This window comes from Balaenoptera musculus, chromosome 2 (genome assembly GCF_009873245.2).
Source record: "Balaenoptera musculus isolate JJ_BM4_2016_0621 chromosome 2, mBalMus1.pri.v3, whole genome shotgun sequence".
Lineage (NCBI taxonomy): Eukaryota > Metazoa > Chordata > Mammalia > Artiodactyla > Balaenopteridae > Balaenoptera > Balaenoptera musculus.
Window position 1 is genome coordinate 138,945,072 of NC_045786.1, and position 72,089 is coordinate 139,017,160.

The window sequence follows — 72,089 nt, forward strand, 5'->3', positions numbered from 1 at the left end:
TTTAAAAATCCTTTCATGGGAAAATGAAATGTTTGAGGATATTTTAACCTGAAGATAAATAGATAGATAGATAGACAGATACACATTTCTCAACCATATGAATCTTATAGCCATATTATTTCCATATTGTGAGTATATTTGTAGTTTTGGTTAACTGCATACCCAACTCAATATCATCATCATCATTATTATTATTGTTTCTTCTGCAATATCAAGATGTTATATATTTTCAGAAATGTTTTTGTTTTTATGCCTATGTTTTCAAATGTTTTAATAAGGAGTTGCACGAAGAGATCTAACTTAGAGTATATATCATAGCAGATGAAGAATTTAAGTCAATTAACATCTCTAGCTATAAAGTAGGATAACATGACTATTCATTCTAATAATTAGACAAACAAAAAATCAGAAAGAGTTAATTAGAATGTGATAATGGGTACAGGGGTGAAAAGGGAGATGAGAAATCCACTAAAGACTTCAAATTCATATGAATTCACCTGCTTTAAGAGAAACATAACAAATAAGCTTAAAGAAGTGTTAGAGTCTAAAACAAAAACAAAAACTATAGCTAGTCTTCTAGAAACATGAAGAAGCATATAGAACTGCAGACTTCTAACAAATAAATAGGAAACAGTAAAGATGAATACTATCAATAATTAAAGGTGCCAGATCAATATAGTAGAAACTCAACAGATAATTTTTGATTTACTGGTGGAATTAGATTTACAAAAGAAATATGGCTTAAATTCTGACTGTACTAAACTACAAATGTAATGAATTACAGTAATTATAAGTGATATAAATGCATTCCATAATGTGATTATTTTCTGTATATTAGTATAAAATGGAGTTACTGGGTTACATAGAGAATTTTTGTTACATTTTTTTAATCCATTGCTTTACCTAATAAAATTTCCTCCTCTATGTCCAGAAGTTAAAATGTCTGTATATTACTTTTATTTATACTGTACTTTTCCAACCTGGCTCTTTTAAAAAAAAATTTGACTGAAAAGTTATCAATCCTTTTCACTCTATAATACCAAAATAATAAAGTATTTGATATAGCTAATTATGGTATTTCTGAGACGCTTATGAAGTGCACAAAGATTTACTAAAATTCTTATTTCCAAATCCTGGTTTCTTTCAATATAGAATGACTAGAAAAGTACTATCTCAGAGCAAACACAAACGGCAACAAATTAGGTTTCCTCATAATATAAAAATAGATAATTATTTATAAAAATCCACTGACATAGTATTTAGTTCTTTTAGAGGGTTAATCCATTTCTCAAAATAATTTATTCAGAGAAATAACTTCCTTACCAATATAATTCATTTTGTTCATTTTCAGTTTAAGAAGTTGTTTTTCTTTTTTTTTTTTTATTAGCACCTTTTAATTATTATTTATTTATTTATTTATTTATGTATTTGGCTGTGTTGGGTCTTCATTTCTGTGCGAGGGCTTCCTATAGTTGCGGCAAGCGGGGGCCACTCTTCATCGCGGTGCACGGGCCTCTCACTATCGTGGCCTCTCTTGTTGCGGAGCACAGGCTCCAGATGCGCAGGCTCAGTAATTGTGGCTCACGGGCCCAGTTGCTCCGCGGCATGTGGGATCTTCCCAGACCAGGGCCCGAACCCGTGTCCCCTGCATTAGCAGGCAGACTCTCAACCACTGCGCCACCAGGGAAGCCCAAGAAGTTGTTTTTCTTTTTTCAAGTGATCAGCAATGAGTTTTCTCTTCATTTCAGGTAAGTCCTTAAAGATAATTGCCATAATTTCACAGAAGTTAATAAGCATTAGCAATAATGGCATGTTGAATCTCAGTCTCCACTTGTAAGACAACAGCTTCACTTCTTTCAGATTATTTCAGACTATTCCACAAGAGTCTGTCCTCGAGATTAGCACTCTACAAAACTGAAGAAGGTACAGTTTGTCTGCTATTGCACAGATTCACTTCTTTTCTGGAAAAGCCTCTCTTCCAGGTTTGGGGCTTAGCCTTCCATACAAGGCATGGTAGTGTCCTACCCCAGGCTACTGTGTATCTACAGTTCAATTAGAACTTTTAAAGACTGAATTTTTTAAGACTCAAAGAAACAGATGGTGAAATTTTTCCTAGAGTGACAAGTGACTGGAGAAATGTTTTGGGACGAGGTACAGCCGAAGAATTATAAAATTGTAGTATTTATAGAGATCTTAAATATAACAGTTGAACTCCAGTTTGCTGATAGGTCCTCAAATTATAGGCTGCTACTGACTCCACCTTCTCTTCAGGCCAACATTACCTCTTCAAAACAATCCACAACCTTTATGAAGGTTGTGCCTGGGTAGGGATTGAGCGGGTTCCAGAAAATCTGTAAATTTTTTTCCTAGTAATTCTGGAAAAAATGTATTCTTGCTCACTTAGTCTCCTTAGGGCAGGCCTGACTACCCAAGCACACAGTTTTAGACCTCATCTTATTCATCTTTGTATCTCTAGGTACAAATATTTTCAGATGTGAATTTGTTTCAACTTTTGGTCTCTGCAGTATTATTTAGTTCAGAAATGTAAGAGGTAGGCAGAGAACCTTCCTCTTATACAGGAAAAAACAAGTTATTATTTCCAGTTTTTTTTTGTTAAATAATATGCCTCAGGTCACTTTTAATAAACATTGAGCTAGTAAATTACTACTGTTTTCCAGGTACTCTTCTGGGTTTGGGGAATTAATCAGAGAAAATTTGATACCTATTAAAGCTCTTGTTTTTTCTAGACTGTATAAAATCTCAGTCCTTGGATTTTAAAAATATTTTGAAACATCCTACTATTTATAATCTGTCAGATTACACCTGTTGAAAATCAGTAGTAATTTCTATGTAAATAGTAGGATCAGAAAACTTTCAGTTGAATGTTAATAGTCAAGCTTTAAAAATCAATTGTAAAAGTACAAGAAAATTTAGAAAAATTACTGATAATCCTAGCCTCTAAAATAACCATTTTTATGCAATTTTCATATATATGATTATCCTACATATAGGATAAGAATATACAAAAGCCTTGTATCTTATTTTTCCCCTTAATTATACCAAGAACATTTTCCCATGTCATTAAAAATCTTGTAAACAATTTTTAGGGCTACATAATAATCCATGACTATAATTCAAAACATCATTTTCTCATTGTCAGATATTTAAGCCATTTCTCTTTTATCATTGTTATCATAAATAATATACCTGCATGTTTTATTATTTCCTTAGGATAAATCCCCCAGAGTAACGCTAAATGAAGGGTATGATCATACTTAAGGTAAAGAAAAAATATTGTCACATTGCCCTCCAGAAAGATTGTACTAATTTACATTCCCACCAGTAGGGTTTACCTGTTTCGCCACACACCATTACTGGCATTGATGAATTTCGCTGGATCATAAATTTGCTAATTTGACCATTTTTAATGGGCTACATGTTTAATGCATTATAAGCCACAATCATCAAGTAGAAAAGAACATTTTAAAAAAATCAATACAAATAAGGAAAAATATAAAAACTCCAAGAATGGTCAGTATATGATAATGTTCTAGGATTGCAAAAGTTTATTTCATAGGAAATAAAAATGCAAATATTGTGTCTTTTTGGGAAAAGCTCAGGATGCTATTTAAAGTATGAAACTTATGAAATATCAATTTACTAGGTGAAAAGTTAGAGCAGAAAAAATACATATACCTAATGAAAATACAGATAAAATTGCTACTCTGGTTTCAGAAAGCTGTGTTAAAGATGAATGTGGGACTTCCCTGGTGGCGCAGTGGTTAAGAATCCGCCTGCCAACGCAGGAGACACGGGTTCAAGCCCTGGTCCGGGAAGATCCCACGTGCCACAGAGCAACTAAGCCCGTGTGTCACAACTACTGGACACGGAGCCTATGCTCTAGAGCCTGCGAGCCACAACTACTGAGCCCACGTGCCACAACTACTGAAGCCCGCGCACCTAGAGCCCGTGCTCCGCAACAAGACAAGCCACTGCAATGAGAAGCCCGCGCACCGCAACGAAGACCCGATGCAGCCAAAAATAAATAAACTTAATTTTAAAAAAAAGATGAATGTGGCAGTTAGATTGCAAGATTTGTTTGCAATAACTGTGCATAGAGGACATAGTTACTATACAAAAGAACCTCTCCCTTCTGAAGCTGTAATTTTAGTGTTTGCGTGTAAGAACTGGCATGTCTGCTTTTTGGCAATCTTGCTTTGCTTGAGGTAAGTGTGTGAGGACTGTCTGAACACAAGAGATCTGAAGAGATTGTGTTTCTCACAATTCTCTTCTGCTTTCAGTTGTAGTTGGGACCCTGTCCCTAAATCACATCATATCATTAGTTCTACAAAGAATTTGTATTGCTCTCCAGCCCACTAATTCCCTCCGCTCCCTTTTTTAACTACACAAAAGACAAGAATTTCTAAGAATAAAATCAAGAAATCTGTACTCACAATTTAAGGCAACTTCAATAGAAACTTTTTGATCTTTGTTTTTCCTAATTAAAAAAAAAAAGTTTTCCTGGTTCAAATTTTTTCCTTAACTTCTTTTGTGGAAAAAGAGATGTGAATTGTGAAATATTAACAAATTAATAGTAGATGTGTTTTTAAAAATTGGAAATTACATACACAACTAGATAAAAGAAACTTAAATGTCCATTGATTGACTTAATTGGATTCTGTCAACATTACTTTTTGGTCACAGATAACTTTTGTGTTTCTCAGACAAAAACTTTTCTCCAGCACTGTCCCAAACAACTTTGATATTAACTATACATTAGCCTCCTTCAAAGGAGTTTCCCCTTCCCACAGCCTCAGGAAAAAGATCACGGCATATAAAGCTCTGAAATGTATCTTGTCCTCCTGAAGAGACTGTTTCTGGTTCGTATCCCTCCCCACGTAGGGACACTAATCTTCCGCACTGAACTTGTAGTTGCCGCCAGCACATGCCGCTCTCATCTTTGCCCATGCTACAACCCATGCAAAGAATGGCAAAGGTCAGCACCTGGCTCAGGCATGTCACCTCTTCCAGGAAGCCCTCAGGAACATACTTTATCCTGTCTGGATGTGCCCCCGCCTCTGTGTTCCCTATAGCACTTCTCTCGAATTATTTTTATCTCTTTATTGGGCTCTCAACCTCATAAAGACAGATTATTTTTGCATTTGTCTTTTTACCTCACATCCTGGGACTTCTTAAAGCTAACTGAATTACTGTCTCCAGCTCCCCCACATAATGTGAAGGGTTATCGCTGTTTTGTTACTGTCCTCCTTCCGGAGCCCATTTATAGGAGCCTGCCTCTACCACCTATCACTTGGTGCCAGACAATACCTCCAGACCTACTCCCATATATTCCTCTTAAACGTTACAGAATAAGTTGCGCTCCTTTTCACCTACCTTCTCTGAGAGTTTACGCCTCTAGTGTAACTTCAGCATAGCTAAAGAAAATAATCTCACTCAGTTGAGCTCATTCATAAACATAACTCAGTCATAAACATGATCGCGCGTGCTTAGCCTGGGGTTGAGAGAATCGTGAGAGGCGTTGAGGCTGGGTTATTTTATGGTACTTCAAAGTGTGGGTTTTGACTATAGACTTCCTCGTGAAGAACTCAAAGCGGCGGATAAAGCACTTGAAACGGAAAATAAGGAAAGCAGTGGAGAGAACAGGGAGGTGAAACTAGGAAGCTTAAAGTGGCAGGACAAGCTGGGAAAACGGAAAGCGAGGTCGAGAAAGTTTACAAACACTCTTGGGAAGACCAGTTGCAACCACTCCCGTCTCCCACTCTGCAGGCCGCCTCGCGCGCGGCGCGGAAAAACGGTCAGCCTCTCCGGGCGCTCTCCCGGGCTCCTGCTGTCCCCGCCCGCCAGGCAGTTTTCATCCAGCGCTCACACTCACTGAGACGCTGCGAAGCACGCAAAATTAAATTCCAGGAGGCCGACGGCCCATCCTAGGAACTTCCGCGTCATTTCTCTTTGTCTCCCCCCAACCCCCGCTCCTCCCCGGGGGCAGGAGCCGCCCTCACGCCCAGGCCAAGCCAAGCCAACGCCCACGCGCCGGCGTTAGAAAAATGCCTGCTCTGGCCCTAGTTCCTCCTGGTCACCAACTCAGAATAAATTGCCCCGCCCCTACGAGCTAGGTTGGTGGACACACTAGGAACTGGACGGCATTTCAGACCTTAAGAACTGAGCGAAGGGCTAAGGTACCTCCCCTCTCCGCGCTCCCCTTCCGCGCCTCCTCCCGGCGCCACGCCCCAGCACTTCCTTCCCCACCCTACTTGGGAGTCCGCGCTGCTTATTGGCCGCGTTTCCTGCCAATCCAACGGACGTCGACGAATCCCGCCTTAGGAAAGGCGAAGATCGCGAAAAGGCGTGGGGCGCGAACCTAAAGCCCCCAAGCCGCAGGTTGCTAGTGAGCCTCGGAGGCAACTGGCCGCCTGGGGCGCGTGGGCGGGGCCTCACTTGCATAACGTCCGCCCGTCGCGTCCTCGCGCGGGCCGTAGTCCCGCCCCTCACCCAACTAGAAGTCTGTTGGGCCGCAGGCGGGTCACTCCGGCCCAAGCAAGCCTGTGGCGGGCGGTCCCGAGAGCGGATTGGCTCTGAAGGCGGCAGGGAGGCGACTATAAGAGTGGGGAGCCGAGCGAAGGGAGAGGTATACGGTGGTTGCGCTCGCGGTGCTTGGTGCGAGGCGACCGTTAGTTGAGGCCGCGGATTTTCTGCCCTTGGTGTTGTCGTCTAACGTCGCTTGCCTGTCTCAGTCAGGATGTCTGCCCGCGGCCCGGCTATCGGCATCGACCTGGGCACCACCTACTCGTGCGTGGGGGTCTTCCAACATGGCAAGGTGGAGATCATTGCCAACGACCAGGGCAACCGCACCACCCCTAGCTACGTGGCCTTCACCGACAGCGAGCGCCTTATCGGGGACGCCGCCAAGAACCAGGTGGCCATGAACCCCACCAACACCATCTTCGATGCCAAGAGGCTGATCGGTCGGAAGTTCGAGGACGCCACAGTGCAGTCGGACATGAAGCACTGGCCATTCCGGGTGGTGAGCGAGGGAGGGAAGCCCAAAGTGCAGGTGGAGTACAAGGGAGAGATCAAGACCTTCTTCCCGGAGGAGATCTCCTCCATGGTCCTCACTAAGATGAAGGAGATCGCCGAAGCCTACCTGGGGGGCAAGGTGCAGAGCGCGGTCATCACCGTCCCGGCCTATTTCAATGACTCGCAGCGCCAGGCCACCAAGGACGCGGGCACCATTACGGGCCTCAACGTGCTGCGCATCATCAACGAGCCCACGGCGGCGGCCATCGCCTACGGCCTGGACAAGAAGGGCTCCGCGGGCGGCGAGAAGAACGTGCTCATCTTCGACCTGGGCGGCGGCACCTTCGACGTGTCCATCCTGACCATCGAGGACGGCATCTTCGAGGTGAAGTCCACGGCTGGCGACACCCACCTGGGCGGTGAGGACTTCGATAACCGCATGGTGAGCCACCTGGCGGAGGAGTTCAAGCGCAAGCACAAGAAGGACATTACCCCCAACAAGCGCGCCGTGCGGCGGCTCCGCACCGCCTGCGAGCGAGCCAAGCGCACCCTGAGCTCGTCCACTCAGGCGAGCGTCGAGATCGACTCGCTCTACGAGGGCGTGGATTTCTACACGTCCATCACCCGCGCCCGCTTCGAGGAGCTCAACGCCGACCTGTTCCGCGGGACCCTCGAACCGGTGGAGAAGGCGCTGCGCGACGCCAAGCTGGACAAGGGCCAGATCCAGGAGATCGTGCTGGTGGGCGGCTCCACTCGCATCCCCAAGATCCAGAAGCTGCTGCAGGATTTCTTCAATGGCAAGGAGCTGAACAAGAGCATCAACCCTGACGAGGCGGTGGCCTACGGAGCCGCGGTGCAGGCGGCCATTCTCATCGGGGACAAGTCAGAGAACGTGCAGGACCTGCTGCTACTCGACGTGACCCCGTTGTCGCTGGGCATTGAGACGGCTGGCGGCGTCATGACTCCACTCATCAAAAGGAACACCACGATCCCCACCAAGCAGACACAGACCTTCACCACCTACTCAGACAACCAGAGCAGCGTGCTGGTGCAGGTGTACGAGGGCGAACGGGCCATGACGAAGGACAATAACCTGCTGGGCAAGTTCGACCTGACTGGGATTCCCCCGGCGCCCCGCGGGGTGCCCCAGATCGAGGTCACCTTCGACATCGACGCCAATGGCATCCTCAACGTCACCGCCGCCGACAAGAGCACCGGTAAAGAAAACAAAATCACCATTACCAACGACAAGGGTCGTCTGAGCAAGGACGACATTGACCGGATGGTGCAGGAGGCGGAGAGGTACAAGTCGGAAGATGAGGCCAATCGCGACCGAGTGGCCGCCAAAAACGCCGTGGAGTCCTATACCTACAACATCAAGCAGACGGTGGAAGACGAGAAACTGAGGGGCAAGATTAGCGAACAAGACAGAAGCAAGATCCTCGACAAGTGTCAGGAGGTGATCAACTGGCTCGACCGAAACCAGATGGCGGAAAAAGATGAGTATGAACACAAGCAGAAAGAGCTCGAAAGAGTTTGCAACCCCATCATCAGCAAACTTTACCAAGGTGGCCCTGGCGGCGGCGGCAGCGGTGGTTCAGGAGCCTCCGGGGGACCGACCATCGAGGAAGTGGACTAAACTTGGACTCGAGTCAGCGTAAACCTATTTTCCTTTCTCTCTTTTTCCTTTTGTTTTTGATTCTTCTTTGAAATGTCCTTGTGCCAAGTATGAAATCTATTGTTGGAAGTGTTTAGCCCGGTGTACGCTTATGAAAGGAAAGGTGCAGCAACTTAGTTTAATTATAAAAGGTTAGTTCTAAAGTTTGGCTTTTAAAAACATTATTTGAGGTTTGTCTTTAATGTATTTTGCGTATTTGCTGACTTGAGCGTTTTTGGTTAGCTTAGTTTGTACATGGAGTTTTGAGATGGGAAACCTGAAGTTTGCACACATGTTCTGTGGAAGCTTGGTAACAATAAAATATACAGAAGCTTGAATTGTTTATTTTTATGTACTACTTTAAGAGGAAAGTGAACATTGCAGTAATGTTAAGGGCAGGCATACTTTTTGCAAACAAATGCATAAATACAAATTTAAAAGTAAAGCTGAAATTGATCTAAAAATTATTGTGTTGGAGTTTTCAATTTTCCCTTCTTACTGTTTTACCCACGTTGGTCTTTAACTAAGATATTAGTATAAGATGAAATTTATCTAACTCAGTCTTGCCTAATTTTCTGATGAGGTTCCTGCTTTGAATTACCAGCAACTTAAGGGGAAAAGATCTGGGTAAACATTTTCCCCCCTTTTAATACAGAAACCAGAGTGGGGTCTGACAGTATGCCCAAACTCCTAAGGCTTGGCTTAAGTATTCAAGTGAAAATCCACCTGAATATTCCAACAGAATACAAGGTATGTTCCAGGGTTAAGTACAGAATGATTCTTTCTCTAAACAAAAGCTGGGGCAGGTGTTGTCCTCTGATAATAGCCCAACATAGTATGAAACAAGTTGCTTTCTGCAACATACAGGTGCCTGAAACAAGATCCAGCAGGCAAACGTTAAAGCCACTTAATACTGACTCCAAATTTAGTCAAATTTGTTAACTTTAATTTTCTAGTAAAACAGCTCAACTTCTGGGCTTATGGCAAATTCAAGAAGAATATGTTTTCAGCAGTTAAATTACTTGCAGGTTAGAGGAAGGAAGATAATATAGTTTTTTCTTCTGATTTGAGAATCATAATGCCTTTTCAATACCTGCCTTAAATCACTAGAATATATTTCTTTTTTAGAAGACAAACTGCAAGATAGTCCTGTATTTCGTCAATATACAACTTGTCCATTTTCCAGTATTTCCGATTTGAGATTGTTACAGATAGGAATATTACAATCCTTTGAGATCCACTATCCTGGGCTTAAGCTTTAAAATCCATATCCTTAGGAGAGGAGGGGGTTCATATTTTAGTGGAATGACACATCTGCTTTGTTCTGATTGATTCTCTTTAAGGAGAATGTGGAAGAAATTCAGTAAAAGCTGATTGGAAAATGCATAGTTAACCTAATGTTTTCACCATACAGACATTTTAATATCTTCTTCCGAGTGATGTAGATTTGCTTCATGTTGCTCATAACAGTGACTTATAGAAGCTAATTTTAAATTTAGTAGTGGACACTTCCATATCATGCAGAGATTAATTTTTGAAATAATATAAAAACGAGAGAACAAAGCAGCCTAAAAGTATTGAGCTTTAGTAATGATCCTCTCACAGAAGAGCTGACTCTTTGTACGTATACTTTTTTTCTTTTTTAGCAGGTCTCATTTGGGTGGGGTGGGGAGATAAAAAGGCAGTTGTGAAATTGCTTCAAAATAAACATTTTTAAAAAGGTAGTTGCTCTTTACACTCTGAAAGCTGGACATAACTTGGGTTTTTCAGTGCTCATGCCAGGGTGGAAAGTTTTCAGCAAGGAGGCGTTAAGGGTGTTTCATTGACTGCAGATAGCATCGTATAAATATTTGACAAACTACCTTGGTACTAACAGAATCAGGTGATTAGTAGCCTTAGAGTGACCTTTAATATGAGTTTTTACCAAGATAACACACATTCTTAACCTTTTATTAGTCCTTTATTGAAAGTGTTTATCCCTTGCTTTAACTTCAAAGTATATAAGTATAATGGAGTCTTTCTGTAAGTGCAATTTGTTATTAGTATGACTCATTTTAGACCTCATTTTGGGAGAGATTAGTTTTTAAAGTATCAGAAAAATGACCAATGGTAGTCTCTTTGGCCTGGCCTCTGGTAACCTGCTGTAACACTAACATCAATCTATGTAGATACTTCATTTTCCATTATTTTGAAAAGTAATTTGTAAAAGTCCTAGCCTCGAGTGTTTTTAATTCTGTCTTCTCAAATTTACCTAGATCTGAACATTGCTAAGATAAAGCCACTGAAGTAGCCATTCAGTGTTTCCAGGGGTCAGTTGAAACTGGTAACTCGATAACTCCTGGGAACTCCTTAGCAGATGTTAGATCAGCTGTAGTCAAATGATAATGGAAAAAGTACTTGAGCTTAGGATGAGGCTAAATTACAGTTTAAGGAATAATTAGCATCACTTGAACTTGAAAGTAGTGTTATGCTAGGGACTAGTTGTCATGACTAAAGCTAATGCGATACATATAGAATGCTAAGGGATTGAAAAAGTACATTTATCAGAATGGGGACTTAATTTCTTCTTATCTGAATGTCTGATTAACAAAATGGCTGTTTTGAGGCAATGAATCTAGACACCTGTCAAAATAAGACATAGCAGGTTGTTTACAGTGTTTCAGATGTATGAAATTTCAAAACAAGCTTACCCTAAATTTTTTATCATATTAATTTGATATGTGTAATGGAAATGCATGCACTTGACTTGTGTATTAGGAGATATTAGTGCTCTTTACATCTTTAAATTTAGCATGCATGATAGGATATTTAATGTATCACCTATTCAATATGTCAAGGAGAGCTAAGAATCTCTTTATCCTATGTACAATTGTAAACATGAATATAACCTGGCTACCTAGATGAAATCAAAAGATTTCTTTTTATGAAGCTCAAATACTGGGCCCATGATAAGGTATTCACCTACTTTAAGTTGAATGTAGTTTATAAAAGTTGTATTGTGGGGTATATTTCCCTTGCTTTTGAACACTGGAATTGAAATTTTAAAGTATCTCAGATCCATATGTCACAAGACAATTGCTAAGGGAATACATATATTTAGGTTAAGGAACAACAGGAATATTCAATTGCTTCTGTATAATGTGTAAGTAGGTATGAGAAAACTGTTGTGAAGAACTATCCTTAAGCATTAAAATTAGATACAGAATTTAAATCCTTGAAGAAAAATTATGGATCTTTAGAGAAAGAGCCAAGTTTTTACTCTTGATATAGCTCTTGGGATGGAAATATTTTAGGGTATATGTATTTATAAAATTTAATAGAGTAATACTTAATGTTGAAATGTCTTTCTCTTAGAACAAATGAAGTCATAGGCTCTTTTCCTCCACCCCTTTAAGTATAGATCGGGATGTTTGTGAATTGAAGATTGGGGAAATAAGCAATCAAAAATGGAGTTGCTAATTCAAATACTGGCATTGCTGTTTTCTTACATGTTCGTTTTAAAAGTAGAATTATAACACTTTGAAAATCTGTCCATTATGACTTTTTCATAGTATAAGCATGCATTATATCCAGTTAATATCTTGGGCCTAAAATTTGAGACCAGCAACTTAGTTCTATGTCATATGCTCTGAGTTCTTTGACCTTGAGATATTTATCTTAACAAGGCAAAAAAAAAAAAAACAACTTTCCCTCACAGGACACTTGAAATTATTAAATATTTTAGATGGCACCTTTATCCCTACTTTATAGCATCGTGAATTGTTTGGTTTTTTTTTTAAAGAAAATTATATTTCCATTTTAGGCTGTGAGTTTCTCATGCCATTTAACAAAAAATCTAACTGGTGAAAAATCTAACCTAAGAAATGAGTGGGTCACTTTTAAAATAAATAATGATTTAGAGCCATAAAAACAATTTTTTTATTCCCTCTTTTGTTAGGGCCTAGTGATACAGAAATATAAGATGGTTCCTTAAGAGTTATCGAGACTTTCCTTTAAATATTATGTCCCTCTACCACATGCGACATAACTTGTCATGTAACTTCTCTGTAGGTCATTGTTCTGGGTTCTCAACGCTTTTATTTTTACCTTAGTTTTGTATTTTAGACAGCCTAAAGTTAAACATGGTAAGGTATAAAAGATCTTTGGTTTTCTATTAGCATTTCTTCACTCATTGAGATAACTGAAGAGGTTGCCTGGAAGTGCTGGGAATGGGTACCATCCAGAGTCCTTGGTCTCTCTCAGTCCTTTTTGGAGCTTCAACTCATTATTTCTCCTCTTCCCACCCAAAGTTAAATACCCTGCTTGGAGAAAAGCTTTTGGTGATTGGGATATTTTGCTAAATTCTTTTTAAGTGAGTCATCTTGTAATAAGCCAGCCTCTAAGGCTACAGCCTGAAAGCAGCACTGCCAGCGTACAGGTGGGTTTCCTTATATCTGAGCCAACCAGAACAGCTGCCAGCAGTGGACTCAAGTGAGTGGAACATGAATCTAGGTGATTACAATTTTATACCACTGTGACCAGTGATTGTGTGTTACCAAGTAGTGAGACTGGGAGGGTTGGGGGAAGGGGAAGCAGTGGGATATCTATTGCTATGTTTTTAAAGTTTATGTGAGTATACAATCACTATTTACTAACCATCTCTTTAACGCTAATTAAGCTGTGGGGATAAAACAAAAGCAGAATATGTTAGGCATTCCCAGTCATGTAGTGTCATCTAGCATTGCTTACATCAGTGATGGAAGGAAAAAAATACCAAACAATCTGCATATCAACTCAGTTGCAAGAAGAAGTTACAGGACACATGATTTGAAAAGTGTAAATAGAGAAATATCAGTTGAAAACCGATTGATACAAAGCAAGTTTCTCTGCTTTGAGAGACACTAATTTTGAGTACTTATTCAGGGTGATGCTTTACACACATTACTCCTTTAAGAGTCTCATAAACCCCTCATTTGGATATCTTCAAATGGGTTCCACATCTAGTTATGCAGCAGAACCCAGTTTTGAAAACCTTATTTCCTCCCTTGCTCCCCTCCTGCCACGCCCCGCCCTAAATTAACCTAGTCCCAACCTGTATGTTTTATATTTTATTTTATTTGTTTTTATTTTTCTAACCTGGATTTGAACTTCATTTAGTGCTATTAAACTTTGGAACAAAGGGGAAGCTTCCCTAAGGAACCGAAGACCTTTTGGCTAAGATCAAGTGTAGTATCTGTTCTTATTAGTTTAATATCTGATACATCTTCTATCTGAGAATAACATATTAAGTGGATTTTTGGAGCAGGGAGTTGGAATAGGAACTTGCTCTGTCCACTCCAAAAAAAAAAAAAAAAAGTTATTCTAATTAAAAACAAAAAACCAGTGATGTGGTTGACTTCTCGGTGGGAAGGTACGAAGAACTGACCTCTAAAGAAGGAACCCCGGGGCAGCTTTGCTGTGAGACGCTAGGGAGCCACAGCAGCCAAAGGTGTCAGCATGAGCGGCAGCGACACCCGCCCGCCACCGCCGCGGAGGAAGCAGGGTCCCGCCCCCGCCCAGCGTCGGCGGGGTTTCTCGGCGCTCACGGGCAGTTGCCTCCGCGAATTTAGGTCTAATGCGGCCAGCGGGAGACCACGTATCGTGTGCCCGAGTTTTATTCGAGGAGGCGGCGGTTAGACTCGCAGGCCGACTAGCCGGATGTAAGTGCACCTGGGCCGCCCCCAGCCCGCGGCGGGTGGAAGGCCGACCCCCGCCCGCCCGCGGCGCCCGCCCGCGGCGCCCGATTGGGGCTCGGTGGCGGTGCAGCGACGCCCTTCATTCCCTCGGCCAAGGCCCTGCTCTCCGCCCTCCCCAGGCGGGGGCGCCGCCTTAGCCCGGGGCGAGGCTCACTCGAGGAGACCTGGCCTTAGCTGTCTACAAAAACCAGACGATGGAGGTGTGTTCGGCAAACGGTCAGAATTGAATTCCGGCTCCCCCCCCACCCCCACAGATATCTAGGTATAGGGAAGTTCCACCGCACCATCTCTAATTGGTTGGCTGAAAAATAAATAGCCGTCCTGCGGAGGAAGCAGTCCTGCTCTGGGTGGGATCCCCAGAGAGGAGAGGCTGGAGGCTGGTAGCTACCACGGCTTGGAAAGGATAACCTGGTACTTCGCCCACTTCTTCCCAAGGGTGGGGTCAGGGTTAGAGCCGCTGTGTAACTCCTCTGAAAGATTGGGGCTGCCTTGGGCACCAGTTTATTATGGTCTGAGTCCCAGTTAATCAGTAAATTGCTATGGTGAGGTGACGCAGGCTCCTAGCCTTCCTCTCTTCTTTCCCTTCCTTCCTTTCTCCCCTACTTTCCTCCCTTCCTTCCTTTCTAGTGAAACTACACCCAAAAACAATCAAAAAAGATAAAATCCTGGCTTCAATTTAAAAAAAACACAACAGTTTAAGACTCTACATCTTTATTGAATAGAGTTAAATAGCAACTAGTGAGAATTATTGTTAAAAGTTCATTGTGACATGTGGACTGTAAATTGAACCTTTAATTATTTTTGCTGCAATCATTTCATTTTACAGCAGTTGGGATTACGATTAGGGATGTGGTACTGGAAAGATGAAACCAGAACTCTTGAATTCAGAAGGTAAATTTTAACAAAACTTTATTATAGCTTTTATGAAAATTACGTGTGTTTGGGATAAAAAAATTAAAGCAGTACAGAAGAGTATAAAGAATAAAATAAATATCTGCTGCAATCGCAGCATCTAGAGATAACCATTTTGGCAGCCTTCCTGATATCCCTTTCTGATGACATTTATCAGCTGCTCCTATGTACCAGATACTGTGCTAATCAGTTTACCAACCCTTTGAAACAGCTGCGTGTTAATCCAATTTTACAGATGAAGAAACTGATGTCAAAGGGTTAAGAAGTTTGAAGGAAACTAAGTGACTTGGCCAAATCACACAGCTCAGAGGTGATTAAGATGTTTTAAATCTAGGTCTACTTGGTTAACAGTCCATATTCTTAACTAATTTATAAAATTGCATTTTTGAGTTATAGAAATAGAGTTTTACATTAATGGGACCATATATTATACCTGATGCAGTAGACTGTAAATTTTACAAGGTAAAATTATTAGGTTAGAAAAACTAATTTTGGACTTCCCTGGTGGCGCAGTGGTTAAGAATCTGCCTGCCAGTGCAGGGTACACGGGTTCGACCCCTGGTCCGGGAAGATCCCACATGCCGTGGAGCAACTAAGTCTGTGCGCCACAACTACTGAGCCTGCGCTCTAGAGCCCGCGAGCTACAACTACTGAACCCATGTGCCGCAACTACTGAAGCCCACATGCCTAGAGCCCGTGCTCCACAACAAGAGAAGCCACCACAATGAGAAGCCCGCGCACCGCAACGAAGAGTAGCCCCCGCTCGCCGCAACTAGAGAGAAAGCCCGTGCGCAGCAACGAAGACCCAATGCAGCCAAAAATAAAATAAATAAATAATAAAGTAAAAATTAAAAAAAAAAGAAAAACTAATTTTAATTCTCCATTGAGAAAATACTGACTCTATTAAAAGTGTATCACTAAACTAACAAAACTAGCCACTATCTGCTGTGCACCTATTATATCGCAGACATTTGCATATTTTTCTGAGTCTTAAAACAACCATGGAAAGCGAGCACTAATATCTCCATTTCATAGATGAAGAAACAAGGCTCGGGGAGATTAAGCCACTGAACCAAAGTCATCCAGCCAGTAAGTAGCAGAACTGACATTTTGAACCAAGGTTTACCCAAGTCCTTTCCACTTTATACACTGTCTCCCTCTGATAGACCGCAAGCCCTCAATGGCAGGAACTGTCTTAGTCATCTTCATGTCCCTGGAGCCATCTGCAGAACTTCACAGAGTAGGCACTCACCAAATGTTTATTGAACAAGTACAATCAACCAACTAGATTCAAGCAGAGGAAGACTAGAGGCACAGGGCCCATTAGAAGGCTAATTGTAGGAGGATTATAAATAGTTATCCAGGTAAGAAACAGAGTCAGAGAGAGAAGGACTAAGAAATATGCAAGAGATGAAATTGACAGGATGTTTGGATAGAATTGATTGATACCATATAGTGCCTGAAATGGCTCCCAGGTGTCTGGCTTGGGTGATTGGTTGGCTGGGATTGCCCTTCCCCCATATACAGAATAAAAGAGGCAAAACTGGTGACGTGTTTGAGGTTGCTATGACGTGGACACATCTCTTAGGCTGTTGGTCAAATGGGGCTGGAGGTCAGAAAAGGAGTTGGCTGTGCAGATGTAATTTATAGTTACATTATAAATATAATTAAATATTTAATAGCAATTAAACATGAATAAAGGCTAACCATTATATTAAAGTCAAAATCAAAAGTTTACATTTCATGGAATATTTATTTCAGTATTTGAGTAATCTGTCATTTCCACAGCAGTGATTTCAATTTTTCTTCTCAGATATGTCACAGAAGATTCAGTCGAGTAGCTCCTGAAACATCATACTTAGTGAATGTGTAGTGACAAAGACAGCAAGATAGCTCTGAGATTAGACAGACAGGATAATCACAGGAGTCAAAATATACACGGTAAAGCACAAGAAAATGTGGGTGTAAATTTTCAGTGCCAGTATTTTCTTTTCTCAGTCTTCACATATATATAAAGGCCATCTCAATCCTCTCTTCTTATGATAAAAATTGCACCATACTTTTTACTTACTGATCTTCTTTATAAATGAAGTTATTTTGTAGTATTTTTCAAACTAATTTTTCAGTGCTAATCTAATAATAACCCACCCCAAGTGGCACTTTTTCCTGTATGATCCTACTAACGAATTTATAGATATCAGTTTCACACTGACTTTATTAGTCATAAAACATTCATATTCATAAACTAAAGTTTCTTTTGGTTCGTTACCAAATTATTCTTTAAAATGGCTTGATTGATTTCCCATGTATATTCCCCACTTGATTTTGGAGAATATACATGGGATGGTATGATTTAAAAGGTAGATTGTGTGACATAATGTTGAATGAAAAAGGCCAGACACAAAAATGTAAATATTGTATGATTTTATTTATATAAAAGTTTACAGTAACAGACAAAAGAAAAGAACTGTATTGATAGAGGTCAGAATAGTGGTTACTTTTTGCAGGTTATCAACTGGTAGGGGAAAGTACAAGAGAACCTTCTGAGGTGCTGGAAATGGACTATATATTGATCTGGGTGGTGGTTACATGGGTATATACATAGCAGAAAATTCATCAAGCTGTCCACTTAAGGTTTATGTGCTTTACTGCATAAATGGAAGCTATATCTCAATTTAAACAGTGTAAAAATAAAACCCCCCAAACACCAGACTGTGTCAAGTACACAAATTGGGTGCAGTTAAAGATGGGGAAAGGAGTACCATGAAGAATAGATGGGGGCAACCGTTTCATGGTGGAGCTGCTTTGTGTTTACGCAACTCAGTGTGGCAAACCTGAGTATTAGGATTACCTTGGGAGTCCAGCTGCTAGGGGTGATGCTAAGGAAAAGGAAAGCAGACTTTTGTATGTTTTAGGCCAAAGTTAATGTTTGGCTTTGTTGGAAATGTAGATACTGATTCCCTTTTAAAGTCTAAGCATGTCCCATCACACATTAAAACATAGGTTTGAAGTCAGAGAGGACTCATGAGCTGGAACATGCTCTTTTTTTTCAGAGACAATGCTGCAGACACCATGTCACCCCAATTCATGGTGATGAGACAGGGCTGAGGCAGAGGAGGTGGAGAGGAGACAGTGGTAAGAATGGGAGCTGCAGAGGCAGAGGCTTGTTCAGTCACTGTTCTCACACCAGTTCTATTTGGTGTCACTCCACAAACCTTTATGAGCATGTGTCATGGGATTGCATCTGTGCTCTAGAAAGCCCTCTCCCGTAGTAACATGGAGGGGCAAGATTAGAACTCGGGAGACAAGACAATTATGCATTCCTCTAAGGGGGAGATGGAGACTTGCAGGAGAACAGAGTCAAAGAGTCATGCTAGAGGCAACTCAGATAAATCCGGCCTTGTGTGCAGGGGGTAGTAGCTGGTAAGACTGGCTGTGAGACAAAGGGAGGAAGGAGGCAAGAACGTCTGGGTCACTGAGTGGGTGATACCATTGTCTATTGAGACAAGGAAGGTGGGAGAGCCGGTATGTTTATGGAGGGGTGAAAGGTAACAAGGTTACTTTCTCAGTGTGCAGAATTTGAGATATAGTCGGCCCTTGGTATCCGCAGGGAATTGGTTCTAAGACACCCCCGCCCCCTGCGGATCCCAAAATGTGCAGATGCTCAAGTCCCTTATGTAAAATGACATAGTACAGTCGGCCCTCTGTATCTGCGCGTTCCACGGGCTGACTGGACCTGCCTGTGAGATGTCCAGGTCAAGAATTCAGTAAGCAGGGGTTTGGTTTTCCTGAGAGGGGCCGGTGCAGAATTACAGTGGAAAGTGAACTGACTGAGTCCAGAAGCCTAGGAAATACCTACTTCTAAAAATTATGAAATAAGTTAAAAAATATCATATTATTTTTAAAAACCAGAAAATACCATTAAGCGAAAACAACCAAAAAAACTTTACAATCCCACATAAAAAGAGTATGACTGTTAACATACTCTTATGTTAAGTTATTGTATAGCTTTCTAAATCTTCTTTTATGTATGTATACACACACATACATTTTTAACTTACTGTATTCTCCATTTCCATATCTTTTTTCCTCATTACAAAGTTGCACATACTTGTTGAAAAACAAGTATATAAATGTACAAAGTAGAAAGTGGGGGGTTCTGCCACAGTTCTGCCCCCAAAGACCACTGGTGCACCAGTGTTAAGGCTTACCACCTTATTTTTATTTTTTTGTGTTCAACATACTGATTATATTTATTTTACATTCTGTGACTGATAATTCCAGTACCTGAAATCATTGTACGTCTGACTTTGTTGCCAGCTTTTTTTTCTCTTATAGTGTTATTTAAAACATTTAAACTAAATATAAACATTTTAAAGTTTTTATATTGGAAGATTTCAAACATAAACAGAAGTAGGGAGAATGGGATAATGAACCCTCACATACCCATAGCATAGCATCAACAGTCACCACATTAAGGTCAACTTTGTATCACCTATACCTTCATCTTCTCCACCCCTTGATTATTTTGAAGTAAATTCCAGATATCATATCATTTCATCTATAAGTATTTCAGTACATATCTCAAAAAAAATAGGCACTCTATTAAAAAATATAACTAAATTACTATTTACTGGCCTAAAAATACAAAAGGTAATTTCTTAACATTGTCACATATGCAGTTTGTATCCAGATGTCTCCTATTGTCTCATATTTTAAAAGTTTGTTCCAGTCACGGTCCACACAATTTCCATACATTGCAGTTGGTTTGATATGTCTCTTAATCGGTGTGCATGTCTTAAGGTTTTGAAACGTATCTTCACGCGGCCCTCAGGAATAGCAGACAGGCAAAGAAAGAGGAGCTAACTGAAGAGAAAGCGTGATTAGAAGGGTCAGGAGGAAAGCAAAGGCCTTCAAAGGCAAAATAAGAAAGGGAATTTGAGTGGGGAGCGGTCAGCAATGTCAGATGCTAAAGAGAGCTCAGGATGGGGCAAAAAGAAGCCTTTGGATTTAGGGGTCGCTCGGGACGTAGGTGAGAAGCCATTTCAGGAAGGCAGTGGAGTAGAAATCAGATTACAGTAGCTAGAGGAGAAGAATCTGAGATAAAGAGTACTCTATTTTTGCTAGTTTCTCATCAGTTAGTTTACCAGTGAAAAAGGAAAGCGATAGTAACCTTTAGGGGATCCAGTACTAAGGGAAGGGACTTTTGTTGGTTTTGTTATAAAGGTAGGAAAATTTTGAGTTTGTTTGGGTAGAAAGAAGAGATGGAAGAGAAGAGAAGGAAAGTGGGAATGGGATCAAGAGCGCAGATTAGCTTGGAAAAGGTAGAAGCAGAGTTTCCGCTGGGTGTGGTGGGAAGGAAGTAATAGAGACAGGAAAGCTTGGGAATTTGAAGGTGCAGGAAGATATACCTCTGCCGCTCTCCTGACTGAAAGTAAACCAGACCCTCCCGGGCTACTACTGGGAGGAGAATCTTTTCCTAGCTGTGCTGCTGACCCTGACTCATTCCCCCGAGATTGCTGCTGGCTTTCCAGCTCCCTCCTCGGTAACTGCCACCACTGCCACGCCGGGCTGGGCCGGGGCTCCGGAAACCTGCATTCACCCAGATGCCCTGACCCAGTACCTAAATGGAGGCATTTCCTGAAGCCAGTGGACAGGGGAGACAGGGAGGGCTTCCCAGGGGAGGTGCTGTCTAAGACCTGAGGAGGAGAAGGTGTGGGCAAGGCAAAGGGAGCTCTGGTTATGGAGGAGGAGAGTGCGTTCTAGGCAGAAGGCACAGCATGTGCAGAGGCCCAGACACATTTGAGACTGAAAGTGGTCAGTACGCTGGGTGTAGAGCTCCAGGCGAGTGTTAGGAGAGGAAGTAGAAGTTTTAAACCAGGGCAAGATCGTGAAAGGTCTTACAGACCATGCTGAGGAATTTAAACTTTATTCAGAGGGCATGCGGTGGCGGGTGGGGGAGGTGGGTGGATTGAAAGGTTTTAAATGGGGAAGTAACGGGCCAACCAACAAGACATGCTTCTCTCTGACACAGTGTCTGTAGTCCTAGCCATTCATGTTTCAAGTGCCCCCTACTCCCAGCTGGGAGAGAACCAGCCGCCTGTCTGGGTGTTTGCCAAGGTCGTGGACTCCCCTGAGGACCTACAGCCAAGGAAACTACACCTCCAGAAGCCTCGAACTTCTCTTGTTTTTCAACATAGCCTAAGAAAAGACTCTAGTAACCACTGGAGAGCTCTAACTGGTGTGGAAGCCAAGAGTGGTCCAGCCCTCTGATGGGTTCTAGGAGAAAATATGACTGCTTTTTCTCATTTATTTCAGGGCAAAGGGAAATGATGTGACTGTGCTGTGATATTAGGAAAGCACATCAACACAGTGTCGTCTGTGATTCTAAATGGGTTGCCAGATTGAGGGGGAGACTATGGAGACTGGAAGAAGGTACAGATCTAGGTCAGACTGTGGTTTGGGAGCCAATCAGAAGTGCAGTTCAAAGGACAATTTTTAATTATTACTAGTGATGCTTCTTAGTGATTCCAAATGCACTGTGAACATAGGCTGCTTTTAGAGCTATGGCAGGACACTCACAAAGAGAAATCCATCTCACCATCTGATCTGGAGAATGACTTCAGTCAAGTGAAAAGCCACGCAGGCAAGTGTGGGAAGACGTGTCCAGAGGTCAGAGAATAAGGACTAGAGGTTTAGCAGTAAATGCCAGACTATTGGCTAAGGGCAGGCACTACCTGCCACAAGTTTCAAATACTGAGACACGGTCAGCCTCTCTGAGCCTTAGTTCTCCATCAGTAAAATGATAGCCATGTACTAGATGATCTTTTAGATGTCTTCTAACCCCCAAATTCTATGATCTTATGATTTTATAATTCTAAGTTCATTTGACTTAGTTCATAGACCTGATCTATAAGATCCCAAATGTATCCTTTCCTTATCTTAAGGCTCTCTTGTCTCAAATCAACTCAGGCAAACTAACTAATCGGGCAAGAAATGTTGAATTATAGGGATGGGACTGAGGCAAGGTTAGGAGGGAAGCAATTTCATTTGACATTAACTGAAATTGGGTGTTTCTATCTATATTCTCTCGTCTTCTAGAGAAGAGAAACCCTGGGAAGGGCTGGTGACCTGAGATTTCTTTAGCCTGTTAGGAAAGTTAACAGCCAGTGGCTTGTAAGTGGTCAGAATGTTGTGACGGTCCAAGAGAAAACTGAAAACTACTTTGTGTTCTTGTTTAGGGTGGTTATATTAATGCCGCACATTAGATATCCAGCAAGTAGAATGGACTTCAAAGAGCTGTTAGAAAACGTCTGAATGTTCGGGGGAATTGAGGATTTGTTAAAGGCTATCTAAATGGCCTGTCAGTAGAATGTATCAACAACGTACTGTGTCTTCCTCTATACCTCTATCAACTTTTTTTTTGGGAACGCAGATAACAAATCAATACATTCTTGTTATTAAAAAAAAAAAAACCCTGAAATAATACAGAAGTATACAGCTGTGGAAGACAGCTCTCTTCATCACTATGCCTCCTCTCTGCCCCATCTCTCTTTGGAGGTACCCACCATCACCATTTGGTATCCTTTCATTTCTTTTTTCCGCCACCTCCTCAGTATTTCAGCACACCCTCCCTCTAAATACCCAATCCTTGGAGACCAGTGATAAGAAGAGGACAAGAAAGAATGAAAAGTTTAGAAATCATCCACTAACCAACTTGGTGCCAATGGTCTGAAAAGAAAGAAAAATACAAAAAATCATTCCCTTGAGGTGATATCGTGTACGTGCTTTTAGATTCTAACCTAGTCTACAACCTGAATATTGCCAGGATGTTGGCAAAAACTCCTGGAAGAAGAAAGTACCAAACTGATTAACTTTATCATTCCTGTGGGAGGTATTTCTCTAAAATGATGACTTTGTGGGTGACCAATCCTAGAAAAAATTTAAAGGAAGTTGTTTCAAAACTGTTGTGTTGACAAAGAGATGATGAGAGTATATATGCATGATTAGGGAATGACTAAAATCTGGGGAAAAGTGCTTCTACTTACTATATCTATGCTTAAACTTAACAGAGAGACACGTAACTGTGGGCAGAGATTAAGCTTCTGGGTGGTGTTACAAACGTGGCATTGTTTCAGGCAGAAAAATAAACGTCATGATCCACAATGGTCACCAAACCAATGTATTTGGTAGACACCACAATTCTAGAAAATGAACTCTCTATGAGGCAGGAACCACATCCTGCTAGTCTTCAAAACGCTTTTCTCTGTTTTCCTATTAAGCATTTGCTGATAATCCTGAGAGTCTGTGCATTGACTGTAATCAGACACCACTTATTTTCAATGTTATAGCAATGCCTGACACAGAGTATGGCCTCAGTACATATTTATTTGTTGCTTAGTTGTGGTCCATTGTTAGTTAGGCCCATTACTGCTTGGTAATGCTTGTACAAAAACTATAGAGTCAAAGCAATCCTGAGTTAAGTAAAGGGTCCTGAAACCTTCTTCGAGATAGTCAAGCTTCTAGAAGAGTCCACAGCGGTGACAACGAGGTGGCTGCTTGGGGGGCGGGACTGCCTGGTGGGTAAACACATGGCCCTGTGGCTAGAGAACCTGTGCCCGGTCCTGGCTTTGGCACTTGCTAAGTGATCTTGGTCAAGTTACTTAATATCTTTCTAAGGTTCAATCTTTCTCATATGTAAAAATTGTAATAATAGTAATATTTTCCTAATAGAGTTGCTGTGAAGATTGAATGAGGTCGTGCTTAGAAGCACATAACAAGTACTCAGTAAATCAAAAAATCCTTCCAGGGGCTTCCCTGGTGGCACAGTGGCTGAGAATCTGCCTGCTAATGCAGGGGACACAGGTTCGAGCTCTGGTCTGGGAAGATCCCACATGCCGCGGAGCAACTAGGCCCGTGAGCCACAACTACTGAGCCTGCGCGTCTGGAGCCTGTGCTCTGCAACAAGAGAGGCCACGACACTGAGAGGCCCGCGCACCGCGATGAAGAGTGGCCCCCGCTTGCCGCAACTAGAGAAAGCCCTAGAACAGAAACGAAGACCCAACATAGCAATCAATCAATCAATCAATCAATCTTTAAAAAAAAAAAAATCCTTCCAAACTGATCACGAGCTTTCTGTTTCTTCTGAAGTTACAGCAGCATTTTCAGATGGAAATGTTTTGTGTATGGTGGTATTCAGGAGGCTAGTGATACGTAAAGGCTGAATATAAAGTCTGATCTTTTAATCTTTTTCTAGATGATTGTACCACATGTAAATACATGAATTTTGTACCACATGTAAACACATGAATTAAGTACAGCTGTGCCTCAGATTCTCTCCAGGACACTCACAATATGTGCTGGTCCTCAGGTTCCATGAGCTACGGTCATGCTCTGATTAGTTTCCCCCGGGAAAAGGTTAAGGTCCTAATTTTCTCATTTCTATTACAGTTTTACACCTGCAGTAGAACTCAAAGAAAGAGGAAAGAAAGGCAAAGCAGTTCACTTTGCTGAAATTGATGGTCCAGCTTCAGACAGGTAGCTTAACTTAGCACCATGGCAGTGTTGCTGATAGCACCTCTCAGCAGAATGGCTTAAGCCTCTACAGACTCTAAGAAAATATCATTCCCATCATCCTAGGTTGAAATGCAAATAGCCATCAGGGAAGGAACATGCACTATTTCACAATTATGGTGGGAGTTACAATCATCCCAATAATGTATCCCTGTGATAATTCGGCTATTAGCAAATTTTCAGCTTCTTATACTTTAAAAAAAATCTGAAAATGATAGCTATGCCAAAAATAGATGATTTAAATGACCTATTTTGGATCAAACTGGTATTTACATTTTATGTAAGGCAGTGTGTATTCCTCCTACCCCTAGCATAGTAAATATAACGTTTAATAAAATGTATTCCAAAATGATCCTACATTAAATGAAACCCACACATGACACTCAGGGTCTCCTTACTTTATAGTAAACACCTCATGTGCCTCAGGGTAGATTAAATACAACTAAAACCTTTCAAAGCACTACTAGAGACTGTTATATCCCCAAAACAGGTTGACAGATAAAAGGTTTGCTTTAAGAGATGATAAGTCACCCAAAGGCTTAGAGAAACGAAGTCAGCAGGGCAACGTTACACTCCACGATGCTAAATGTGAGTAACTGCCTCATCATCCTTACATGTGTTACCTGGTGTCAACCTCTAAGGCAGCTCTTTGTCCCTCTTTCAATTGTCCATCTTCTCTCCTTTCAGTTGTTGCTTTGCTTTTGCTACAAGATACTGAGATGCAGCATATCTGTTCTTTTACAACATTTATGAGGTATGTAATGCTTGTGAGACATTTTAGATCTTTTATCCTTTATTTTGAAATCATCCCATCTGATAAATGATGACAAATCTGATTTTTGGAGAAAGGGCTGGCTCTATACAAGCCATCCTCTCAGGATTCAGTTTCAAAGACTGAGACCAAAGAGAGGAAGCCAGAAGTCACAGGAGCCCAAAATAAAGTCCAGGGCAAGGAGTATGGTGAGCACGTTGTCAGAGTCCCATTGAGACTGCACTACGTATATGTTGGTTAAAGGGTATACTCATTTCCTGAAGATCAGTTTTCTCCGCTAGTTATGTTTGGCAGCCCCAACAAGTACTAGGTGTGTGACTCTGGGTGAGCTTTTTGATCTTCCCGAGCCTCAGTTTCCTTGGATACAAAATTGGAAGTAATGGTGTCTCCACGTGGCTGTACGTGGAAGGTGCTTCTCATGGCAGCTGCACTTGCAAGTGCTCAGTGAGAGTTGGGTATCCTAGGCTGTGGGCAGCGCTCACAGATTCCCTCAGCATTCAGTAAACACCTGAGATATGACAAACACCTGAGATTCTCTGCCTGAAGCTTTATTCTATGGCAGGAGCACACTCAGCCTGACTGCAGGGCTACAGGGCAAGCTTGGGGCACTAGGGAGTCAGTGCCCGAGAAGCAGCCTCCAATCAGTGATGTGCTGGAGGGAGAGTTGGTAGATAAATATCCCAGCTTCCATCTGTCAGGATAACTCTAAGTTTTCTACGCTGTCTCCTAGAGTCCCGCATGGTACTGAACTACATTGGTCCACAGTGATAACGAACTTGTTAACACCCCCTTTCCATCTCATCTCCCCACTCCCCTACTGATGTTTCTTGTGATCACCTCCTAGTAAACTACTTACTCGCAAATCTGTCTCATGGTGTGTTTCTGGGAGAACCCAGCCTAGGACAGGTAGTTATTAATACTGTGAAAAAAAAGTCTGCAATGCTCATCTTCATCCTGCTCTCAAGGTATGGTTCAGGAATACATGCCAGAGTAAGAATTTCCGTTTGGGGCTAGAAAGGAAGCAGCAAAAATCTTGTAAGAATAGTTAGAAAGAAAACAAAGCCTTCTAGTTTTAAAACAAATGAGATAGGATTGTAAATCAATGCAGTCTTTTTGGAGAGCAAAACTTACGAAACTTTAACGTGCAGATATTCTATGTCCTAGCAATTTCACTTCTAGGAAGTTACTCAAAGATGTGGCTATAAGAATAATTACTGCAGCAATGTCTATAATATTTTTTAAAAACCCAAATATCCATCAGTAGAGGATTAGTTAAATAAATTATAAGCTGTAGCATACTTTATCCACCTGTTTAAAAAAATGAGGAAAATCTATACATGGTATCATGGAAAGAGGTCCATGCTACACAGGCAAGTGACAGAAGCAAGTTGCAAAGACTTGTATATACATCATTATCCCATTTGTTACCAAAAAAAAAAAAAGTAAGGCATATATTCATGCATATGTATGTGTGCTGGTGGAGGAGGACCTTATATGTGATTGCCTATGCTCTAGAAGGTTTAGGACGGATTCATGCCAAACTCTTAACAGTGGCTACCACTAAGGAGTAGGATGGTGACGAAGGAGTGAGGGGGGAGAATCTTTTTACTTGTTACATTTGTGCACATTTTTTAAACAACAAAAAATTACCTGTATTATAAAAACACTTTAAACATGAAAACTAATTGGTAAGCAAAACTATAATTCAGTTGTGACCTCTCAAAAAATTTTGTTTACGAAAATCAGGTTTCTTATATCTTCAACAGTTATAGTAGATAGAATTTTAAATGGTAAATTAGTTGTGTGATGGGTATGGTAATATGTGTTTCTACTTATTCTTGTGTGCCCATATTTTTTTTATGACAGGCTTTATGTTTGAAATATGTTATCATTATTTTCTTTTAATCTCCCCATAGGAATAAGAATCTTGACAATTTCCTCATGGCATTGTTGTACTATTTATATTATTACTTGGAAAAAATCTCACAGGAAAAGAAACCCAAAAGCTGTATGGTGTAAGTAGAATTTTGTAGTGCACTTTATTTTTATTGATTTATTTATTTATTTTTGGCCACGCCATGCAGCTTCCAGGATGTTAGTTTCCCGACCACGGATCGAACCCGGGGCCCTGGCAGTGAAAGCACCGAGTCCTAACCACTGGACTGCCAGGGAATTCCCTGTAGTGCACTTTAAAGCTTTATCACTGCCAGTATTAAAACTAACTTTTGTCTAGGGTAAAGAGATGATGGAAATTTTAAAATCTTGGAGTATGCTAAAACATTTTACAGGGAGGAGTTCACCAGTTTTAAAGCTCACTGAATAATTCAGATGGGTATTCTGTTAACTAAATATTGCAAATAATATAGACCAGCACTGCCCAATAGAAGAGTATGCCCAATATGTGAGAGCCATATATGTAATTTAAACTTTTCTGATGCCATATTTTTAAAATGTAAAAAGATACAGGTGAAATTAATTTTAACAAGATATTTTATTTAACCCAATGACTCAAAAATATTATCAGTGCAACTTGTAGTCAATACTAGGAAGTTATTGATGAAATACTTTACTTTTTTGTAGTAAGTGTTTGAAATGGTGTCTATTTTACAAATACAATATACCTCAATTCAGACTAGCCACAGTCAGTGCTCAGGAGCTACATGTGGCTCACAGCTACCATATTGGACAGTGCAGATATAGATTTTGTTTCTATGTTTTTCATGCTTACAAAAGTTCTTGCTAAAGGGTTTGTAAGCATCTAATGAAAAGAACTAAGAATTTAAAAAATTAACAGATATGACCAAAATGATATTACATATCATAGAAGAAAACAAGACTTCTTAGGCTACATATGAAGAATTTAATCACTTTAGGTGGAGGTGGCTCGGAGCAATACAGGGCAAGAATCTGGGAACTCAGAGTCCAGAGCAGAACAATGCCTCCCAGGCTTGGTGACCTTTGCAAGCCATGGAACTTTCCCAGTGCCCAGGCTGCCCTCCCCAGTTCATGTGGAACCGACCCAGTGATTTTGCTGTTAGGAATGCTGGATAGAGTCATCAGTTTGTTGTTGTAGAATGTTTTCAAAATGCAAAATCCTTGCATATAAACAAGCAGTTTGAAAAATTTTGTGAATAGATAAATGTCTTGGGATAGCAGTTTTGTAAAGAACCAAATAAATAATTCAAACACTGCTACTACAGTAAAGCCATTATAATACGCAACATCCAGCAGAGCAGCCAGAGATCATGAAGTGTTTCTGTGGTAGCAAGCAAATGGGCTCAAACCAGCTGTGGGCTCAGAAGGTTTGAGGAGTCTTACTATTTCCAAAGAAGAAATTTATTAGACTTTGGTAGCATATTAGCTTATATTTTGTATGGTTTTTTCTAATTCTGTGGGTTATTGCTAATCAAGCAGAGACATTGTTGGGGGGGGCGGGATGAATTGGGAGATTGCGATTGACATACATACACTCTTGATACTATGTATAAAATAGATAACTAATGAGAACCTACTGTATAGCTCAGAGAACTCTACTCAGTGCTCTGTGGTGACATAAATGGGAAGGAAATCCAAAAAAGAGGGGATATGTGTACATGTATAGCTGATTCACTTTGCTGAACAGTAGAAACTAACACAATATTGTAAGGCAACTATACTCCAATAAAAATTTTAAAAAAAAGCAAAGACTGTTTCATTTCTTAATTTATAGAAATAGATAACAGAAGAAAGGTTTCTTAGTTATTTTTAAAATATACTAAAGGGCTTCCCTGGTGGCGCAGTGATTAACAATCCGCCTGCCAATGCAGGGGACACGAGTTTGAGCCCTGGTCTGGGAAGAGCCCACATGCCGCAGGGCAGCTAAGCCCACAAACCACAACTGCTGAGCCCGCGTGCCACAACTACTGAAGCCCGCGCACCTAGAGCCCGTGCTCCGCCAGAAAAGAAGCCACCGCAATGAGAAGCCTGTGCACCACAACGAAGAGTAGCCCCTGCTCGCCACAACTAGAGAAAGCCCGTGCACAGCAACGAAGACCCAACGCAGCCATAAATAAATAAAAAAATTTATTAAAAGATAATAATAATAAAAGAAAATATACTAAAAATTATTAGGGGGCTTCCCTGGTGGCGCAGTGGTTGAGAATCTGTCTGCTAATGCAGGGGGACACGGGTTCGAGCCCTGGTCTGGGAGCATCCCACATGCCGCGGAGCAACTAGGCCCGTGAGCCACGGCTACTGAGCCTGCGCGTCTGGAGCCTGTGCTCCGCAACAAGAGAGGCCACGATAGTGAGAGGCCCGCGCACTGCGATGAAGAGTGGCCCCCGCTTGCCGCAACTAGAGAAAGCCCTCGCACAGAAACGAAGACCCAACACAGCCAAAAATAAATATAAAAATAAATAAATAAATAAAAGATTACTATTAAAAAAAAAATTATTAGAACCCAGTGACATATGGTAGACTTTCATGGAAGGAATCAGTTACAGAATGACAAAGAAAAATCCAAGCCTTAAAATTAATGGTTCTGTGGTGTGATTCTAAAAAAAGCATAACAACTTTTCCTTTTCAAGCTTCCAGTAGTCAGTTGGTTTATTTATTATAATAGAAACAAATATAAATTACATTGAGATATCTGGATATAAATAACTTTAAGAAAAAAATTAATTTCCGTCAAAATAGTGAGGTGTAACATAGGGATAATAGTAGCATTCACTGTACACTTATTGTCCAGATTAGATGAGTTAATGCATATTATCTTAGCCTAGTGGTTGACCCTTGGAAGGAAAGCCTATAACCTGTGAGAGGAGAGCAGGAAGAGTTATAGAAGGATATTAAAGATACACTTCGATGGTCTTAAATGACTAAATGCCCTAATTCCAGAAGAAAAAACCTCATCCCCATTTAACGGAGGATGAAGCTGAGGCTCAGAGAGGTTAAACAGCTGGCTGGTGTACGTGCCAAGTTAGTGATGGAGCTGAGACTAGAACCCAGGTCTCTAACTCCAAAGTCTCTGCCTAAACCATTGTGTGGTGTCCCCACATCCCTTACCAATCAACTCGGCTCTCTGTCCCCGAGTTTATCCATCTGTAATTAGGACTTACAGCTTCTGAACAAAGGTATAATTATGTATGCAGTTTTAAACATCCTATCATAAGTATTTTCAAGTTATTACAATCTTCGTAATTATAATTTTTAATGGTGGCATAACTTTCCATCAAGCTACTGCATGTTAATAACTTATTGACCTACCTATTAAGAAGCAATGTAGTATAGTGGTTAAGGGTACAGACTTTGGTGTCTGGCTTCAATCCCACGGGGGGACTCATATGTTAGGTTAATGTCAAATCCTTAAATAGTACTTGGCTCTATTACTACAGCCTGTATTACTACTCATATTATCCCTCTATTTTATATATTTTGGGAGTCTCCAGTTTTTCTGATAGTCAAATAGATAAATAATAATTGCATTGAATATCTCATGCATTAGATTTCTCCCCTAACTTTGGATGATTTTTTACAAAGAATAAATTTCCAGGAGAGATTATTGGATCAAAGTTTATGACCAATTGTATGGCACTTGAAATTATTACTAAAAATTTTTCCAGAGTGTTATACCTGGGTTTATTTTAAATGCCAGGCTCTACCCAGACCTACTGAACCAAAATCTGGAAGAGGGGTTGGCCTTGGGAATTTACACTTTTAGCAAATACCCCAGGCAATTCTTACATATATTAAAACTTGAGAACCACTGGCGGAAACGTTTCAAAGCACTTCTTCGTTGTTGTTTGGTTTGTTTTGTTTTCAACAGCAAAAAAGAGATTAACTATAGGCAGGTCTGGCAAAGCGGGGGTGAGGATGAGGGAAGGAAACAGGGAGGCAGGCACAGTGATGGTCACCGGGGTGCTCGTGGGTGTGTGTGTGTTGGGTTTATATGATATTTGGGCATTTAAAGTTGGAACCCACCTTATCTATTCCAGAAACTCATTTTATTCCAATTACGCACAGGCCTTCTCACCACAGTGATAATGTTTTGTGCTTTGAAACACCCGTATTATCCTTAAACCCACCGCCTTTCCCCACAGCTTATCCTCATGTGGTCAGTCTAGTGGTTAACATCAGAAGGGGCAGTATGTTGTCTTTCTTGTTTAGGGTGCATTTCGTTTGGCTTTTATCTTTCTGAAAATAAAAAGGCAGGGAAAAAGCTAGTGACACTTCATTTTTCAATAGCAATCATTGGAATGTATTGTCGGCAATGTTTCCTACTATACTGTACCGCAAAAATGTCTAAAATTAGGCTTCAGACATGCTGTAACCTAAAAACAGGTTGCCTTTTAGAAAGTACATTTGCAATTCAATTGGAACTGGGGCTGTGTTTTCACAGGGAAGCAAGGTGATTGTAATTGATGCCAAAGTTCCCAGAGTGGTATTCCACAGATGCCTCCTTAGCAAACACAGAACTGAGGGTGAGCAAACGTTGAGTAGTTCAAACATTGAGCCCCCGAACTTAGTAATAACATCAGAAACCCAGGGGAAGCTAAGGTGGGAAAGAGTCTCCATGGCTGTTTTAGCAAAACAGCAGAAAAATGGGCTGCTAACTGCCGCAGAAACTAGTATAGGGAGTTTGTTGGTCGAGCTGTTCTATATAAATTAGGACTTCCTGTGTATAAAATTGAGGATACATATACAATTTATAAAGAATCTATTCAAAAAGTGAATATTCAGCATAAACTTGAGATGCTGATTACAATGATAAATATCAAAGGACTTTGAGGAACTTTCTCTGCCACAGCTCAAATAAAATAAATAAAATGATAAGTGAGATGTGTTGACTCACTTATGTTTCTTTCAAAATAGTTTATACTTCTGACTTTTTACTAATTAATATAGACATTTGCCAACATTAATCCAGATTATTGTTTTTCTTTTCAGGGGCCTTGTAGAGAAAAAAGAAATGGAATTGGTTATCAGTAAGTTAGAAGCAGCACAGAAATACTTGGCACAGAAGTACTGTGTCCTCGTCCTGGGCTTGGGAATGCCTGATAAGCATCACATGTGCTGCGGAAAGTAAGTCCCCACTTAGGATTTTGTTAGATCTTCACTTGTGTGTAGATCCACATCCTTACAACCCTTAGCTTTGACTTTTGGTGCCCCTGAGAAAGGTTCCTTTTTTGTTGTACAGAATCACTGGGCTCAGCTGAGACTCTGTCCCAAACACATGTGACGTCTTGTTTGAGAGAGCCAAGTGAGTATAGGCAGAATCCCAGAATCTTGGCTGATATATTTTTTTCTTTTTTCAAATTAAAGTATAGTTGATTTACAATGTTGTGTTAGTTTCAGGTGTGGCAGATGTTTTAACAACCTTCTGCTATTTGGGTTTAAATTTCTCTCAGGTTGTATCAGTTCAATGAAATCTTGCTTTCTGCCAGGAATGCTTCTTGCTGTCAGACAAGGGCCACTTGGCTGCCTTGGGCAGGAGGCCGAGTGATGGGCCAGTGTTGAAGCGGTTATTGGGTGTGTCCCCTCCCCTTCTGCTGCTTGTTTTGCAGCAACAGTTGTGGGTATAAGTGCGTAAGGTGGGAGTTGCAAGATGACTCTGTTTGTGGGAAGGTAATTTTTACCTTAGGATGACAGTTCATACACTACTGTAATTAAAATTTTAAAGTGTCTTATCACAGGAAAGTTTGGGGTCACAGGAGAGAACACTCCAATCCTTAACCCAAAATCTCCTTCTCTTAAGTAGTAGTTTCACAACAGGCTCAAGATCCATGCCATGGTCATGGCCAGACCTTTTAAATTTTTTAAAAACTTTATTGGAAAAGAACCCAATACATGATTTCTCTCTCTCCACATTCCCCCACATTTTCAAAATACAAATATTTGTATTGTACATACTTTTTTGTATTCCACATTTTTTCTGTGTACCTTCTTCTATTATTCTGCTAATATAATCTTACCTACCACTTTGAATAGCAACTGTAGTCATTCTGTTGTATAATATACCAGTTTGCTTAACCATTCCTCTTGTGTACATTTGTGTGGTTTCAGTTTTTCTGCTTTCTAATGCTTTTGCATTGAATATCTTTATATAAATAACTTTGTTCATTTGGGCTGTTTACTTATGGCTTATTACCCAGAATGTACTTATCTGGAAGGCATGAACAATTTTATAGCTCTTGTTACATATTGCCAGATTGTCCTTTAAAAAGGTTAAAACATTCTTTATCACCATAAGCAATAAGCATACTTGTTTTTATTAGTTTAATATTTTTGATAGCTTAAAGGTATATAAAAATCTTAAGGATATTTTATTTGACTGAATATTTTTCATGACTATAGAGTTTGTGTTCTTTTTTTGTGTAAAATGATTTATTGCCTGTTCCTCCTCTAGTTTTAACCATCTATCAAGTGGAAACTGGGAATTTGTATAATTTATATTTCATATAACAAGGATTGGTTACTTGTTTTTTCTAGTTTGTTGCTTTCATTTTGATATTTACGTTTTTACACATTATGAAAATGTTTTAAGTTTTTATTTATTTGAACATCTCCACCTTGTTTCAGAAGCTATTCAATAGTCATACAAGTTCTTGCATTCCTGGGTTCATTCTGTTCATTTCCAGGCTAAACTCCTCACCTTTCTTTCTTAGTTTTTAAAAATAGGATTAAAAAAAAAAAGCTTTGATCCATTTGAAATTTGTTATATCTGATCAGATGAGCTATGAATCTAAGATATTTTTTCTTTACTAATAGCCAACTTTCCTGTAATATTTATTAGTGATTTTTTCCCCTGTAACATTTCTTGTTTATTAGATGTTGAATTTTTCTAATATTTTAACCCATTTTAGGGAATTCCTATTGAATTTTTTTGATTAGTTTTTCTGTTTTAAACATCAGAACTATACAGCTTATATTTTGCTTTGCTTTATTCAACAAACATTCTTGCTCTGTGGTAATCGTGGTGCTAAGTGCCAGGGTACAAGGAAAATGGTCTCCCTTTTCAAGGAGCATACAGTCTGTTGGAGGAGTCATCAGGTAAGGAGACCAGTGACTGGTGCAATAGAGGTATAGACAGAGATTGGGCACCCAAAGCAGGAAAGGCGAGGAGCGGTGGACCTCAGGGAGTGCAGGCAGTGAGCTGGGCTGGAAAGGAGGTGATTTAGCTGAAAACAAGTACTCACTCCTATTACCTCCAGAAACCTTGTATTTGGTGATCTTGCCTATTTGAGATCAATTTCACTATTAATCAAGTTCTAAGCAATATCTACCAAGAACCTTTTATCGTTTATTGTATTAAGATCTATACTTTAGCTTAGGAAATAGTGTCATCTTTGCTATATTGAATCCTCTCAAAGAGCTGTAAGATGTATTCTCCATTTATTCATATTGTTCTTTATTTTGTCCATTAAAGTTTTACATAGTAATCGTTAAAGAAATTTGTGTGGTCCTAAATTAGATTAGCACTTATGTATTCATGTAATCAATTTTTTAAATACTAATGTGAAGTTTTGGTTTATTTATTTGTTTTTAATTGTATAAGTACTTCATGAACATATCCTAAGGGTAAAAAATTTAAATAGTTATGTATATAGTTTATAGTTAGTTAGTATGTAGAGTTAAAAATTAAAGTCTCCTACTTCCTCCACCATCCTTCAATATCAATCTCTCCCCAGAAGTAAGTACTGTTATTTCTGGCTCGATGTATGTCCTCTTGGTTTTCTATCCAATTATACGTATGCACTTACATTGTTGTTGTTAAATACATTGGATAATCCTATGTTGTCATTCTGAAATGTGCTTTATTCACTTATAAATCTTGGATATTTTTGAAGATTAGTACACATAGATCTACCATATTCTTTTTTAAAAATGGAATAGTTCTTAAACCATGGATATTATGGATTTATTATCATTAACTGATTATTTCCCTGTTGATGCATGTTTGGTAATATATTTTTGATGACAAAAATATATAAGAATGCATTTGGTTTTATCAGTTTATGTCGTAACCTATGACACATATGTTAAACACATTTCCTGCCTATGTAAAATTTTAATTTATCTCCTTGGATTTTCTAGTTATATAATCATATCATCTGTAAAAGGTAGTTTTTAATTTCATTTTTTCCTAGAGTCATATTTAAAATTTTTAATTAGCTATAGTAGTAGCATTTCCTGTATCTGATTCCATTAAAGAAGTGACTGAAGTCAGCCTTACTTTTTTTTCTGTTATAAAAGAGAATAAGCTAGCACATGCTATTTACTTATTGTATTGACCCGTAGTTTAAGTGATGAATTATTTATCATGTCGAGAAAATAACTCATTGTTTCCCTATATGTTCAAAATTAGTTTTGTTCTTTCCTTTTATAAAATTAATGCATAGTCTTGTACAATAATTAATCAATACATAAAAAGGAAAGGGTAAATCTGTTGTCAACATTTCATTTATTATCCTTTCAGACATCTCTATATGCACACCCAGACACACAATTTTACATAAATAAATAGAATTTATTATTCTGTAACATTACACCTGTAAAATATACCCAATAACATACTTACTTAATAGACCAGTTGTGAAAATTAAATGATATAATACATATAAAACACTTAGACCCATCCTTGGCACATACTATGTATTCAGTAAAGTTAGCTATTATTATTCCTTTTTTGTTGTTATTATTGTTATTGCTATTAATCTGTGGAATATGGTAGTAAATATAACTCTACAACATCACCTTTAATGGCTTCCTGGTATTCCAAATATATTTAACTTATTGATGAACAGTTGGAATATTTCCTTTTTAAATATTAGAAATAACACTGCAATGAACTTTCTTATACCTATATTTGATGTACTTGTCTAGTTTGTCCTAAAGATAAATTTTTTACAGTAGAATTCCTGGGTCAAAGAGAATGCATATTTAAATATGATGGATATGTTTAAATTTTAAAAGTCCTGTTCAAGAATAGATGTTACTATGGACAAGAAAATAAATGGAAAAACAGATAATTTGTTAGAGTAAAGGGACTATGGGCGATTTAAAAAGTGCCTTGCATTATGGAGGACTTCCCTGGTGGCACAGTGGTTAAGAATCCACCTGCCAATACAGGGGATACGGGTTCGATCCCCAGTCCAGGAAGATCCCACATGCCACAGAGCAGCTAAGCCCATGCAGCACAACTACTGAGCCTGCACTCTAGAGCCCACGAGCCACAACTACTGAGCCCACGTGCCACAACTACTGAAGCCCGTGCGCCTAGAGCCCGTGCTCTGCAACAAGAGAAGCCATCGCAGTGAGAAGCCCGTGCACCGCAACAAAGAGTAGCCCCCGCTCGCTGAAACTAGAGAAAGCCCGTGCGCAGCAACGAAGACCCAACACAACCAAAAAAAAAAAAAAAAAAAGTGCCTTGCATTATCAAACAAGTTGTTGGATCTTTTGAGACCTAGACTATGATATTTACTGTTTTCCTGTTCTCTCTTAAGGTTGTATGATTTGTCCCCACTGCTTTGTTATAGTTTGAGAATCTAAAACGCTTAATGAAATTCTGTATTATACTTTGCTGTTCTCACCTGGTTTTTCCAATTTATTTTACTTTATTTTTTATAATTACCATTAACCCTTACTAAACATTTTACTCTATCTGCATTTTAATGTCTTTCATGTGAGCGTGGATTTCTACCCTTTCATGTAGTGAACTTTATAACAATTCCATGTGGTTAAATTTTTTCTTTTTTCAGTTTTTCTGAGTCTTGAAACCTTTTCCTTCCACCTACAAAAAGAAACATCAGGTGGGACAGAGACTGTATTGGTTTAATAACTTCATTGTTTAGTTGGAATAGGTTCTCTCTAGGCTTCTCCAGGGTCTAAGGGGCAAGCATATGTCCTCTCCACTCTTCTTGGCTATTTATAAGGACATACATTGGTCTATAAAGTTTAAAAACAAAAATGCATGTGAGATTTCTCTCCACTAGGAACTTGATGTTTATTAATGTTTATATCAATGTATTTTCAGTTCAGGCTCATTGTCTTTGTTTTTTGGTTACATTTTGGCATTGTTGGCCATTTCTCTTCTCTTGCACCCCTCTTGTCCACAGTGGTAGCTATACTCAGTCTGCTTCCCATGTCTACCATCTCTGTGATTCACTTTGTGTGGTTTACCATGATTTGGGAATGCCCTCTTAATGCATCTCCGGCAACATTCATTCTTTATTCTACTACATCATTTCTGCTCTTGAGAGTTTTCACCGCTATGTTCAGTTCTTTCATGGAGTTGACAGGTTTAGTGCTGTCTTCCAGTGCAGCAGCCATGAAAACGTGCCACTCAGATCTGCTAAAGTGCAGGGTGTAATTGACCAGCGGCCCCTGCTGCTGCACTCTGAATCCACCACCAGGTTTGTGCTGAGGCCACTCTTCCCATGGACTGTCTCCAGCCAATGTCTGAGGGCAGCGGGGACACTAAAGCAGGCTCATTCCTGCCAGACATGGGACTCCTCGGGTGGGTGACTTTGGCTTGAGGGCTTCCCTTTGGCCTGGTCAGAACTTTCTTGTGAGGTGTAGTAGTAGAAGGAATAGAGAAAGATTTAAAATTGGGGATTGAGAGTTCAGCATCAAAAAACATTCCTGTGGCCCAAATACAGAAGGCCTTTCCGGGTCCCTAGAGCTGTTGGTAGAGATTCAGCTTGCCACAGACTCCCTTATTTAGGAAGAAGTGGTGTTTTCTCTTCTTGACAAAACTTTTAAGAAAGGTATTATAGTAAAATTATAGTCAGCTTTATAAATTTTCCTATTTAATCACTTGTAAAAATCACCTTTTCTCAACTTAACATTAATTTCTTCTGTCTTTAAAGCGTCACTTCTAATTAAGAAAATTAGAATTTAAGTTTTGTATCAGTCAGCTCAGGCTACCATAACAAATTGTCGCAGATTGGATGGCTTAAATGACAGAAATTTATTTTCTCATAGTTCTGAAAGCTGGAAGTCTGAGACCAGGATGCCAGCATTGTCAGCTTCTGGTGAGGGTCTTCTTCCTGGCTTGCAGATAACTGCCTTCTTACTGTGTCCCCCATGGTGGAGAGAGAGAACCCTAGTCTCTCTTCCTCTTCTTAAAAGGACAAAAATCCCATTATGGGGCCCCACCTTCATGACCTCATCTAAACCCAATTATCTCCCAAAGGCCCTGCCTCTAAGCACCACCACACTGGGGGATTTAAGGGCTTCAACATATGCATTAGGGTGGTGGGGGGGAAACACGAACATTCAGTCCATAACAAGGTTAAAAAAACACCTACTCTAAAAAATTTTTTTAAATTTATTGCCCATATTGTTCGATTTTTAAAAGAACATAGGCATTGCAAACTAATTTGGGGATGAAAAACAAACTGCAAATATATCATAATTAGAGATTTTTTTAAAAAATAAATTTATTTATTTTATTTATTTTTGGCCGTGTTGGGTCTTCGTTGCTGCGCGCGGGCTTTCTCTAGTTGTGGCAAGCGGGGGCTACTCTTTGTTGTGGTGCGCGGGCTTCTCATTGCTGTGGCTTTTCGTTGCGGAGCACAGGATCTAGGCGCGCGGGCTTCAGTAGTTGCAGCACGCAGGCTCAGTAGTTGTGGCTCACGGGCTCTTGAGCTCAGGCTCAGTAGTTGTGGTGCACAGGCTTAGTTGCTCCGCAGCATGTGGGATCTTCCCGGACCAGGGCTCGAACCCGTGTCCCCTGCACTGGCAGTCGGATTCTCAACCACTGTGCCACCAGGGAAGCCCCATAATTAGAGATTTTATCATATCTTTTAGTTTCCTAGATATAGAACCTCCACTTAAGTTGTACTTTTAACAGTACCTTTTTATTACAATATATTTTTTATACAAGCTTTTAATGGAACTCATGTTTGCAAGTAAGTGATTGCCTCAGTTTAGTACTAGCTCATTTCCAGGAGATGTTGGTGTTTTTGCCATTGTAGGCAATGTCACCTACTTTCCTCCTGCTTGTTGGATAGCAGTTTGGAGAAGAATCAGGAGCTCACCAGCCACCATTCACATAACAAATTTTATACAGGTCAAATTGCTGAACAAAGGCTATTGAGGAAAACAGATTATAGCATGTCCTTACCAGTAAAAGTTGTTAATTGGCTGTGGGTATTGACTGTGTCCTTGTCAATGAATGAAGTTTATATTGCTCTTTTGGTTGTTTTTATCTAGGAGAAGATAAGGACAATGTTTTTGCCAGTTGTGAGTGATTACCTGATTTTAACATATCATTATTTAACTTCTTCCCAATATGAACAAGCTGATATTCGCATGAGAACATTTTCATGTGTATTTTCTGATTTTTCTCTCTAATGTATGCATACTTAATATTGGACTAGAACACCTTATCCCTGGAGATAAGTTAATGATTTCAGTAGAACCAGCAATTTGGGGGCTGTTAATTTAGTGCTTTCATGTTTCTTGAGAAGTAGGAGGACATGCCTTTCTATTCTAAATGCATCTGTGAAATCCTGATATTACAAAAGCTTTGGCAAAATTTTGATGAACATGTTCAGTAAAAGCTCTCTGTGTTTTCCATGGTAGATAAGAAAACCTCCTCATGGCACAAGCCATAGAATTAGATCTGATCTTTGGTTATGGCCAATTCTGGCTCCAACCCCACCTCTACCCTAGGAGGTATACCCTTCTCCTCTGCGGTCCGTGCAGCTGTCACCTGACCGGTGACCAAAGAGGCTGGCTGTGGGGATGAGGATGGGGAGAAGGCGTTTCTTTGAAGCTCAGGTGTTTAAATCATCTTTAAGCCCTCCCCCTGCCACCTCCAGTCACTTGCACCAAGGTCTCTTTTCCCTCCCCCAAACACATTCCTTTGACATTTCTCTTCCCTTGTACAGAGCAGGCCTTGACCATCATTTAAACCTGACTTCACCTAAGGCAGCAGGGGGCAAGTGGGAGCACAGTTTTTTTCTCTCTCCAGCCCAGAACCCCATGGGTCTGGCCCTAGGCTTTGCACCCCTTCAGGAATGACTAAAAATATGATAAGCTCTCCTCATTTTGGTTTAGAGCTAAGAGTCTAATATAGCAAGAAGGAATAAGAAAGCACATAACAGGCCACTGACAATCTCTGGGTTTACCAACAGCTTGGCTTTCCCCTCTTTCCTTTGGATTCTGCCCTCACGGGTAAATGTACAGCATCTTTGTTGACCAGCACGGCAGCCAGTTGCCACGTGTGGCTATTGAGCACTTGGAATGTGGCTGGTCCATGTTGAAATGTGCTGTAAGTGTAAAATATACACTATACAAAAAGTTTAAAAATGAATAAAATATCTCATTAATAATTTAAAATATTGATTACATATTGAAATGATAATATTTGGGGGTTGGGGTACAATATATTATTAAAATTAATATCACCTGTTTCTTTTTACTGTGGCTCCTAGAAAGTTTTAAGTTACATTTGTGGCTTGCATTATATTTCTATTGGATTGTGCTGTTATCAACCCTGTTTCAATTTGTAGAGGATTTGGAGGGCCTAAATTTGTTATTTATACTCAGTACATTTCTAAATTTATAACCAATTTATAATTATTATGTACTTATTAAAATTATAGAATATATTTATAGTTATTTTATATGTGTAAAATTAAAATATAAAAATAATTTTTAAAAAAAGGAAAATGACTCAGGATTCACCAGCAAGAGATGAACTGGCAGATTTAAATGTGCTCATTCCCAAATGTACTCATTCTCTGTCTCCAGTTCCTGGACTCATTTCAGGTCAGAAGAAACCCACTACATTCTGTTCTTCTTCTTTTTTTTTTTTAATTTACCATCTTAATCTTTATTTATTTATTTATTTATGGCTGTGTTGGGTCTTCGTTTCTGTGCGAGGGCTTTCTCTAGTTGCGGCAAGCGGGGGCCACTCTTCATCGTGGTGCGCGGGCCTCTCACTATCGCGGCCTGTCTTGTTGTGGAGCACAGGCTCCAGACGCGCAGCCTCAGTAGTTGTGGCGCACGGGCCTAGTTGCCCCGCGGCATGTGGGATCTTCCCAGACCAGGGCTCAAACCCGTGTCCCCTGCATTGGCAGGCAGATTCTCAACCACTGCGCCACTAGGGAAGCCCCACACATTCTGTTCTTAATTTCTGCACTGTGAGCTATATCAGTTTGCTCTGGACTTTAAGAGAGAAAGAAGTCCCAGTTTTGCGACAACTTGAGGGAAAGGAGCGGAGGTTCATGGTACCTTCTCTTCTAATGTTTAAAAAAAGAAAAACGAAAGAAAAGGAGAGAAAGTGTGTGTTTCCTGGTCAATCACTCTGTCATTTCAAAACCTTGCTAAGATGGTGCTGGTTTGGGTTGTGCCAGCGTAAATACTGCTCTAAACCTTCTCCCAAGGACGCAGGCCAACTCAGTATTCCAAAGCCAGAGTTTGGTTGGTTTCCGCTTCAGCTTGACAGGTGTGCATGGTCTCTGGTTTCAGCTGGCAGAGGCAGTGGAAGGGCGGGAATACCACAGAAGCACTCTTGTTGGGTAAAGGCTTTAGGTGACACAGAAGGAGGCTTGTCCTAAAAAGTTTCTGCTGGGCTCTGTTGTTTAATGGTTTCATCTCTGAAATATTTTAAAGAAAAAGCTTATTTTCCTAGCATTCTGGGTTACAAGGACAAATGTGGAGACCTGACAGGCCTGATTTTTAGTTCAGACTCTGTCCCTAATTAAATAATGTCTTTGGACTTCAGTCTCGTCATCAGTCTCCCCACCTGTAAAGTGGGAATAATCATGCAATCTGTGAGAACTAAATGTGATCATAAATGTAAAGGGCTTAGCATAGTATTTGGCACATAGTCCATATTTAGTAAATGTTCACTGTAATTACTGTTGCCTTAATTCTTTGTTGAAGACTTGCACGTGAGGAAATGAAGCATCTGCCAGAGGGGAGGGACCCACCGGAGGGACCCACCCCAGTAAAAGCTGAACCACCTCTTCAGTGGTTCCTCCAAATGGAGGGCTAGTTTGGGCCCATACAGCCCATGAAGTCTCTGTGAAAAAGCTGGAGGTCCTGAGGAGTTTGGGTCAACTTCCCCAGACCATGGGAGTCGGGACAGTTCTGGAGAACCTGATACCAGGGCCAATCCTAGGAGTTAGTTACTCCAAGGAAACCCAAAGCAAAAGCAGAAGCAGACCCAGGATCAACCTTGGAGTGCCCTGGGTCTGGCCTTGGCCCCCAAGACTGATCAAGTGACTGCAGGTGCATAGCCCCATCATTCAACTCTCAAGTCCTCCCCTGGCCATGCCTGCTTTCCCAAGGCTGGCAATCAGAATCAGAATGGTCTGTGTTCTGAATGGAGAGGGAGGCCAAGTTTACTAAGTGTGCCCATGCCAGTACCCTTAACACTGAATTTGTGTTGCAAGGACTCTTGGGCGTTTGTCTACCTTTAAGAGACAAGGCTCGGTCTACATACCTCGTTCAGAAGGAAGAGCGCACTTTTCTTCCCAGCCAGTTGATGGTATGGCATAGATAGACCTGTGTCTGTTTTGTTTCTGATTCTTTCTGTACCCAATAGCCATAACCACTGTTTAAGATTTTTTTTTCTTTTTCTTCATTTTAGACTTAGCCTCTAGTTCTTTACTTCCATACCTACTAACACCTTGTGTTACCTCTTCACCACCTTTCCACTCTCCTCACCGCCCTAACACTCACATTACTAGAAACATTTGGAAGAATACAGCGAGGGCTGGCTTGTTTATCCTGAATTTATATATATATATATTTTTTTTTAAATTAATTAATTTATTTTTGGCTGTGTTGGGTCTTCATTTCTGTGCATGGGCTTTCTCTAGTTGCGGCAAGTGGGGGCCACTCTTCATCGCGGTGCGCGGGCCTCTCACTATCGCGGCCTCTCTTGTTGCAGAGCACAGGCTCCAGACGCGCAGGCTCAGTAGTTGTGGCTCACGGGCCTAGTTGCTCCGCGGCATATGGGATCTTCCCAAAGCAGGGCTCGAACCCGTGTCCCCTGCATTGGCAGGCAGACTCTCAACCACTGCGCCACCAGGGAAGCCCCTGAATTTATATTGATTAGCTTTTTTATGAACCCCACTTTAATGGGGATTTTTTTTAGTTTTTTTAATAGTTGATTTACAATGTTGTGTTAATTTCTGCTGTATAGCAAATTGATTCAGTTATACATATATATACATTCTTTTTCATGTTCTTTTCCATTATGGTTTATCACTGGATATGTTGATTAACTTCTGACCAAACACTAGAGGTTTTGATCTGGGTAACCTAAGAAGTTGAAGAAAAAGACATTGGCACTCATTATCAATGCCTTTTGATAACATTTATGTGACTAAATAGGTATGGGACCACAGGTAATGATCTGCAAAAGGCCTTTTGAAGATAAGGGGTTGCCTAGATCACTGAAATATTGAACTTCCCTTTCCAACCTATAGTTGTGATTTGTTATATTTCAGGGGGAAAATATCAGATACACAAAAAGACTGGAAATTCTTTGAGGTGAGTCACTTACGTTTAGGGGCTCTGCTCTTTGATATGAAACATGAAGTATAGCAACAACAAATAGACATTTGTCAGGCACCTATTTTTAATGAATATCCTTTCTACAAAGGATACTAATAAGCTGTGTGCCACTCCTTAAATCTTTGGTCTGATTTTCCTCCTGCAAAGGCGAGTACATGTATAATTTTCCACAGCCCTTCAGGCATGTGGAGAGAGCAGGTCACCTGGGTTTGCGTCTACTTAGTAGTGTTCTATAGACAGGTGGGAGTTTTTCATGTCGTAACTGTGGGTTCCAATTCTCGTCTGTTTTCTGTCGTAGTCCTTTTATACTTTCTGTACGTATGTAGCCTGGATTGTCTTCCGACGTCAACACTTCACAGAGATTGAGGAAGAAATAGGGAGGCTCTTTCGTTCCGACATGTTCAACATTCCTCGAAGGAAGCGCGAGGATGAAGAGTCAGGAGGGGAAAAGAAACGCATGACTTTTGTACAATTCAGGTATGACCATTTGACTCTCCTAAGCTCAAGGACATTTCTAGAAAACAAGATGATGTGACCTAAATGTCACCCCCACCCCCAGGAGAATGATGGCAAAGCGCCCAGCGATGAAAAAAGCCATTAACATGCGCTCTCCAGTCATGTCTACTCTGCTGCCCTCTCTCAGAGAAAAAGCTCAGAATATCTCTGAGAAAAAGTACCGTCAAGTAGGCATGAAATTCCCAGCCCGGATGCAAGAGCACAAGGAAAATCTGGACTCTGTGCACATGCCAATGTAAGTGGCCCAAGGAGAGAGGAAGGAGAGAAGACTGAGTGTTGCTTCCTAGGTGGGGCCCAGGAGGGGCAAGGGCTCAGACATGGTGCCTCTGCCAGAAAGCTGAACAAAGGTGGAAGCACCGTCTTCCTACCATCCCCTGTTCCTCTCGACCTGTTTTCTTTCCAGATCAGTTCTTGGTATACCCATCTAGACTAGAAAAAACTAGAAAGATAGGCTAGACTTCAAATAGTTCTAATTTGGTGAAGTGAGTAGCAGACTTTGTAAGACTGAGGTTTTCCTGTTAGAAGAATCATCTTTGGGAAATAAGGGAAGGGCCAGTACAAAATCTTGCTATGGGTCGAGTTTTTGAACCCATATTTAAGAAATAGATGTGTGTGTGTGTGTATTTGTGTGTGTGTGTGTGTATCAGTCTTAGCTTTATACACACGCACAAGTCAACCATATACTGGGTTGGCCAAAAACTTAGTTCCAGTTTTTCCATAAGATGTTACAGAAAAACCCAGACAAATTTTTGGCCAACCCAATACCTTAGTCTTTGGCCTCAGCAAATATTTGGCTATACCAATAATTCTTTCCACAGAGTTGGCATCCTGGGAGAGCCTCGATGTCAGTTCAACCCCCATACCCTTATCCCCCTCGATACAGAAGAAAGCATGAAGTCTGGGAGACAGTCTTCCACGATAGAAAGAAATAACATGAGGATTCAGGATACACTAGACTTAGTCATGAGAGCACTGTCCTCTCAAACAACATTCCCTAAATAATCTGTACATTCCATTTCTGTAATTAATTCCTGTATTTGAAGTAAACTACTTTGACTTAATCACTTTATACAGGAGTAGTGTTTATTATTAAACTTTAAAAGTTGTTCAAATTATTTTGTTAAAAGTTCAACAATAGACTAAAGAATTCCAGAAAGCTTTTGAAAAGCTCATTTTCCTATATTTAATAGTTTGCTTTGTTAGTTATTTACTTCCTTGGCTTTTACATGACCATTTAGAGCAATGTATTAGGACATTTAGTCAGTGTTCTAGTGGACTAGTGAAGAAGCATTCTGTTTATTCATTTCTAAGTTCCTTTTTGTTTCATGAGAGAGTGTAATTGGTACATTTGAAAACAAAATTTCATAAAAAGGCAAATTACAATATTTTTAACATTAAATCTCTTTCTATGGGTATATTATTATTGGCATTGGGATATAAAGTACATCTGACTCATTTAAAAGCCTTTTAGCATATATGTTTCATTCATTTTTTTCATTTATTCATTTAACAACACATATATTTCAAGCCCCTGCTCCATTCAAAGCCTTGTGCTGGAAAATGTAAGGACAAAAGGTCATCAAGACAGAGACCATATCCTCTGGTCTGAGTAGTAGAGAGGATCAGTAAAACACATGCCTGCTAATGATACAACATTGAATGTGTTAGAGGCCATTAAAGAGGTAAATCCAAGTGCCCTTTGAGACAGATCAGTAGAGCCCTCACTTCTGGGGGAATCGGGAGCACTGAGATTTGAATCTGGTGTCGCAGGGACTGGGTGGCACTAAAGGGGGACCGCCAGTCAGAAGAAGACCATGTGCAAAGGCACAGAGATGAAAAGGTGTGCCCTGTGACTGAGGAAGGCAAGAGCCATGGGTGTGCAAGGGGAAAGGTGTGCGAGGGGGAAGGTGTGCGAGGGGAAGCAGAAGAAGAGCGGGCTGCAAAGGTCAGCTGAGCCTCCACATGCCCCACCAGGGAGTGAGCTGGATATTATTTGGTAGGCAGTGAAGCTTAGGACCCGCTGATGAAACCCGTTCATTGGCTGCTGATTATATAGTATCATCATTTAAAAAGTCCTATAGGAGTTTCGCCAACTAAAACAACTGGTCTGAATTTACCTTTCTGTGGCCACAGGTTTATCCCCAAACTTCAAAAATCCTCCTTTCTGCATTTAGCTAAAAGTTTGTTTAACGGAAAAAACTGGATGCTTTTTCCCAGATTTAATATCAAGAGCAGAGGAACAGCAGCTCCAGCCTGTCGATCATGTGGGGCAGCTTCTGTTCAACAGGCACTCTGTCTTCACTCTCATCCTTTATGTTCCAGGTCAATTCCTGTTATTCCTGTTAAAACTGCAAAGTTTTTAAAAATCAAAATCCTGAGGGGGGGAAAAAAGAAAAAGAAAAGGAAAAAAAAAAAGAGGGGGGGGAGAAAAAAAAAAGGGGGGAAAAAAAGAAAAAAAAAATCCTGGACTATGAACGAACCCTTCTTGGACTTTTTATTTACATAGAGCATTTGGTTACACACTGTCATAACAAATTTTTATCTAGAACATGTTGACATGGTTTGATTTTTGATTTTGGGGTTGTTTTTTTTTTTTTGGATATTTAAAAAAATAAACCCTGGGAATTGTGGGACTTTTATAACTGTCTTTACTAGGGCACTGGGCTTTTTTTTCCTGCCTCCTTTCTGACCTATGAGGCTTCAGTGTACTTCATTTATTAATTCCTTCAACTGTTGATTCATTTTTTTCATTCTACAATTACTATATCTCCACTCTGTGTTAGGCACCCTGTTTGGTTCTGGGAATTCAGTATGGAAAAAATATAGCCAGCTCTGACTTGGAACTGACAGTCTTGGGGAAGACAGATAGGAAATGAATACTCAGATAATGAACTAATTGCAATGATGATGAACGTTGCAAAAGAGAGGCCTCATCTGCTTCCAGTATGACTCAGGTGGTTATTGGCAGGGCTGAGTTCCTCGCAGGCTGTTGGACTGAGGCCTTGGCTCCTCGTAAGCTATTGGCCCAAGGCCTTTCTTAGTTCTTTGCCACACGAATCTCTCCAAAAGGAGCTTGCAACATGTCAGTTGGCTTCATTAGCATGAACAAGTGAGAGAGGAAGAGAGAATGTGCAAGCAAGACAGAAGTTAGTCACTTACAACCTAATGTTGGAAGTGATATTCCATCACTTTTGCTCTACTTTATTCACTAGCAGCAAGTCACAAGGTCTAGCCCACTCACAAGAGAAGGGGACCACCAAGGCCATGAACACCAGGAGGTAAGGATCATCGGGGGTCATCTGAAAAGTCAGCCCGCCACACTGGCAGAAGAAACATGAAAGTCTTGAGGCTGGAAGCAAAGCTTCTTCAAGTTGCTGAGATAAGGCTTTTGAGGCTGTAGAGAGGAAGGGTAGAAAGATGAGATGTGGCTGGAGAATAAGCAAGAGCCCTATCATGGAGGGTTCTGTAAGTCTATTATGGATACACTTAAGATCAACGTGGGTTGTTGCAGTGTGATTGTGCAGTTTTTGTCTTGCACAAAGCCACCAGCGAAGGAAGTGGATGGGGAATGAGATCCAAATGCATATCTTCACCTCATTCTGGATCTTTCCAGGTGGAGTCCCTTTTTGTAATTCGCAAAGCAGCAGTCTTGAATGGGTACCCTTTAATGGGTTTTAAGCAGGTGCATTGTTAAAGCTTACCAAGAGGGGTTTTTTAATTCAAAATATTCAAGTAAGAGAACAAAAAGACAAGCTACAGGCTGGGGGAAAATATTTGCAAAACACGTATCCGATAGAGGACTTGTATGCAAAATATACAAAGAACTCTTAAAAACAACAAGAAAACAAACACTCCAGTCAAAAAATGGGCAAAAGGTATGAACAGACACTTTATCAAAAAAAATATACTCAGGACAAACAAGCATATGAAGAGATGCTCTACATTATTTGTCATTAGGGAATGGAAGTTAAAAAAGCAATGAGATACCACTACACAGTTATTAGAATGGCTAAACTGACAATACCAAATGCTGATGAGGATTCAGAACAACAGGAACTCTTATTCGTTGCAGAGTCAAAATGATGCAGCCACTTTAGAAGACAGTTTGAAGTTTCTTACTTTAATTTTCTTACAGTTAATATGAAAATGTAATAGATAGCCAACACAGTCTTGGAAAGAAAAACAGTTGGAGGGCTAAAACATTCTGATTTCAAACTTATTACAGAGCTACAGAAATCAAGGCTGTTTAGTACTGGTATAAGAACAGACATTTCGATAAATGGAATAGAATTGAGTCCAGAAATAAAACCATGCATTTATGGCCAACTGATTTTCAACAAGTGTGCCAGGACAATTCAATGGGGAAAGAATAGTCTTCTCGAACAGTGCTGGGACAACTGGATATTCCCATGCAAAAGAATGAAGTTGGATTCCTACCTTACACTGTATATAAGCTTTAACTCAAATGGGCCATAAACCTAAATGTAAGGAGTAAAACTAGGAAACTCTTAAAATGTAGGTGTAACCTTCATGATCTTGGGTTAGGCAATGGTTTCTTAAATATGAATGACACCAAAAACATAAGCAACCAAAGAAAAAAATTGATAGATGATTGGTCTTCATCAAAATTAGTAACTTTTATGCTTCAAAGAAAACTATCAAGAAAATGAGGGTGATGATTGTATAGCAACTCTGTGAATATACTAAAAAAAAATGGAATTGTACACTTTAATGATGAATTTATGGCATGTGAATTATATATCAATAAAGCTGTTATAAAGAAAAAAGTGAAAACACAATTCACAGAATGGGAGGAAATATTTGCAAATCCTATACATAATAAAGGTCTTGTATTCAGAATACATAATGAACTCTTACAGTTTGACAATAAAAACTAAATAATCCAATTTAAAAATCAGCAGAAGCTTTGAATAGACATTACTCCAAAGAAGATATACAAATGGCTAATAAGCACATGAAAAAACACTCAACTTTATTAGTCATTAGGGAAATGCAAATCAAACCCACAGTGAAATTCCACTTCACACCCACTAGGATGGCTATGAGCAAAAAGTTAGAGAAGAACAAGTGTTGATGAGAATGTGGAGAAATCAGAACCTTCACAACATTCCTGATGAGAATGTAAAATGATGCAGCCACTTTAGAAAACTGCTTGTCAGTTCCTCAAAAAGTTAAGCATATACCATATGACCTAGCAATTCCATTCTTAGATATATACCCAAGAGAATTGAAAACATATGTTTACACAAAAACTTGTACACAAATGTTCAAAGAAGCATCATTCATAATAGCCAAAAAAGTGTAACAAACCAAATGACCAACAATTGATGAATGAATAAACAAAAATGTGGTATATCCACACAATGGAATATTACACAACCATAAAAAGGAGTGATGTACTAATTCATGCTACAAGGTGAATGAAGCCTGAAAACATCATGCTAAGTGAAAGAAGCCAGACACAAAAGCAGCATATTCTACGATTACAATGATATGAAATGTCCAGAATAGGGAAATCCATAAAGACAAGGTAGATTAGTGGTTGCCAGACACTAAGGGGAGGAGGGAATGGGGGGTGACTCTAACAAGATTTCTTTTTGGGGTGATGAAAATGTCCTGGAATTAGATAGTGCTAATGGTTACACAACCTTGTCAATAGACTATCACTGAATTGTACACTTTAAGAGAGTGAATTTTATGGTATGTGAATTATATCTCAATTAAAAACAAAACAAAACAAGGAAAGTCTGAAAAATTGCCACCTGATGTCTAAATCTAATCTAGTATTCTGGATAGGATCCTGAAACAAAAAAAAGGATATTATGTAGAAAGTAAGGAAATCCTAATAAAGCATGGATTATAGTTAATAATAATGTATCAATATTGGTTCCTTAATGTACCATACTAATATAAGATGTTAATAATCAGAAACTGGATGTGGGGATACAGGAATTCTCTATCATATCTTTGCAATTTTTCTTAAAACTGTTCTAAAGTAAAAAGTTGATTTTAAAAAATATTCAGCAAATACTTATGTCGCACCTGATATGTGGGCATAGAGCTGGACCACATATGGTCTTTGTTCAGGTTGCCCTCTGCGCAGAAGCGGAAGAATAAAATAAACACATGCACAAAAAGGAGGCTAGAAGTCAGAAATCAAGAAACACTATGCAGTAGGGCTTAAAGGAGAGAGCCTCTCAGGCCAAGGGATTGGGAGATGGCCATAGAGATGGCTCTGGAAGATGTGAGGGGTCTGGATAAGCAGAGATGGGGTGGGGGTATCTGGGGATGCTTCCTGGGGTTCTCACAGGGTTCAGACCTGAAAATTGGGTGGTGATGGGGCCTTGTGCAGTTGAGCTGGGCTGTGGGGTTGGCTAGGGGAGCAATGAGGACTTCTTCATGTGGGAAAGATGGTATCTTATTTCTTAACCTTTTCCAGGGGCTGCAAAACCCTTTCTATTCCGCCTTTGTTCGGACTGCAGGGTCCTATAACATTTGAATCATCATCCTCTTCTAGGATTCAGCCTGTCCAACCATGTCAGCGTTTCCATCTTTACCTCTGTTTTGAGCCTCAGTTCCATCATAGATACAAATCATCCTACTTAGAACTTGGCATATGGCATTTTGATCTCTAGCTAATTTTTTTTTTTTGGCTGCACTGCGTGGCTTGTGGGATCTCAGTTCTCTGACCAAGGATTGAACCTGGGCCACAGCAGTGAAAGCCTGGAATCCTAACCACTAGGCCACCAGGGAACTCCAACTAATTTTCATACCAAGAAAGAAAAATAAATGTGCCTCCTCCAAGCCCATTGCTGTTGAGCTCTCCTCCCTCTGAACAAGTTTCAGTTTGCAGAAAGCAAGCAGTTTCAGGGGACTGAGAGCATAGGGTGAACTGTGCCCTTGTTTTTGCAGGACGTCTCCAGAGCAGTCTGTGTCTGGCAGCAGGTTCATAAAGTTGCTCTCTGCCTCTGAGTTTCTCTCTGTGGGGTGGTGCCCAAGGTGGTCTAGGCGAGCCATGCTAAGGGGCTTGGTGTCCTGCACCACTTGCTTTGCACCTTGGCCTCCCTTGTCCTCCTTATGAAGAATGATTTGTTCTCATTTCCTTTACTTCTCCTGCGTCTAACCCAGAGGCCTAAGCAGAGCAAAAGGGGAATGCGCTGGGGCCAAAGAGCTCAGGTCACACTGAATCCTGGCACAAAAATGGCCACCCACGCCTAGGACCTTTGCGGGGGACACTTGTCCCCCAGCAACTGGCCAGTGTCAGAACATTGGAGCTATTTAGAATCAAAGTCTTAAGTCTATTGGTGGTTCCCCCATATCAACCTGTATTTCTTCTAGAAATAATTTTTAATGATATCATCTGCCTAATTTACATAAGTAATCCTTGTTCAGTGTAAAAAGAAACCTTAGAAAACACAAAGAAAAAAATAAATGCGCATAATCTCATCACTCAGGATAACTCATTGTTAATAATTAGGTGAATCTCCTTTCAGTCATTTGTGTGCATTTATGTACAAACAAAAATGAGGTCGTGCAGTGTACCCTTGTCTGCAACCTCCCTCCTTCAGAGAGAAATACATCGTGAACTCAGCCAGTACCCATCTAAAACATGATTTTAATTGCCCTGTGGTATTCTGTGGTATAAATATGTCACAATGTCCTTGCCCAGTACCCTATTTTCTTGTATACATACCTTGTCTCTCAAACTACTGCTCTTTTCCTTAGGATAAAGCCCTGCGAATGATATTGCTGCATCAAAGAGCACACTCCTTCTCAAGACCTTACGATTGCTGAATTTCCTCCCCAAGGCTAGCCCCAAAGCAAAGCTACCTCCATCTGTGTATGAGAATGCTCACCCCTCACCTGGGCATTACCATTCCTTTGAATCCTTGCCAATTCTATGGTAGTGAAAAATGGAATTATATGTTCATTCTAATTTATACTTTCTATTAACAGTAAGGATGCATACCTCTTCATATTGGTCATTTGTGCTTCCCCTTTTCTGATTTATCACAGAAATAATATAATGTGAAATGCATTGAGTTTCTTCGAGTAAACGCATCACCCAACTCAAGGAACTATATTATAGTAGCACAGATAATAAAAATAACAGTACCTTGTCATAAATTCTAGATCAAGGCAGATGGTGTCCGGGTATTCGTTCTTAGTTGATGAAATTTATTTGTCCATCTTTTAGCTCAGAATCTCAAAATGCTTTCCAGATCCCAGTTAAACTTGTTAAAACACTTTTTACGTACTTATGATAGGAGTTCCATCTGCCTTAGCCACTCCTGACCCACCAACCTCACCTCCAGCCTGGTGGGAGAAAAACAATCTGAACTTAAGTACCTGATCATTACCTATTCATATCCTTTGCTTATTTTTCTATTAATGGACTCTATATTTGTCTTTCTCTTATTGATTTGGCATTCTGATCTCTGGTGGCCTCGGCCTGAAGCAGCTTGAAGCAGGGTTTCGGTTCCCGGCCAGAGATTGAGGTCGGGTCGCGGCAGTGAGAGCACCAAATCCCAGCCACTAGACCAGTGGTCACTGACAAGTCCCCGACCTTTTGGCTTTGCAGAAAAGAATTCCCACAAAGATGAAAAGTAGTGAAACAAGTGAAGTGTTTATTAGAAAAAAAGAGTACAGTACGTGTGGATAGACACACAGGTGGACTCAGAGAGAGAGTTGCGCCCTCGTGGTAGTTTGAATCACTTTTATGGGGCATTTCTTCCTGGTTTCCTTTGGCCAATCATTTTGATTTGCCTGGTTCAGAGATCTCAGGATCCTCCCATGTGTGCGTGCGCATCTCTTAGCCAAGATGGATTCTAGCGAAGAGGCCTATGGGTAGTTGACATCACTTACTATGGGGTGGCGGTCCCTCCCTTTTTGACCTCCAAGGAGCTTTCTAGTCGGGAAGGTTTCCTTGACTTCGAGAATGAGAAATATGTGGTCTCTTATCTTCTATCTGGGCAGGGTGCAGCCTCCTCTCTCAATTGTCCTGCTAGGGACAATTGGAATATCAGTCCACAGGGAACAAATCTCCAACTGCTTACCCTGGTCGGGGGGACCCATCTACCTTCTGCCTCAATTCTTGGAAGAAATTGCAAAAGTTCCTATGAGGAAAACAGTTTACAGGAAAGCTGAAGATAGTAAGATCCCATGTGTGTAAAAAACACATATCATTATATGTGTAGAAAGTCTGGAAGGAAATAACTAAATTATTAAAAGCGATTCTCTCTGAAAAGTAGGATTATGCATGATTTTTCTTGAAACATTTCTTTGCTTACATGTATTTTCTATTTTTATTTTTTATTTTTTTTAAGAAGAAAGACTTTCTTTTTATTTATTTATTTATTTATTTTTGGCTGTGTTGGGTCTTCGTTTCTGTGCGAGGGCTTTCTCTAGTTGCGGCGAGCGGGGGCCACTCTTCATCGCGGTGCGCGGGCCTCTCACTGTCGCGGCCTCTCTTGTTGCGGAGCACAGGCTCCAGAAGCGCAGGCTCAGTAGTTGTGGCTCACGGGCCCAGCTGCTCCGCGGCATGTGGGATCCTCCCAGACCAGGGCTCGAACCCGTGTCCCCTGCATTGGCAGGCAGACTCTCAACCACTGCGCCACCAGGGAAGCCCTCTATTTTTATTTTTACAACAGATATTTTTTCAAAAGCATCCCTGATTTCTTGCAGAGTGGTGACATCTAGCACCCACCCCATCCAGCAGTGCACAAGGGACCACAGCGCCTAGAGCAAAAGAATAGGTAATTAGCCACAAAAGGAGAAACACAAATGACCAGGATGAAGGGGTATTCATTCTCACTACTGATTAGAAGTATAAATTAGAACATATGATTCCATTTTCACCTATATAATTGGCAAAGATTCCGAGAAGTGATCATGTTTAATCTTGGCAAGTGGATGGGGAAGTAGGCATTCTCATACACTGATGGGAGAGTATACTCTGGTATGAGCCTTCAGGAAGGCAATTTGGCAGTAATATATTACCTTTTGAATATATTTGTGTATTTTGTGTATTCATTTAGGGCTGGTTCAGATATCTGGCTCCTACATGTCCATCTGTGGTGGTGTTGTCCATCACTGATTTAAAACTTATTGAAGGGTGGAACTGTGTCATTCCGCGCAGCCCTGTGACCAGATAGACACTTCAGAAGTGCTTTTTTTTTTTTTATAATTTATTTATATTTATTTTTGGCTGTGTTGGGTCTTCGTTTCTGTGCGAGGGCTTTCTCTAGTTGCGGCAAGTGGGGGCCACTCTTCATCGCGGTGCACGGGCCTCTCACTATCGCGGCCTCTCTTGTTGCAGAGCACAGGCTCCAGACGCGCAGGCTCAGTAGTTGTGGCTCACGGGCCTAGTTGCTCCGCGGCATGTGGGATCTTCCCAGACCAGGGCTCGAACCCGTGTTCCCTGCATTGGCAGGCAGATTCTCAACCACTGCACCACTAGGGAAGCCCCAGAAGTGCTTTTGAGGACGATTATGGTAATGATAAAATAAATGACTTATCTTCTTGGATTTTCAAATGGTCATCAGTCATTTGTTGATAGCCTAAGCAGGGCTCAGTGCCTTGCGAGGTCTATCAGGGACTCAAGCATAAGGTAAGGTTCCTGTCCTCAGGGCTGACCTACAGAGTCAGGACAAAGCTCAGTAACAGCATGGGGGAGCATGCAGGTAAGGCTAAATTGTGAAGTGGAGACTACCACAGGCTCAGCAATGAGCCAGCTCAGAATCATCTGTGCAGAAATAATGAGGACCTCGGAGAGGAGGGGCTCACATCTCATTTCCACTGGTCACTCCATCCTCCTTCTGCACCGACGCTCTGATGAACACTCTTACCAAGCAGCACAGCTGGTGCATTTGAATTTGCCTCTTTTTCCTGGCAGGCAGTGATTTCTTTCAAAGTGTATCTCAGGGCAACCCAAATGGTTGATGAGGGAAAACTTCTCTGTATAGAAATATTCCAGGTCAGAAATGTAGAAGGAATGATAGAGTTAGAATCTTACCATCTTGCAAAAACCTTAATGGAATAACAGGTGTAGGCAATGATTATCAGCTGTAGTTAACATCACGAGAGACATCTAGTCCTCAGGTGCCTGGATGGAAATAAACACCACCACCTATGAAGTGTGCCTGCCAAAAAACAAAACCCAAAGCAGATTGAGCCTCTAAATCTAACATTTGATTTATAGGAAATTCAGGGGAGTAGGAATATGCTAAATAATACTACAGAGATTCCATCAGAAAAATTTTAAATGGAGGGAACTCTATAGAAACAATGCCCTATTCTTCAGTAAATGACAAGGGGGAAGAAAGGAGGAAAAGAGAAACTTTAGGTTTAAAAAAGAGACTTAAAAGACATCAGTCAAATGCAATGCGTGGCCCTTGCTTGGATCCTGATTTGAACAAGCCAAGTATTTTAAGATATATATACTACATATAATGTATACATATATTCATATGTCTATGACATAATCAGGGGATATTTGATATTGAGGAATTTTTGGTGAATTTGGTAAATTTGTTTTGATATTGTTGTTTTGTAACACTCTCTCACCCTTTTTTAGAGGCACAGATTTAAACATTTACAGAAGGAAAAAAAAAAAAGGCAGGCAGTGGAAAGGAAGCTGAGAAAAAATGAGTAGGTGTCAACTCTCCATAAACTACGGGACGTGATTGCAGGTTGACTGGTGATTTTTACGTCCTCTTCTCCAGTCCTTTTACTTTACAAGTGCAGACCAAACCGTGTGTGAGAATGTTAAACAAACAAAACACACCCTCCAGGAAAAGAAAACAATAACAAAAAGCAGAGAATCAGTGACACGCTCGGACAGCTGGGGATCAACATGAGACTGTGCCAGCAGCAGGGCAGTCAGGCCTCGTGTGGATCCGGCCATGGGTTTAGGGCACGCTTTCTCCTTCAGGGGCGTGTGTTCTTTCATGTGACTTCTCTGAGCCCACTGACTCTGGATGAACGTGCTGCTTCCTCCCCAAATGCTGTTGCTTTACTTGGGAGTAATAATCTCCTCCTCCACACTCAGCTTTTCCCCTTCATACACATGCCTTACCGTGGCCGATAATCACACGCTGATGCAGACCTAAAGAGCACAAATGGAGCGTTTGCTTGAAGACTGAAGAGTCTTGTGTCACTGCACACAAAGACTAAAGCGAGGAGGAGCCCTAAATGTCATCACACGCTGCACACTGTAACACGTACCCATTAAAGAACAATTGGGTGGATTTTTAGAGCTGGAAAATTTTTTCCCATTAGGTCTCACAGCAAACCAGGAAGAATGGTGGTTACACTGCTGGCTTTTCAAGCCCGGACCCTGAGGTACAGAGCTGTTGTTACCAGTCTAGAACTGTCAGTTTGTCTTACTAAACCACTGCTTCATTGTTTCACAAATATTTATTGTGTACCTGCTGCACTAGGCCCGGAGGATATCCCCACGACAAGGCAAACATGGCCTGTGCCCTTCGACGCCGCTGCAGCCCCCTCTGGCAGAGGGTGATTGAGAGGGAGTTAGCAGGGACCAGACGGTCTGTGCTCTGTAGGCTGTGGCCAGATGTTGGGATTTTATCTAATTGGGATGGGAATCAGATGGAGGACCTTAGGCAAAGGAGCAATATGATCCAATTTAGTTTGAAAGGATTGCTCTGACCACGGTGTGGAAAATGGGCTAGGAGTGGGGGATGGAGAATGGAGGCTGGGAGGCCCGTTAGAGGCTACAAGGGTGGCCCAGGAGAGGGAAGATGACGACTTGGACTAGGGATGGATTCTGGATAAGGTAGAGTTGACAGGATTTGCTGATGGATTGGATGTTGAGGATGAGAAAAGAGAAGGTGAGGAAACCTCTAAACTTTTTGGCCTGAGCCATTGGGTGTTTGGTGTTTCCACAGGGGAAACTGGATGAGGAACAGGTTGAGGGAGAAAACCTTGAGTTCTATTTGGGAATGTTAAATTTGAGATGTCAACTAGTCATCCATGTAGAGATGAGTTGGCCTTAGGATATAGAGATCAGGAATTCTGGGGAGAGATCAGAGCTGGAAATACAGATTTTGGAAGTAACTGGCTGTGGGCCTGGATAAGATTACCTAAGGAGAGTGAAGCTAGAGAAGACAAAGGATCAGTTTAGGTCACTCTACAGCTTAGAGGGGACAGAGGAGGAACAAGCAACATGCAGGAAACCCCTTACGTGCTCCAACAACTCAACTTCAGAATGTGCAACCAGCCAGTGAGGTAAGAGGAAAAGTGGAAGACCAGAGAAAAAAGTGTGACATGAAGTAGGGAGTGAGCAGCTGGGTAGAAATGCTGCAGAGAGAACTAGTAAAATGACAACAGAGAGGTGACCATCAGATTTAGGGACATGGAGGTCAACTGTACAGAGGTATGGAGGTGTGGATGTATGGAGACCCCTTGAAATGGGCTGAGTAGAGAAAGGCAGGTGAGAAAGTGGACCAAGACTGTGGACAATGCAAGGTTTGCTGTGAAGGGGAGGAAAGAAATGGGGCAGCATATAGGGGGAGATGTAGGGTCAAGGGGATATAGTTTTATTGTTGGGTTGTCTTGGATTTTGGCTTTTTAGAGACAGGAGATACTAGAACGTGTCTGTATGCTGATACAGATGATCTAGTAGAGGTAGGGGATATTTGTAGGTGCTGAGACCTTGAGGGCTGGGATGGGAAGCACAGGTTGAGGGTTGCCCTTTATGGGAAAAGGCATCTGCAGTCACAGGAGGAAAAGCAGAGGGTGTGACACTCTTTCCCCAAGTTCTTTTGATTATCTTAGATGCCCGGAGGCCCCTTCTCTGTGCATTACTTTAGCAAGGCCCAGTCTCTGAATTTTCAGGAGAATTACAGATAGCAAAAATTCTTAGCCAAAGTAATGCATTCTGAATGGTGGACTTTCAGACACTGCATAGGAAATACATAGCTGGGCTGGGAAGTGTCTTTTTGGTTTCCCTGAAGCCACACTTTTTGGGTGATCATCTACTCCACTTATGTGTAAGACCAGTTGGGAAAGTTGTATCATTTTTTTCCCCCTAGGATCCCTTAACCAAGTCCCGGATCATCAAGCATTAAAATTAACAGCACCTGAGCTCTGAGTCGGCTTCAATGCTGTAGATCTTACTTTGTGCCCTGTGGGTTCTATTTTAAGTTCATTTCTCTTCTAGAATTGACTGCCAGGGAAAAAACTTTTCTGTGATTACTTTCATCACAGAACAAGAATATATGACTTATCTTGGTTTCCTCTTTATCTTTTGCTTCAAGGAAGCACAGAAATAAATTTACTGCTTAATCATAAGAACTTAGAGCTTTGGTCTCTCAGATTTTTATTTTCTATCTTCACAACTTTGTGTTGCTTATCCCTTTTCTTTTGTTTCTTTTCCAAATTAATTTTTTTATTTTGAAATAATGGCATATTTACATGAAGTTGTAAGATATAATACAGAGGGATCCTGCGAACCCTTTACCCAGCTTTCTCAATGGTAACATCTTGCACAGTTACAGAACAATTTCACAACCAAGATATTGATATTGATCCAGTCAAGATACAAAACATTCCATTGCTATGAGGATCCCTCATGTTACACTTATAGCCACACACTTCTTTCTTGTCCCCACCCTCTCCTTAACCCCTGGCAACCACTAATCTCTCCTCCATTTCTATAATTTTGTCATTTCAAGAATGCTATATACATGTAATCATACACTACCTAACTTTTTGGCATTGGTTTTTTTTCACTCGATATAACTTTCTGGGAATTCATCCAGGATGTTACATGTATCAATAGTTTGTTCTTTGCAGCACTATTTACAATAGCCAAGACATGGACAGATGAATGGATAAAGAAGATGTTGTACCTATATACAATGGAACATTACTCAGTCATAAAAAAGAATGAAATAATGCCATTTGCAGCAACATGAATGGACCTAGAGATTATCATACTAAATGAAGTAAGTCACACAGAGAAAGACAAATATTATATGATATCACTTATATGTGGAATCTAAAAAAATGATACAAATGAACTTATTTACAAAACAGAAACAGACTCACAGACTTAGAAAACAAATTTATGGTTACCAAAGGGGAAAGGTGGGGGGAGGGATAAATTAGGAGGTTGGGATTAACATATATACACTAGTATATATAAAATAAATAATCAACAAGGAGGGCAATTCCCTGGTGGTCCAGTGGTTAGGGGTCTGCGCTTCCACTGCAGGGGGCACGGGTTCTATCCCTGGTCAGGGAACTAAGATCCCGCGTGCTGTGCGGCACGGCCAAAAAAAAAAAACCACAAGGACCTACTGTATAGCACAGGAACTCTACTCAAGACTGTAATAACCTATATGGAAAAAGAATCTGAAAAAGAATAGATATATGTGTATGTATAACTGAATCACTTTGCTGTATACCTGAAACTAACACAACATTGTAAATCAGCTATATTCCAATATAAAATAAAAATTAAAAACAAATAGTTTGTTCCTTTTTATTGCTGAGTTGTATTCTGTGATGTGGAGGTACCGAAGCTTGTTTAATTCGTCCTTCAAAGGACATATGGATTGTTTCCAGTTTGGGCTATTACAAATAAAGCTGCGATAAATATTCATGTACAAGTTTTTGTGTGAACATAAGTTTTCATTTCTCTGAGCTTATACATTTTATGGTTAATTGTACCAGGTCTTTTTCTGTGAGTGGCTAGTATATAATCATAAATAAAGACTACCTACTATTTTTGTATTGTTATTGTTATTAGCATGTTATTATCTTTCATCTTCCAACTCCTCTCATGGCCTGGAAAAAAGCAGATGAAACTTGGAAGAGTTACATAGTGTGTTCGCAGGTCCAGTGGAGACTGAATTCTGATATATGTTCTCAACTCCTGGCTTTTATGTGGCTATTATGGAAATCACTGCAACTCTTAAGACAGAGTTTATTTTTGCTTCTTCTCTCTGGAATCCTGGTCGATATGAAACAAGCTTGATTTCTAGTCGCTTGCTTAGGAACGGCTCAGAGGTGTGGTTGGATATTCTTTCAATGTGTGTGGGCAATTAAAACAAAAGTTCTAAAACAGATGCAAGTACAGCTGTCCCCTAGATTCACTTCATCTTGATCTCACATTTGAAATTAAGATAATCACTTCATGGCACTGTGGTTTTATACAAATCTCTGCTAAAAAGAATGTTCAATTTAGAGAAAGATACAGAATGAATCCACCATGAAACCCAAGCCATGTGTTTTTATTGAAACCACAGCTGACCAACCATAATAGAGAAATGGAGGGTGAGAAAGCGTGTGTTGCTGTTCGTTTTTGAGGTTCTAAAGTGACACGGCCAGAGACAGCTGTCACTCTCTCTGCCTATATTAGTCTAGTATCTGGCAATTAAATTCTATTGGCTCATTTGTTTCATTCAGCATTCTGCTCACTCTGTGCCGGGGACTGGGGTGGGGTCTGGAAACTGGGAGATTAATGAGATGCTGTTCCTATGCTCAAGGGGCTCACAGTCCAGTGAGGGGGAAGGTGATGTCTAAACAGTCACAAGATGATGCGCTAAGTGCTTCCAAAGTGTATTCCAAAGTCTGCAAGTGGTGCCCGCGGCAGCCTCCGGTCACCAGGCGCGCTGGCAGCAGGGGGCTACTGGACTCGTTCGGCAGTGTGGTCTTGTCTGTGGTTATAGCTTTCTGTCCACTCTCCTTTAATTCCTGTATGTTTTCCAAGCCTTCCCGGTGATTCTACCCAATGTACTCTCAGTAAATTCTCTTTCTTCTTAAATCAGCCAATGTCGATAGATACACTGCTAGTTTCAGGTTATTAGGTATCCCTCCAGGATTGATTTATGAATGTAAATGCAGGACTAAGCCCCACCCAGTTGTGAAAATGATGAAATACTTCCATGTCAGTTGGTAAATAAACACTGCTCCCAGCCCCCTGAGGCCCCAGGCTCCCTGGTCCCTCCCCTGGGACCCTCTCTCTTCCTTACAATCCATCATCTCAAGATGTTATACTGGGCACAGGTGCTCTGGTACTACAGGTGGCATTCTTTCTGATTGACAGGTGCCTCTGGTGATGCATCTAAATGTACACGGTATACATATATGTTATGTATGTAAGTATATATAAATATCAAAAATTCAGGATGAATTCGTGTCAAATGAGAACTTACTGCACATTCTGTGTGGCTAATGTGAGACCTTTCCATATAAGCACATGTAGATTTATTTCCTTTTAAAATGGCTGCTTGGTGTTTCATTACAGGGATTTAACTACAAATGATTTAACCAATTTGGGGAGGTTTTAGAAAATAGAGATATCCTTCCCCCACATCTCAATACCACCTACAAGGGGGTGGCCAAGACAGCAGAGAAAGAAGACCCTGAGCTCAACTCTTCGTTCAGGCACACCAAAATGACAGCTATTTATAGAGTAGCTATCAATGAGAACAACCTGAAGACTAGCGGAGACATCTTCTACAACTAAAAATATAAAGAAGGGGCTTCCCTGGTGGCACAGTGGTTAAGAATCCACCTGCCAATGCAGGGGACACAGGTTCGAACCCTGGTCCGGGAAGATCCCACATGCTGCGGAGCAACTAACCCTGTGCGCCACAACTATTGAGCCTGCGATCTAGAGCCTGCGAGCCACAACTACTGAGACCACCTGCCACAACTACTGAAGCCTGCGCACCTAGAGCCCATACTCTGCAACAAGAGAAGCCACCGCAATGAGAAGCCCTCGCACCACAACAAAGAGTGGACCCCGCTAGCCACAACTAGAGGAAAGCCCATGCACAGCAATGAAGACCCAATGCAGCCAAAAATAAATAAATAAAATAAATAAATTTATTAAAAAAAATTTAAAAAATAAAAATATAAAGAAGGAGCCACAACGAGATGGGTAGGAGGGGTGGAGTCACAGTATAGTCAAGACCCACACCTGCAGGTAGGGGACCCACAAACAGGAGGATGACCACAATTGCAGTGGTCCTCCCCAAGGAGTGAGAGGTCCAAACCCCACACTGGGCTCTCCAGCCCGGAGGTCCTGCATTGGGAGGATGAGACCTCAGAATGTTTGGCTTTGAATACCAGTGGGGCTTAATTTTAGGAGACCCAGAGGGCTGTGGTGAAGAGACTCCACTCTTAAAGGGCACATCCAAAATCTCACACACTCTGGGACCCAAGGCAGAAATAGTCATTTGAAAGGAGCCTGGGTCAAATCCACCTGCTGACCTTGGAGAGCCTCCCAGAGAGGCAGGAGATAACTGGGACTCACCCTGGGGACGTAAGACACTGGCGGCAGTCATTTTGGGGAGCTCATTCTATCACAAGGACACTGGTGGTGGCAAATGCCATTTTAGAATCCTCCCTCTAGCTTATGAGCCCCAGGACCCAGACTTGCCCAGTATCAGTCCTGGGATGCCCCTAGCCAAGCAGCTAGCTGGGCTGGGACACAGCCCCACCCCTCAGCAGGTCAGCTGCCCTAGGCTCCTCTAAGCCCCCGGCTACCCTGGGACCCAGCCCTGCCCACCAGTGGGCTGGTACTAGCACTGGTTTGCAACCTCACCCATCAGTGGGGCGGGGGAGGGCACCAGCCCTAGGAGCCCCTAAGTCTCAGCCCTGCCCACCAGTGGCCCAACATCAGCTCTGGGGCTCCCAAGGCCCTGCAGCCAGAGATCCTGGGACCCAGTTCCATCCACTAGTGGGCCAGCACTAGCCCCAGGCCCCCTGGTCCTGCAGCCAACTGTTGAGATCCAGCCCCACCTGCCAGCAGGCCAACATCAGCTCTAGGACCTCAAGCCCTACCACCAGAGAACCCGAGACTTTGTATGGTGACAGATAGTAACTAGACTTATCATCGTGATTATTTTGAAATGTATAGAAATATCAAATCACTATGTTGTACACCAGGAAGTAACGTAGTGTTATAGGTCAATTATTCTTCAAAAGTAAAGAAACAAACCCATAGAAAAAGAGATCAGATTTGTGGTTACCAAAGGCGGAATGTGGGGATAGGTGGGGGTGGGCGGAGGGGGAGTGGGGTGAAGGTGGTCAAAAGTTACAAACTTCCAGTTATAAGATACATAAGTGCTAGGGATGTCATGTACGACGTGATAATATACTACTGTATTATGTTATATGTGAAATTTGTTGAGAGTAAATTCTAGGCATTCTCATCACAAGGAAAAAAATATTTTTTTTCTATTTCTTGAATTTTGTATCTATATGAGATGATGGATGTTCACTAAACCGTGGTAATGATTTCATGATGAATGTTAGTCACATCATTATGCTGTGCACCTTAAACTTGTGCAGTGCTTGTACTGTACTTGTGCTGTGCAATTACATACTGCAATTGTACAGTATGTCAATTATATCTCAATAAAACTGGAAGAAAAAAAAAAACACCTGCAAGATGGAGATTCAAGAAGTCTAGGGAGAGGCTGACCATGTGAATTTTCCAAACTCTCCAGGTGGTTCTCCCGATCTGGGATTTATTGGCATGAGCAGTGCATCAGCTGGTGCTGCAAACATGGAAGCAAAGAAAAAGCCATGAAACTTCCTTTATAAAAGAAGGCCTGTCTTCTCCTTTCTAGGACACAAGATATAAAATAAACAATATAAAAACTTGTGTTTAAAGACTTCCAATCCTTAAGTTTATAGTTGCCCTGGCTTGCTACCAGATTGTAGTTTTTCTCTGTTTAGCAATAACTAAAAGGAATGCCAGTCTAGAAACAAGATGAGGGGCAGAGACCTCTCAGTAAGTTCCGTATATACAGGCCAAGCTTTTGTTTCCAAAGAACATTGCTGTCCCTCTTGTATTTAGAAAAAATTCAACTTTGGTTGTCTTCCAGGAACTGAGCAGTGGCCAAACATCAGTATTTCTTCAGATTTGAAAGTGAATCTTGATTTTTTTTTTCATAAGTCGACATAAAGCTCAGATAATCAACTACAGTTCTTGGAAAGGATTAAAATGTAATTCATTTCAGCACTTCCAGGCAATCTGGAAGCTAGAAAAATATATTTATGGGAAAAGAGGTTTATATAAATACTTTATTCAGTGACCCACATGATAGAGTTGAGAATAAGCATCTTGTGTTGGTGGATGATACCAAATAAGGTGGAGTTGCTAACATCCCCTATAGTGAGAACTAAACTCACTGTGACCCTTTTAGATTGGCCTTGACACACTTTTAAAAAATGACCCATACCACAAATACAAGATGAAAAATGGCTCACAAGAGCTATAGTGAAAAAAAATATGAGATTTTCAAAGTTAACAACTATGTCACAAGTACAGAATTAGTCAGCAATAGAGAAACTATTGAGAAAACAAACAAAAAAACATGATACTGGAATGTTAATGAGGAAAAGATATCAAAACTCCTGAATACTTTTCCCACATATGGCCTGGGTCAGGCCTTAACTGGAAAATACTCCTATCCAGTTTGGGTCTTCATAATTTGGAAGTCTATCTAAAAAAATAAAATGTGCCTGAAAAATGTGGGTGACTTATGAGATAGGGGGAGAAAAATCTCTGAGAGAAAAATTAAGCTAATTGGAATTATTTGAACTGCAGAAAGAAAACTCAGAAACAGCTTTAGAACTGTCTTCAAATATTCATGGTATGATTATGGAGTGCTGAATATCTTTTTCTCTTTTCTACAAAAGACACAACCGGAAATCAAGAGGTAAACACGCAGTAATTTGGATTAACTTAGATCTGAGGACATGTGTTCTTGAAGTAGATTAGTGTACTGGGTAGCTGTGTATAATACCTAGAATGTACAGACCACGGACTCTGGAGCCAGACTGCTTGAGTTCAGATCCCAGCTCAGCTGCTTAATATCTATGAGCCTGACTTCCCACAACCTGTCTCAGTTTGCCCATCTAAGAAGTGGGAGGTCAATACTGTCTGCCTCATAAGGTTGTGGGGAAGATAGTATGAGATGATGTAGGCAAGTCCCGAAGGGATGCGATTACTTGCTGATCACTAAGGATGGTAAAACTTCTAGAATGGACTCCTGGAGGGGATCCTTGAATCTTTTCCTAGACTGTCTCAAACTTATGGTTAGATTTATAGTTCTAATTTGAGACAACTTTGTGAACAACACATGGCGTCTGCGCGAAACATCTCACACAATATTTTAGCCATCATTTCAAAATTGCCTCACTCTATCACATTCTTATCACACAAAATTATAAATCTGTGCACCCAGCTGAGACTGCCTTGCACACAGTACGCATATGCGATCAGGTGGATTGCAAACCTGGACATGGCTCATGAGAATATTTGCTCCTTGGTCTTTTGATATTGCAGAGATATTATCAAATAATCTTCATATCATATACCTTGGAATATATTCATGTCTGAAATTTGTGTTAATGAGCCAGTTTAACTCAATTCAAATAAATTCCATTTAGTTCAACTAAGCATTATCGAGGACGTGTGCTAGGCCCTTGGAACAACAAATGACTCTTGTTCTCTGCCTTTAAAGACCTCACAGTTTTACAAGAAGAAGCAAAAATAGTTCATTTTAATATCATGTGACAGAAGACAAATTTCAGGGGCAAATTGCCATGGAAGCATAGAACCTGAATGATGATTTTTTTTTTTTTAATTTTATAGCTACTTTATTTATTTATTTATTTATTTTTGGCTGTGTTGGGTCTTCGGTTCGTGCGAGGGCTTTCTCTAGTTACGGCAAGTGGGGGCCACTCTTCATGGCGGTGCGGGGACCGCTCTTCATAGCGGTGCGCGGGCCTTTCACTATCGCGGCCCCTCCCGTTGCGAGGCACAGGCTCCAGACGCGCAGGCTCAGTAGTTGTGGCTCACGGGCCCAGCTGCTCCGCGGCATGTGGGATCTTCCCAGACCAGGGCTCGAACCCGTGTGCCCTGCATTAGCAGGCAGATTCTCAACCACTGCACCACCAGGGAAGCCCCTGAATGATGATTTTTGTCTGGGAATCACCAAAGGCTCACAGAAGTCCAGACACTTAAATGAACTTTGAAGAAAGAGGGGAGCGGAGAGAATTTCTCAGGTGAAGCTGAAAGGAGGTCTAGAGAGTGACAGCTTCTATTGGGTCCAGGGGCTGGATTTTTGTTATTGTTACCATTATTATTGTCATTATACATTACCATTATTACTTTGCCTAAGTCATGTTGGCATAAATCTGTGACGTTTCTAGATGAACATGAACATGAAGCAGTATTTGAGGCAACAAGAACTCAAAAGGCCATGGCTTTAAGTTGTACCTCGGCTTTGCAGAAAGATTTCAAAAGCACCACTAACAACTCAGAGTAAGAATCCTGGTGTGTGTGTGCATGTGTGTGTATCCATCTATGTATTTATTTTTTGCCATTCTTACACATTTGGACCAAGACAACTTCTAAATAGTAAAATAATAAATGCCAGAGCAAGATGTCCTGTCTGTGATAAATGGAAGAGAAGGCACTCTTTCTAGATCCTCGTTTGGAAGGGTTCTGGTCATATCTGCCCAATCACAGGGGTGTATGAGATGTAAGCACTCTTCCCCGTTTATCTCTGCGGTCCAAATTGGTGAAAGCATACAACATTCTGCATGTAATGTGGGAAACTTCAAGAAATTTCAGCCCCCTGCCTGCTGTTACTGACGCCGAAAACTTGGCCTCTGTGCACCGGTGCCGAATTGAATCTTGGAGACAGAGTTTTGGGTGAAGTAGAAAAGAATAGCTTTATTGCTTTGCCAGGCAAAGGGGGACACATCAGGCTCAGGCCTCAAAAACTGTGTGTCCTAACCTGGGGGGATTTGGTGAGGAGTTTTATAACAATGGTTCAAGGGCAGGGTTGCTGATAACGATCAGGGTGTGTGCAGGGCCTGTACTCCCTTAATCTGGCCTCAGGGGGTCTCCTGATCTTTGAAGAAGGCTTCATCAAGAAGTTAACATCTTCCATTTGTTGGGGTTTTTGTTCTGCAGAAGAGCTTATCGTTATATGTATCCCTTGACCTACCAACAAGAAATGGAGGACATGGAAAAGTTTCCGTGCTCAGGAGCCCCCACAGAGTCCTGCTCGGTTTCATTCCGAAGGTTTTTAAGACAGGAATAGTAGGAGAAATGGTAAGAAGAGAGAAAGGAAAGCTCAGAGGAGGACACAGGTGTCCTGCAGAGTCAGGCTGAGTGGTGGTCCCAGGGGTCTCTCCTAATCTCCCTCCAGGCAATGAGGTTGTTCTCCTGCTGATGTTTTCCTCAATAACAAGAAACGAACCCTGTCATAAGTCAGGCCCTCCTGCAGTTACAAGGAGGGCAGCCCTGGCGCCACTGACCAGGCTGATCCCCACCCAACAGGCTCAGGATCCTGGGGGACAAAGCTGCATGTCTGTCCCTGGACACCAGCAAGTCTCTGGAATGGCGAACGGCCCCGGCAACAGTGACAGGAAGGCTTTATTTTCAGGGCTGGGGGTGGAGAAGCAGCTGAACGAGGACTGTGCGGTGCTTTGCTGTGGTGCAAGGTCAAGGCTTTTTTTTCAAAGCAAATGACAGATTGTTCTTTGTCCATCTGTAGCTAAGTGACACCCGAGGCCCCAGGAGGAATAGTTGGTGCCCATCACGGGATGCCACGCCCTCATCACATGCTTGTGTCAGGCTCTAAAAGGAGTCTGATGAGCTGGCCTGCGGTCCTGCCCCTGACCTCTGGCCAACAACTCTACTTTCTCCCCCTTCTCTTCTCTGGTGTCTGGTTTCACAGATGCCAAGTAAAAACCTCATTGATTCAGCATTTGAAATCACTGGAGCTGAACTAACTAAAGTTTTCCCTTGCAATACCTTAGCAAAGGGCTTAATAAATAAACAGAGATAAAACATTGTTAGAGGAAGAGGGGATTTAACCCAATTAAAATTATGAATGTATTGAAAATATTTTAAGTACGGTTGATGTGCTAGTCCTCTGATGGTTGAGAGGTTTTATATTTTGGCCCATCTCCAATTGATTGGCACAATGTTGAGAAAGATTATGCATTTTAAAAAAAGGAGAGAAGGAAAAGAAAGAAAGATTATATTTATTTATAATATAATCTTTTATTATATATATTTAAAACAGCACTGTGATTGATTAGCAATGTCTGCGCTGGGCTCAAAAGAAGATACAGGAGTGGTAGTAAATAGGCCAGGTATTTGCTTCCTTAATAGTGCTCAAATCTCTTTTAGAAACAGAGCTGCGTAGAAAACAAAAACGAAATGAAAGCAAAGAACATTAATTAAGCATTTATTGTGTTCTAGGCCTATGCTAGATACTGTAATTAATTTTTCATTTGATTCTCTTTGTACTCTGAAAAGTAGTAATGATCGTCCCATTTTACAAATGGGGAAATTGAATCCTATAGAGATTAAGGTGACAAAGGCCAGATGGCCAGTTGGCAGCAGAGTCAGATTTCAAACTCAGGTTTGGTTGATTCCAAAGTCCACTGTTCTTTCAATTAAAATAAAAAGGACTTCTAGTTGACAACACATTAAATGAATCTGTATGTTAAAAGGCTTTGGTATGTATGGGAACACTTTCAATTAAAATAGTTTAAGTGGAGGTAAAATGGAATAATTAAAAAATAGTAATTCAAAAGAAGAAAAAGAGAGAAAAGGAAGGAAGACAAGATGTGACAAATGGAAAACAATTAGCAAGATGGTAGACTTAAATCCAACATAGCAATAATTAGATACATAAATAGTCTAAGCCACCCCTAGTAAAAGGCAGAGATGATCAGATTGAATGAAAAAGCTAGATCCAACTATATGCTGCCTATAAGAAACACACTTTAAATATAAAGACGCAAATAGTTTAAAAGTAAAAGGATAGAGAAGGATAAATCAAAAGAATGCTGAGGTAGATTCAAAAATAAGAAATATTGCCAGGGATAAGGAGGTACACTACATAATGGTAAGAAATAATTTTATTGAGAAGACATAACAATTCTAAATGTGTAGTACCCAATAACGGAGCTTCAACACATCTAAAATAAAAACTGATAGAAGAAATAGAGAAATCTATAATTATAATTGGAGGTTTCAAGACTCTTCTCTCAGTAGCAAGATAGAATAAGCAGACAAAGCAGACAGAAAAATAGTGAAGATAGAGAAGACCAAAACAAAACTATTAACCAGCTTCACCTAATTGACCTTTATAGGATATTCCACCCAACAGTGGATACCTATTCTCTTCAAGTGCACGTGAAATATGCCCCACTATAATCTGGACCATAAAGTAAACCTTAGCAAACAAAAGAGAATTGAAAGCAAAGTATGTTTTCTAACCACAGTGAAATTAAACTAGAAATCAATAAAAGAAAGATTTCTGGAAATATCCGGTGGGTCAAAGAAGAGATCACAAGGGAAATTAGAAAATATTTTGAATTGAATGAAATAGTTGAAAATGCTGACATTTTACAAAGTCCACCTGGTCTGAATTAGTGTGATTTGCTTGCAGGTTTTCAGGCAATGTGCCATTGGGGCAATTTTATTAAAATACAGGAGCAAGGATACCATGCCATCCTCAGTCTTTCAATGAAGAGCAGATGGGTAATGTCTGTACAGCGCCCTCCCCTCCTGCTCCCACTCTTCCCACAGCCCTGGCTCCTCCCTGGTTTCAGATCACAAAGGAACACATACACAATGGAACTGCACTCCAGACACCATCCTAGCGTTGAGTATTTCTGGGAGAGCACCTTGCCCATGATACAATCACTGCGCAGTGAACCAAGAGCTGGGAAACTCTCACCTCAGGGAGCAGTTGTCAACTGTCTTCCTGGCTCTGGGTTTAAGCACTTTCAGATAAAAACACCAAGTATGTCTTGCCCTGTTGCAAATCTCTGAAGAGAATCAGAAGCCTGTGTGAAATTCATGCCATCATCATGGGTGAGGCAGGCAGAACGGGGCTTACACAACAGGAAAAACCAACCCAAGTATGGGGATGTATAGATTACGTGTTATTAATAGTAATCATAACATGTATGTACTACTTACTCTGTCCCAGGAATTATCTCTTTGAAACTTACAGTAACCCTATGAGGTAGGTGCATTCTGCAGAGGAGAGACTGAGGCACAGCAAGTTAGATAAATTACTTAGAGTTCCACAACCAGCAAGTGGACAGACCTTGGATTCCATTCAAGCAGTTTGCTCTGGCAGCTGAATGGCTCAAGAGGCTTCATATTGAAATACATAGTCTCAACTAGTCCCCACAAGGACCCCTGAGGGAGGCCTTGTGATTAAATGGGGAAATGATGCTGGAGGAACTGACAGAGTCCCAGAGAGGTTAAATCACTTACCTGTGGTCGTTAGGCTATTATGGTAGATCTGGAGATAGGACTCAGCCCTTCTAATCCCCAGGCCAGTGCCCTTTGCATCATGCAATGCTGCCTCCCTCACCTGGGAGCCCTGTGAGAATCACTAATATTTCTTACATCCTGGTGTATATACTTTCCCAAGCACCAGTGTGACCAGCTGTAGATGCACGTATGAATATGATGAACAGAGCAGAGGTGGTATTACTGGGCCACAGTTCAGAGAGCTACCAAGTATGGGGGAGAGGGAAAGGACTGGGGATTATGGGGCTATGTGGGTCCATCTAATATGGATCTGGTCAGAGAGTCTCAGGTCACACACACGAGCTGTGTGACCTCAAGAAAGTTACTTAACTTCTCTGAGCCTCTATTTCCTTGTCTTAAAAAATGAGGTAAAAATACTAACGGCTTCATGGGGTCACTGTGAATATTAAAGTGGTCAATGCACATAAAGCACCTAATCCATTGCCTGGCACACAGGAAGTACAAAGGCAACACTGGCACATTTTCTAAGTGTTGCTTCTGAGAAGTGATTGCTTGCGTGTACACTCCTATAACTATAACCTCTGGATGAAAACAAACAAACAAATAAACAAGTTTTTCTCTTCCCTTCTTCCCCTCTTGAGAGTGGTGGTTTCTACCCTTGTGACTTCCCCAGGTGCTCACCAGCCTGGGGGCTATGAGACATTTGCCTGTCAGGGCCTGTTCCCACAGTCCAGCTCAGAGCCTCTCTCTGCTTTTAGTACACACCCACCATTTAGGAAATTCCTCCCTGGGTCCAGACAGGGTGTGTCTAGCCAGTACACTTTTTGTTTGTTTGTTTTATCTTTTTTTTTTAATTAAAAAAATTTTTTATTTTTATTTTTTATTTTATATTGGAGCAGTACATTCATTGCAAAGTTCAGAAATGGGAGAATTCCATCAGAATGCTTCATAGAATATGCGTATATATTCTATGGGGACAAGAGTGCCTGTAAAAAGAAGCTTGTTTTTTGCTTCTTAGTTTTGTGCATTCCGCTTCTTCTGGAGAGGGTTAAGGCTCCATTTGAG

General features: G+C 40.9%; 2 protein-coding genes, 1 non-coding gene and 1 pseudogene across 5 annotated transcripts; 3 read left to right on the plus strand and 1 right to left on the minus strand.

The window, feature by feature from the left end:
* Positions 1-1,714: 1,714 nt before the first annotated feature.
* On the minus strand, positions 1,715-1,783 carry LOC118891578. The gene has a single exon (XR_005019133.1). It is a non-coding gene; the product is annotated as a small nucleolar RNA SNORD2 (small nucleolar RNA).
* A 4,783-nt stretch (positions 1,784-6,566) lies between these two features.
* On the plus strand, positions 6,567-9,156 carry HSPA2 (heat shock protein family A (Hsp70) member 2). The gene has a single exon (XM_036843930.1). The coding sequence runs from the start codon at positions 6,758-6,760 to the stop codon at positions 8,672-8,674; it is 1,917 nt and encodes a 638-aa protein (XP_036699825.1). The 5' UTR covers positions 6,567-6,757; the 3' UTR covers positions 8,675-9,156.
* A 4,713-nt stretch (positions 9,157-13,869) lies between these two features.
* Positions 13,870-14,036, plus strand: LOC118891509 (annotated as a pseudogene).
* Positions 14,037-14,282: 246 nt separating this feature from the next.
* On the plus strand, positions 14,283-45,856 carry PPP1R36 (protein phosphatase 1 regulatory subunit 36). Of its 3 annotated transcripts, XM_036843554.1 has the most exons (11): positions 14,283-14,370; positions 15,233-15,297; positions 24,769-24,855; positions 25,382-25,479; positions 25,579-25,645; positions 27,580-27,678; positions 32,588-32,722; positions 44,113-44,155; positions 44,478-44,656; positions 44,739-44,930; positions 45,514-45,856. In XM_036843554.1, exons 2-11 carry the CDS (start codon positions 15,254-15,256, stop codon positions 45,695-45,697), a joined length of 1,128 nt encoding a protein of 375 aa, XP_036699449.1. In that variant the 5' UTR covers positions 14,283-14,370; positions 15,233-15,253; the 3' UTR covers positions 45,698-45,856. The 3 variants fall into 3 exon arrangements, with proteins under 3 accessions (XP_036699449.1, XP_036699451.1, XP_036699450.1); XM_036843556.1 differs by lacking the exon at positions 24,769-24,855; XM_036843555.1 differs by lacking the exon at positions 14,283-14,370 and having other exon boundaries at positions 15,159-15,297.
* Positions 45,857-72,089: the final 26,233 nt, after the last annotated feature.

Coding starts and splice junctions, on each gene's coding strand:
- HSPA2 (XM_036843930.1), top strand. CDS start 6,758: ATGTCTGCCCGCGGCCCGGCTATCGGCATCGACCTGGGCACCACCTAC.
- PPP1R36 (XM_036843554.1), top strand. CDS start 15,254: ATGTGGTACTGGAAAGATGAAACCAGAACTCTTGAATTCAGAAG. Junction 24,856..25,381: donor GATGGTCCAGCTTCAGACAG/GTAGCTTAACTT, acceptor TCCCCAAAACAG/GTTGACAGATAAAAGGTTTG. Junction 44,156..44,477: donor AAGACTGGAAATTCTTTGAG/GTGAGTCACTTA, acceptor TTTCTGTCGTAG/TCCTTTTATACTTTCTGTAC.